This window comes from Sus scrofa, unplaced genomic scaffold (assembly GCF_000003025.6).
Source record: "Sus scrofa isolate TJ Tabasco breed Duroc unplaced genomic scaffold, Sscrofa11.1 Contig2471, whole genome shotgun sequence".
NCBI lineage: Eukaryota > Metazoa > Chordata > Mammalia > Artiodactyla > Suidae > Sus > Sus scrofa.
In genome coordinates this window covers 2,581,590-2,641,821 of record NW_018085100.1, presented here as the reverse complement: position 1 = coordinate 2,641,821, position 60,232 = coordinate 2,581,590, and the positions used below count along the sequence as shown (strand labels likewise).

Below are 60,232 nucleotides of genomic sequence, written 5' to 3'. Positions count from 1 at the left end.
CTTCCTATACGGCCGCGACGTTAGGATCTCCGCCAAGCCCTAAACCCTGAACGTCCGTGTTCGGCCGGATACACAGTAGTTACCGTGCTCGTAAGATCCGGGCGGAGCGCGATCTCCCAATCCCACCCGAACCCGAACCCGTAACCCCGAACCCAAACCCTATCCCGAACCCGAACCTTAACCAGATCCCGAACCCGAACCCGAACACGAACCCTAAACCCGAACTACCGAACACGAACACGAACATTTACCCGAACACGGACCCGAATCCTAACCCCTACCCTGACCCCTAACCCGAACCCAACCCTATTGTAACCCACTAATCTAACAGCCCCACCAGGCCTGCCCCGCCCCGGAATCAGGCTGCCCATCCACCCGCAATGCTAAAAGGGACACACCTGTGTCCTCGGCCTGACCTGAGGCGTCTTGGAGCCGAGAAACCCGGGTGCCCAGAAAACAACGCCAAACCTCTGGCAGCTGGGTGCTGGGTGCGGCTTCCGCCCAAGGCACCATGCATGCTCCCCAACACGGAGCCTGAACAAGCCGACTGGGAGCTGCGCCTGGGGCCGGAAGGGACTCTGGCGACATCTGGTGGACACCTGCTCTAACAGCAACACTCAGGTGTTCCTCCACTCTGGCTCTGCTGACCCCCGGGCTGCTTTGGACTTGGGCATGACGCTGGCAGGATTTCCTCCCCACCCACCCCACCCCCGCTTGCTTTCCGGCCCAAGAAGTGCCCTGCCAAGTGGCTATGTCTTTCTCGAAGGATTTCAGAGCTCCGAGGCCGACCTGCCCCCAGGCCACTCCTTTCAAACACGCAGCAGCTCCCGACCCACCAGGTCCTGACAGCTTCTTTCCAAGGAGATCAGCTTGGCTTGCCAATGGCAAACGACTTGCTCTTATATCGGCACCGGTCCCTCGCCCCACTTACCTCGAGCCCCGACACTTCGGTGCTCTTGAAGCTTGCCAGTTCACCCGCGTTGCACCGCAGAGGCTGGGTGGCTCTCGAGTCCTTCCTGTGGAAGAACCCAAGGCCTTCCGAACCACAGAGAAGCCCTCCAGTGTCCGAAGCCCACTGAGCAAACAGCCCCACCCAGCCTGCCCCGCCCCGGAATCAGGCTGCCCATCCACCCGCAATGCTAAAAGGGACAAACCTGTGTCCTCGGTCTGACCGGAGGCGTCTTGGAGCCGAGAGACCCAGGTGCCCAGAAAACAACGCCAAACCTCTGGCAGCTGAGTGCTGGCTTAAAGCTAACCCTAACCCTAACCCTAACCCTAACCCTAACCCTAACCCTAACCTTAACCCTAACCATAACCCCAACCCCAACCCCAACCCCAAACCTAACCCTAACCCTAAACCCTAACCCTAAACCTAACTCTAAACCCGAACGCGAACCCGCACCCTAAGCCTAAGCCGAACGCGAAACTGAACCCTAAGCCCTAAACCCTAACCCTAACAATTACCCCTAACCCCTAACGCCTAACCCCTAACCATAATCCTAACCCTGTGGACCATGGGATGGGGACATGTCCGCACAAATACATTTTGAAAGACCTCATGACCCAGCAAACCCAATCTTGATAATTTATCCGGAAAACCTTCGTTAAGAGTCTAAGTGTTGAGCAATGTGCAGGCAGCACTCTTCACCATAACAAGAGATGAAAACAAACTCAATGTCCAGCAACAGAAGAATGCATATGGAGGAGTCGAACCTTAACTCTAACCCTACGTCTAATCCTAACCCTAACTCTAACCCTAACTCCTAACCCCTAACCCTAACCATAACCCTAACTGTAAAACTCTAACCCTCATCCTAACCCTATCCCGCAACCTCATGGCTCCTAGTCGGATTCGTTAACCAATGAGCCACGAGGGGATCTCCAAGAGATTTACTCTTGGCTCTTTGTCATAACTGAACTGACCATATAGGCATAGGTTTATTTCTGTGCTCTCTATTCTCTTCCATTGATCTATGCGTCTGTTTTTTAATGACACTATTATCATTAGTAACCATTTTGATTACTAAAGCTTTGTAATATATTTGAAATCATCATACATGATACCTCCAGCTTTGTTCTTTCTCAAGATGACTGACAATTCAATGTCTTTTGCAGTTCCGTAAAATTTTAGGATTTTTTTCTATTTCTGTGGGGGGGAAATGACATTAGAATTTTGACAGGGATTACATAGAATTTGTAGATTGCTTTGGGTAGTATGAGCATTTTAACAATATTAATTCTTTCAATCCATGAGCATGGAATAGCTCTCACATGTGTCTACTTCACTTTCTTTCACTAATAATATCTTATAGGTTTTAGCACAGGTCTTTTACATCCTTTATTTTATTCTTTTTGATTGACTTATAAATGGGATGGTTTTCATAGTTTCTTCTCCTTTTTTTTTCTTTTTAGGGCCATGCCTGTGGCATATGGAATTTCTCAGGCTAGAGGTCCCAGGCCTGAGGTAGAATCAGAGCTGCAGCTGCCAGCATACACCACAGCCACAGCAACATGGGATACAAGCCACATCCACGACCTACACCACAGCTGGTGGCAACACCGGATCCTTAACTTCCTGAGCAAGGTCAGTGATCAGACCCACATCCTCATGGGTACAGTTGTGTCCTTAACCTGCTGAGCCACAGTGGGAACTCCCCATTGTTTCTCTTTCTGACAGATCATTATTAGTGTTCAGAAATGCAACTGATTTTCATGTATTGATTTCATATTCTGCCACTGTCCTGAATTTGTTAACTGTTATAGTATTTTGATGGAGTCTAAGGGCTTTCTGTATATAGTATCATTTCATCTACAAACAGTGACAGTTTAAATTCTTCCTTTTCGAATCAGATGCCTTTTTTTTTTCTCTTTTTGCCTTTTCTAGGGCCACTCTTGTGGCATATGGAGATTCCCAGGCTAGGGGTCTAATTGGAGCTGTAGCATCTGGCCTACGCTACAGCCACAGCAATGCAGGATCTGAGCCGTGTCTGTGACCTACACCACAACTCATGGCAACACCGGATCCTTAACCCACTGAGCAAGGCCAGGGATCGAACCCGCAACCCCATGGTTCCTAGTCGGATTTGTTAACCACTATGCCACGACGGGAATTCCTCAAATTGGATGCCTTTTATTACCTTTTCTCGCCCAATTGCTCTGTCTAGGACTCCCAATAGTATGTTGAATAAAACATAAAACATATGGTAGCAGTCTTCCTTGTCTTGTTCGTGATCTTAGAGGGAAAGCTTTCAGCTCTCCACCATTGAATAAAATATTAGCCATGGGCTTATCATAAGTAGCCTTTATTAGATTGAGCTACATTCTCTCTATACGCACTTTGTTGAGTATTTTTATCATAAATGGATCTATTGAGATGATCATGATATATATTATCCTTCATTTTGTTAGTACGGTGAATCGCATTGATTGATTTGCAGATGTTCAACCATCCTTGCATCCAGGGAATAAATCCCACTTGATCATGGAGCCTGATCTTTTTAATTCAGTTTGCTAATATTTTGTTCAAGATTTTTGCATCTGTGTTCATCAGTGATATCAGCCTGTAATCATTTTTTTTTCTTTTTAGGGCCACACCCATGGCATATGGAAGTTCCCAGGCTAGGGGTCAAATCAGAGCTGCAGCTGCCTACACCACCACCACAGCAACACGAGATCCGAGCCATGTCTGTGACCTGCACTACAGCTCACAGCAAGGCCAGATCCCCAACCCACTAAGCAAATCCAGGGGTCGAACCTATATCCTCATGGATACAAGTCAGGTTCATTTCCACTGAGCCACGATGGGAACTCCCTCAAGGCATTTTTCCATTTCTCCTTTGATCTCATGATTCATTGGTTATTTACCATCATGTTATTTAATCTCTACGAATTTGTCAATTTTCTAATTTTTTTAGTTGATTTCTACTTTCATACAGCTGTGATTGGAGAAGATGCTTCCTATTACTTTAGCATTCTTAAATTTATTGAGACTTGTTCTGTGGCATAACATGTGATCCATCCTGGAGAACGTTCCCTGAGTACTTGAAAAAAACTGCTGCTTTTGGATGCAATGTTCTGGATGTATCTGCTAAGTTCATGTGGTCTAATGTGTTGTTTAAGGCCATTGCTTCCTTACCCATTTTCTGTCTGAATGATCTATCCATTGACACAAGTGGGATATTAAAATCTCCTACTGGGGGTTCCCATTGTGGCACAGCAGAAACAAATCTGACTAGTATCCATGGGGATGCAGGTTCAATTCCTGGTCCTGCTCAGTGGGTCAGGGATCTGGCATTGCTGTGAGCTGTGGTGTATGCCAGCTGCTGGAGCTCTGATTCAACCCCTAGCCTGGGAACTTCCATATGCAATGGGTTCGGCACTCAAAACCAAAATATTAAAAAAAACTAAATTAAAAAATAAAGTCTCCTACTATTATTGTATTGCTTTCTATTTCTCCCTTTAATTATGTCAATATTTGCCCTATATATTCAGGTGTGCCTATGTTGGGCACATCAGTATTTACAAACGTTATATCCTCCTGTTCATTTGATGCCCTAATTATTATATGATGATTCTTTGTTTTAAATTCTATTTTGTCTAAGAATAGCTATGCAGTTTTCTTGGTTTCCATTTGCATGGAATATATTTTTCCATTCCTTCACTTTCAATCAGAATGTGTCCTTAATATAAAATTAATCTCTTCTAGACAACATACAGGTCTTGTTTCTTTAATCCACTCAAGTACTCTGTGTATTTTGATTGGAGAATTTAGTTCATTTACATTTAAAGTAATTATTGATAGGTATTTCCATTTGTTTTAATATTTTCCTGAATGTTTTGTAGCTCTTCCCCATTCCTTTCTTCTTTTCTTGATTTTGTTCTTTATGGATTTTTTTTTTTTGGTCTTTTAAGGACTGCACCTGTGGCATATGGAGTTTCCAGCTAAGGGATGAATTAGAGATACAGTCACCAGCCTATGCCACAGCCACAGCAATGCCAGATCTAAGCCGTGTCTGTGAACTACACCACAGCTCATGGCAACACCAGATCCTTAACCCACTGAGCAAGGCCAGGGACTGAACATGCATCCTCATGGACACCATTTGGATTCTTAACCCCCTGAGCCATAATGGGAACTCCTATTTTCCTTTATGGCTTAATGACTTTCTTTGGTGTTAGGGTTAGATTCCTTTCTATTTCTCCTTATTTCTCTTTTCTGTACCTACCATAGGTTTTTGTCTTGTGGTTAGTATGAGGCATTTAAAAACTTACATTTGTAACAGTCTATTTTAAGTTGGTAACAATTTAAGTTCAGATGCTCTACATTTTTTACTCTCCCTACCTCCATGGTATATTTTTTATGTCACGTTACATCTTTTTATCTGGTATATCCCCTAATTATTGATGTTACCGTTATGTTTACTACTTTTGTCTTTTAACGTTGATACAACCTTTATAAGTGAGTAATCCATTTCCTTTACTATGTATTTACATTTCACTGAGATTTATATTTTCCTGTTTTCTTGTTACTAGTTATCAACCTTTCTTTTCAGTTTAAAGAAATCCCCTTAACATTTCTTGTAAGGTTGGCTTCATGGTGATGAACTCCTCTAGCATTTGCTTGTCTTGTCTCTCTCTTCCTGAGTGCTGAACAATGGGCTGATGGGCTTGCCACATAGAGTATTCTGGGTTGGAACTTTTCCTCTTTAATCACTTTGAATATATTGTGCCACTCCTTCTGGTCTGCCAAGCTTCTGCTGAAAAATCTGCTGATAGTCTATGGGGGTTCCTTTGTACATAACAAGTTGTTTTAGTCTTGCTGATTTTAAGAGTCTCTCCTTGTCTTTAACTTTTGACATTTTAGTTACAGTGTGTCTTGGTGTGGGTCTCTTTGGGTTCATCTCATTTTGAACTTTATTGGCTTCCTGAATCTGGATGTTTCTCTCCTCCCCCAGCTTAGCAATGTTTTCAGCTATTATTTCTTCAAATAACTTTTCTTTTCCTTTCTCTCTCTCTTTTCCTGCAACTCCTATAAAGGAAACTTTAGTCCACTTGACATTGTACTGTAAGTCTCTTAGACATCTTCGTTTTTTCCTTTAGCTGCTCTGATTGAGTTCCATGTCCCATCTTCAAGTTCACTGATCCTTTCTTCACCTCCCCTTCTGCTGCTGAACCCTTCTAGTGTATTTTTGTTATTGTATTCTTCACCACTGTGACTTTAATTTTGTTCTCTCCTAAACTGTCTGTCTCTTTGTTGAGGACCTCACTGTGCTCACCCATTCTCACTAGTCTTTAGAACCTAATGTTCCACCACTTCTGCCATTAAACAGAGCATGTGCACTATGAGGAGGTTACTGGGAGCATTTTAGAGGCTTTCACAAGCCCTCATCTTCCCTCATGCTCTAATCCAAGCCCTGCCTCTGAATGTCTCCCAGCACCTATACATGGTGGGCACTTAGAAGTTGACAAGTTGAAGCAGGAATTATGAATTCTGATAACATAGGTTTATCTCCCTCCTTTAGATTGTCCTCCAATCCCACTCCTGTTCCCACATAAATCTCCTCAATTCAGCCTCAAAGTCTGGATCACAGCCATCCTCAGAGACCCCAGGGCGTGGCATTAGAAAGGGGTCCAGAAGCTCACGCTCTTTGGGCACTGACTCAGCCTCCTCACTAGGCCCATTTACACACATAAGTTTTACATTAATGTGTGTAAAAATGCATACTGTTGTGGAGTATAATGTTTTCAGCTGGTAAATAATTCTAAAAAGTCAAAGACGGGAGTTCCCATCATGGCTCAGCAGTAATGATCCCAACTAGTACCCACGAAGATGTGGGCTCAACCCCTTGCCTTGCTCAGTGGGTTAAGGATCTGGCCTTGCTGTGAGCTGTGATGAATGTCACAGACATGGCTCAGATTCCTCATTTCATGTCAACAAAATAAATGAGTGGAGTTCCCATCGTGGTAGAGCAGAAACAAATCTGACTAGGAACCATGAGGTTGCGGGTTCCATCCCTGGCCTCGCTCCGTGGGTTAAGGATCTGGCATTGCCATGCGCTGTAGTGTAGGTCGCAGATGCGGCTCAGATCTCGCATTGCTGTGGCTGTGGCATAGGCCAGCAGCTACGGCTCCGATTAGACCCCTAGCCTGGGAACCTCCATATGCAGAAGGTGCGGCCCTAAAAAGACAAAAAATAATAATAATCATAATAAATAAAATAAGTAAATAAATGAGTAAAACAACCCAGCCTCATGTGCCTGGAGGAATGGGAGCCCAGTGGTCCCTGGGATGCACTAGCCCACAGTCTGCTGGTCTACAGCATAAGGTCCCCCCACCCCCACCTGCAGGCCCTCCTCCACATCCCTGATGGCACCTTCCTCTTCACATCACCTGCCCTCACCCAGACTCTCCAGCTTCCGCCAGCCTCAAGTCTCTTGTCTCCTGCGTTTCATCCACCCCTGCAAGAGACCCATGACCACCCCAATTCCAAAATCTACCCTCAGTTTCAGTGACCTAGCAGCAACCTTTGGGCCCACTCCTCCTCCTTCACCAGCCTTGACCTGGCCTCAAAGACTCCCACCTGTCAGGCGCTCCTGCCCTCAGCCTGATGCCAGGGTTTCTCCTGTCTAAGGAGGAACTTTGCACCTTTGGGAAACTCCTCCCGGCTCTTCATCCCCTGCCTCTAAGGCAGACCCTCAGCCTTTAACAAACTCAGTCTCTCCCAAATTGAAAGAGAAGTAATGACCTTTCCATGACTCTAACTTCCCCTCCACTTTGGTCCTCTCCCTGACACTACCAGTCAAACCTCTAGGAAAAGGAGTTCACATGTATAGCTCTGCTCGCTCTGCCCCTGACTGCAACCCAGCCTCACCAGCCCAAGTGGCAACTCCAAGGAACACTTCCAGTGCTATCTTCCCAGCTTCTCTATAGCCTTTCTCAGGACTGATACTCCCCTCCTGGCTAAGCCCATGCCTGCCCCCTCACATGGCTCTCAGCCTCCTCTCCCTGCTCCTTAAATGTGAAGGAATGTTCTCAGAGCTGTCCTGGACGCCCTCCTCCTTTTGCTCTACCTTGTGGTGGGGGGCACAGACCATTGTCTTATATGCATCAGGGTGGGCAGACATCTGGGGACACATAAGCCAGAATCAGAGGCTCACCTCACTGTCACTGATGTCCTTTCTCACTGGACGAAGTTGTGTAGGGATCCCTGGGCAGCTCTCTACCTGCCTTAAGAAAGCCAGGTCCTTCCACCTGGGACGGCTCCGTCCACACTCCAGGAGAGAAGGGAAGACCCTGAGGAAGGCACTGGAAACTCAGCCACCACCCACCCTCTCACCTCATCCGTTCCTCACCTAAAATACACAGAAGCCAGGAAGAAAGTAGGGCTAAACTGTTTTCCCTACACTAGAGAAGTGGGGGGTGCAGGGGTCCTGGAGATCAGCTGGCATTGCTGTCACAACCTGCAGGCTACAGACAGACAGCTCCCTGGTTCCTCAGTGCGCAGCCCTCGCCCCGTTAAATGCACTCATTCTACAGTTTTCTGTGCCAGCACCCGGCCCAAAATCTTGGGGACCACAGGTGACATGGGCCACCATGTGAAGAAGCAGGGCCCATGGAAACAGCTCTGGGGAGCCCCACTTTGTGGCCTCTCGTCTTCGCCTCTGGGACGTTAAGTCCCAAGACTCTTATGTCACCCCAGCATCTGAAGTCTGCTGTTCCTTAAGGTCATGTTCGCAAGTCCCATTCCTGTAATTAGAATGCTCAGCCCTGTGTGAGCGTCCAAGCTGCCCCTTGCAGTCGGCAGAAGCGAGCAGCTGGCAGAGAACACTTGGCTCAAGGTGCATTTCCTCAGCCCTTGCAGAGGAAATGGGAGGGAAGGTTTGGAGCTGACACTTCCTCTCACCCCCACCCCCACCACTAGGATCACTGCCTGCTGACCCTCGTCATGAGCCCTGGGAACCCTATGGTCTAGAACCTGCGGGCCGCACCGCCTCTGGCACAGTCCACTTGGAAACCAAGGAGCCCCAGGGCCAGCTCTCTTTCCCACGTGTTAAAAGAAAATCTCGAACACCCTCCATCCTGAGCAGCAGTGGGAGTGCAGACCCTCTCCAGCATGGAAGTCGCCCGGAATCCCTGCACCCCTTACCCACCAAGCTCAGCCTTGCCCTAGGACTCCCTGGGGACACTCTTTCCACCTAAAGGAGCCTTTCTCTGGCCAAGTCTTATCTCATGGTCAACATTCAAGACAGACATCCAGTCAAAAACCACCACAGAAGCACTTATCTTATTAAATCCCTCTTTCTTTTTTTTTCTTTTTTTTTCTTTTTTTTCTTTTTTTTTTTTTTGTCTTTTTGCTATTTCTTGTGCCGCTCCCGCGGCATGTGGAGGTTCCCAGGCTAGGGGTCCAATCGGAGCTGTAGCCACCGGCCTACTCCAGAGCCACAGCAACGCGGGATCCGAGCCACATCTGCAACCTACACCACAGCTCACAGCAACGCCGGATCATTAACCCACTGAGCAAGGGCAGGGGCCGAACCCGCAACCTCATGGTTCCTAGTCGGATTCGTTAACCACTGTGCCACGACGGGAACTCCAAATCCCTCTTTCTTAATCCTCCACATATGACTGTCAAGTGTCTTTCTTATTTATTCACTTGTCTGTTTGTTCATTAGCTTCCCCACCCCCCTAGTGGAATACAAGCTCCAGGCAGCAGGGACCTCCAAGCACCTAGCACAGCTCAGTACACTGTAGGAGCACAATAAAAACTGTTCATCAGTATTTGGGGCTGTTAAAGCTGCACGGCAGCAGGTGTAAAGCAAAAAGTTGCAGACGGGAGTGCAGGAGAGAGCAGGGGACCCTGCTCTGAGGGAGTGAGTGTGACAAGGACCCTCGGTTGGGAGGGTGGGGTGGAGTTCTGGCAACACCTGACAAAGCAATTTCCTGGCTGGTGAGGCAGGAGCTGGAGGGTGAAGGTTACAGAGCCAGGGGGACAGTCAGACCAGCTTGACACCTGATAGCACCCCATAGCAAAACAAAACCAGCAGCCCATTTGAAAAATGGGAAAAAGACCTGAATAGACATTGCTCCCAACCAGATGGGCAGAGGGCAATAAGCATGGGAAAAATTGATCGATCACCTTCACTCATGAGGAGAGAAATGCCTACCCAAGCTAACTGGAGGTACCACCTCACTCCTGTCTGAATGGCCATGACTAGGAAGTCTACAAATAACCATTCCTGGGGAGGGTGTTGAGAAGAGGGTGCCCTCCTACAGTGTGGCTGGGTATGCACATCTGTACAACCACTATGGACAACAGGATCGAGGTAAATCAGAGAAATCAATACAGAACAACTGTCACTGTATTACCCAACAATCCCAATCTTGTGCGTATATCCAGAAAAATATTCTTTTAAAAAAGTTAAACGCCCTGCTATGTTAATTTCATCACTGTTCACGATAGACAAGACATGGAAACAAACAATGTCCATCGACAGATGAATGAAAAGGTAGATGTTCTATATATACAAAATACTCCTCAGCCATGAAACAAGAACCCCACTAATGCCATTTGTAGCCACAGAGATGTGACTGGAATCTCCTGGACTATTTCAATAATGGCGACAAAGACAAACACCATAGGATACCCCTCTCTCTGGAATCTCACAGTTAGCACAAATGAATGCCTCTACAGGGAAAAAAAAACAAAAACAAAAAACAAACAAACAAACAAACAAAAAAAACAAAAAACACATGGACTGGGAGTTCCCATCATGGCACAGTAGAAACAAATCCGAGTAGGAACCATGAGGTTGCCTTGCTCAGTGGGTTAGGAATCCAGTGTTAGCATGAGCTGTGGTGTAGGTCGCAGACGTGGCTCGGATCTGGCGTTCCTATGGCTGTGGCAGGTGACAACGCCTCCGACTGGACCCCTAGCCTGAGAACCCCCATATGCCATGGGTGTGGCCCCGGAAAAGACAAAAAATATCAAACCCCCCCCAAAAAAACAAAAAAAAAAACAGGAACTGGAAAAAATATGGCTGTTGGCCAGATTGGAGGGGTTGTGTGCTGGAAGAACTGGGATTTGGGGGGTAACTGATGAAAATTCTTGCACATGGAGTGGGTAATTGATGAGATACTGCTCTATAGCATAGTGAACTATATCCAGTCTCTTATTTTGGAACAAGATGGAGGATAATGTGAAGAAAAAAGCATGTATATACATAGAGATCTGGTTCACCTTGCTGTCAAAGAGAAATGCAGCACTCTAAATCAGCTATAATTGAAATAAAACATGATAAAAATATACTCCAAGATTACCAGCTCAGTGTTTACCAGAGAAGGTATTTGGGTCCAGACTCCAGCATCTCGGGGGGAAAAAAACAAACAACCAGGCAGACTGACTCCATAAGGTCTGCCAAGATTTCTCAGCCATCTGACATCAGACCACATGTAATTACCTGGATGTATGAATTTACTTTTATATTAACAGCTTAGGTATTTACTCTTTTTCCTTAGCCATGGATATTTTCTGCACCCATTTATGGCACTCAGACACCATCTGCCAATAATTTCATCCATGCCACAGCTGCACAACGCCAGGCTCGTACTTCCAATCCTCTGCCACCGGAAGTGCTGTCTCAGGAGAGCTTTTATTATTGCCTTACCTATCAATTCCCTTAGCTGCTCTGTAGGAATGTATGTATGTATTGATGGACCACTTTATCACTTCAGCACATTCATTTCAATAACTCTTTTACTTATGAATTAATTTGGGGGCCACCTGTGACGTTGGGATATGGTCTGGCCAGGGTTTGATTTCCCAATACAGCTCTTACCACAGCCACAGCACTGAGAGAGCGAGAAAGAGAGACACTCATGCCTAGCAGCCATGAAGGAACTCCCAGAGGGCTTACTAGATGATACCAATCCACCCTGCTTAATATATCAATCCTGGTTTTGGTCAGGCCTCCATACCCTGGCCCTGTACTGAAAAAAGATGCTCATCTCGAATGGCAAGCAGGAAATATCCCTGGGTGTCTCAAGGGAAGACAGCATGGGGATTAGCCCAGCTGCCCACCATAATGCCAGCGAAGTTTACATTCATTCATCAGCACCAGCCTCTCTCTCTCTATACTTAAACCCCCATCAGTCAGGGGCTTGAAAATGGCCAGTTCACGATTCAACACTGATGCAGTGTGAGTCTTAGCTCCTGGATCTGGAGAAACAGAAGGCGTTCCAAAATCTAGTGAATCCCTCAGGCATTCTCAACACACCACCCCCCAACCAGGCTGCGAATCCACACCAAATGCTGCAGGGACACCTGTGTCCTCTGCCTGATACGAGGCATCTTTCAGCAGAGTCCTAGGTGCCAAGAAAACAACTCCAAGCCTCTGGGAGTTCCACCCAACACACAATCAACCCCTCCTCTGAGCCTGCACCTGAAGCTTTGGAGTTGCACCTGGGTCCATAACAGACTCTGGCACTGTCTTCGGGACCTCTGCTCTAACAGCCACACTCTGGTTTTCCTCCTCTCTCTGGCTTAGCAGCCCCATGGCTTATTGGCTGTGGGCCATATGCAGGTTGGGTCACATTTCCCCTCTTTCTGGAGGAAGTGCCCTTCCAAATATCTATTTCTCTCTCGAAGACTTCCAGAGCCCTGAGGCTATCCTACCCCATGCCACTCCATTACAAACACTCAGCTCCTGAACCATCAGGCCATGACAGCCTTCTTCCATTTTTTTCTAGTGTCTGGCACTTATGTTTTTAAGATGAGAAGTGTGTACATATGGAACTCTTGATTTTTTTCTTCCTTTCCCACCTCTTACTACTTCATTCATACAATCTCCTTGCTGCTTTTTTTTTTTCCTCTTTTTCACATTTCCTCATTCTTTAATTTATGGACCCCACCTGAAGCCTGTGTGATTTGTATGCCACTCTCAGGTTTTCCTCAACTTTCTCTCTGGTTCAGCAGCCCCCAGGGCTGCACTGGTCATGGGCCGTATGCGGGTTTGGTCTCCTTCCTCCACATTCTGGAAATACCAACATGTGCCCTTCCAAGGGGGCTTTTCTCTCTCAATGTCTTTAGGAGCCCTGAGGCCAACCTAGCCCACGCCCCTCCATTACAAACACTCAGCTCCTGACCCATCAGGCCACGACAGCCTTCTTCCTTTTTTTCTAGTGTCTTGCACTTTTGTCTTTATGATGAGAGGAATGTACATATAGAACTCTTGATATTTTTCTTAATTTTCTACCTGTTATTCCTTCCTTTGTACAATAAAGTCTTACTTCTTTCTTTTTTCCCCTTTTTCTCTCATTCCCTCATTCTTTCTTACTTTACCCACCCACCTGAAGCCTGTGCGAGTTGTATGCCCACTGAGGATTTTAGAGCTTACCAAAGACAAAGACAGATTTTGATGCAGGGAGCCAGGAGGGATCTCCCTGAGAGCTTTCTTTATATCAATCTTCCGGGCTTTATTCAGCTGACCTGGCTTTAGATCAGGTCTTTCTACCACATGTTGAGAGAGAAAAAAAGAGTCCCACATGGAAAGAAATGGACAGAGATCCAGGAGACCTCTTGAGAAAAAAGCAAGGAGATAAGCATAGCTGCTCACCAAAATATCGCCCTTTGACCAATTTTCCAAGCACAACCTGCAGGCACTTGATCTGGTTCCCAAAGCCAGGTCAGGGTGGGGTTTCAAAATGACCAACTCAACACGTGATACCCCCCAAAAGCAAAACAAAACCAGTAGCCCAATTGAAAAATTGGCAAAAGACCTGAATAGACATTGCCCTAAACCAGATATTCAGAGGCAAACAAGCCCCCAAATAATTGAATACCATCAATCATTAGGAGAGAAATTCTAATCCAAACTGTTTGGAGGTACCACCTCACAGCTGTCTGAATGGCCATGATTTGGAAGTGTGCTACTCACACTAGCAAGACATGGAAACAAACTCAATGTCAACAGACAGATGAATGGATTAGGAAGAGTATGTACATATACACAACGGAATATTACTCACCATAATAAAGAGCAAAAGAAAAAAAATGCCTTTCACAGCTACATAGATGGAAATAGAAACACTCATACTAAGCCAAATATGTCCGAAAGAGAAAAAACAAATACTACATGAAACCCCTTCTCTCTGAAATCTTACAAATGACACAAATGAACCTTTCTACAGAAAAGAAACTTATGGACTGGAAAACAGATTTTTGGTTGCCAGATTGTAGGGGGAGGGTCTTGGAGGTACTGGGATTTGGGGTATATATATCCAATCTTTTCCCCTTGGATTGGGTTAGCAAAGATACCTTGCAGTATAGCACAGGGAACAAAATCGAGTCACTATTTTTGGAACAAAAGTAGGATAATATGAGAAAAAGAATATGTATATACATGTACGACTGGATCACTTTGTTGTTAACATGAAACTGAGCACCACAAATCAGCGATAATGGAAATTAACAAGTCATTAAAAAAAAAACCCACAAAATCAGTGGCTCATTGTTCACCAGAGAAGGTGTCTGGGTCAAGACTACTGCCTCTCAAGAGAAGAGACAGGCACACAGACTCCACTGAACCTGCCCAGATTTCCTAGCAAAGTGACATCCAACCAGACCTAATTAACTAGTATGTATGAATTTATTTCAATAAAAACATTTTTATTGATTTACCTACCTATTTACACTCCTGCACCCATGTGTAGCATGCAGACACTCTCTGACAAAGAAATGAATCCACGCCTATGCTGTACATCCCCAGGCTCTTACTTAAAAACACTCTGCCACCCAAGGTATAAGTTCAAGAAAGCCTTCAGTATTTCCTTATGTATCAATTCATTTGTTACTCTGTAGGAATACATATATATATATATTGTTTTTTTATCAATTAAGCACACTCTTTTCAATATCTATTTTATTTTTCAATTTATTAGTGTGCCACCTGAGGCATTGGGATATTATCTGGCCAGAGTTAGATCTCCCAAAGCAGTTCTTACCACAACCACAGCAGTAACAAGGAGAGACACTTATGCCAGACAGCCATAAGGGAACTCCCTAGAGCTTTCTTGATGATATCAATCAACCCTGCTTAATTCATCAGACCTGGTTTTTGTCAGGCATCTATACCCTGGCACCAGCCTGAAAAGTGTGGCCTTGTTCGAAAGGCAAGAAGGTAATTTCACTAAGTCTCCTGAGCAAAAACTTCATAGGATTAGCACATTGAGCACCCCAATGCAACAGAAGTCCTACACTCATTTATCAGCGCCAGCCTGTTTCTCTACCTACCAAAACCCCTGAATGCCAGGGGCTTGACAATGGTCAGCTCACAGTACAACACAGATGCTATGTGGGTCTTGGCCCCTGCCTCTGTAGTAAATACAAGTCATTCTGAATCCCAGCGAATCCTTCAGGCATTCTAAACACACTGCCACCCAACCAGGCTGCCAAACCACCTCAAAAACCTGAAGGGACACCTGTGTCCTCTGCCTGACATGAGGCATCTTGGAGCAGAGAGTCCCTGATGCCCAGGAAACAACCGGAAACCCTCTGAGTGCTTGCTGTGGGTTCCACTCAACACTCAGTCAACCCCACCTCTGAGCCTGCACCTCGGGCCAGAAGGTACTCTGGTGCCCTCGTGTGGACATCTTCCCTAACAGCAACTCTCGGCTTTTCCTCCTCTCTCTGGCTCAGCCACCCCCGGGGCTGGAGTGGCTGTGGGCAATAGGCTCTTTGGATTTCCTTCCCCCTTCTTTCTCAAAATACCAAGAAGTGCCCTTCCAAGCGGGGTCTCTTCTCTCAAAGGCTTTCAGAGCCCTGAGGCCAACCTACACCATGCCACTCCCTTCAAACACTCAGCTCCTGTCACTTCATGCTTTGACAGCCTATTTTGTTTCTTTTATATATTCCTGAATGTATTTATTTATTAAGATAGGTTTGTTGGTATGTAAATACGTCTTATTTTTCATCATTTTGCAACTGTGATTTCTTCATTCATACAGTAAAATCTGGCCTCTTTTTTTCTCTCTCTTTCCCTCGTTCATTCTAAATTTATTGACCCCACCTGAAGCGCAATTGTCTTGTCTGACCATTGATGTTTTTCAAGCCACAGTGTTTACCAAAGCCACCACAGCAACAAATACAGCTCTTTTATCCATGGAGCCAGGAGGGATCTCAGTGAGAGCTTTCTTTAAATCTTTCTTTAAAATTAACAGCTCAACAGCTGATACCACCTAAGAGCAAAACAAAACCAACAACCCAATTGAAAAATTGGCAAAAGACCTGAACAGACATTTCCATAAACCAGATAAACATAGGACAACAAGAACTAGAAAAATTGATCCCTATCTCTCATTAATAGAGAAATGCTAATCCAAATGAAGCTGAGGTCCCAACTCACCCCTCTCCGAATGGTCATCCTTAGTAAGTCTACAAATAACAACCCCTGGATATATTTTGGAGAAGACAGAGAGCTCCTACAATGTGGGTGGGTATGTAAATTGGTACAACCAGTATGGACCACAGGATTGAGGTAATCCAAAAAATAAATATAGAATGACTGTATGGCTGAGAAATCCCACTCTTGAGTATATATCCAGGAAATGTTCTTTTAAAAAAAGTTAAATGCCCCAATATAATCTTGCAGGACTCTTCAAAATAGCAAGACATGGAAACAAAATATATGTCCATCCACAGATGATTGGATTAGGAAGAGGATATACATATACACAATAGAATACTACTCAGCCAAAAAATACAGTGAAAATAATGTAATTTGTATCCACGTAGACGGAAATAGAAACTCCTATACTAAGCAAAATATGTCCCAAAGTGACAGACTAATACCATGGGATGCCCCTTCTCTCTGGAATCTTACAAATGACACCAATGAACCTTTAGAGGGGAGACTGTTACCACTGAGAGGGGACTATTATCAGGCAGGTGAGGCTATTCCAATGGAGGGTAGTCTATTGCCATAGATTGAGGACTGTTATTATAGAGGGGGTATTATTATAGAGTGGGGGCCATAATAGTTGGGGAGCACTTTCACTGTAGAGGAGGAACCACAACAAAAGGGAACTATTATTGCAGAGCAAGGACTGTGATGCTGGAGAGGCACTGTTAGTGTATACGGGGAGAGACCAATAGAGCATGATGATGATCCTATTGAGGGGCTGTGACTCTGAGGCAGGAGAGAGCAATAGAGGAGGACAATTGCTGTAAAGGGGAGACTCTTACTGTATGGGTAATATAACAATGGAAGAGGGCTATTGCTGTGGGGGGGGACTGTGACAATAGAGGTAATGGCTGCCAAGGTCTGCAGGCATCTGGGGACTTGGAGCAAAGGAGGTTTCTCTGTGGAGAGGAGTAAACACTAGTATAGGGTCCCAGGTGTGGGGCCGGCATGAAGGTGACCTGAAGGTACATGGATCAGAGTCCTCAACCCAGGAGGTGCCCAGAGAGGGGCTTCCGTCCAGGTGGAGGGCACGGGATGCAAGTGGACATGAAGGAGGGGGACATGTGGGTAACCAGCTTTGCTCTGAGCAGTCCTGGGAAGGAGTGGGTCACCTCCAGGCTGAAGAGCTTGGAGGGACTCTGTCTGTGTGGCCTGATCAGGAAGGGGGTCCTGAGTCTCAGCTGGGTCTTGACTGTTCCAGACACAGGGGGAGGGGTTGTCTGGTCCTTCAGGTCACCTTCACCATTGTGGAAAGGCAACAGGCTGTGACAGGAGGAAAGGACAGTCAGGCCTGGGCTGTGACAGGAGGAGGGGACACTCTGAGCCTGGGCTGTGACAGGAGAATGGCACAGTCATACATGGGCTGTGATGGGGAGGGGACACTCAGACCTGGGCTGTGACAAGAGGGGACACTCAGACCTGGGCTGTGACATGAAGGGGGGGCACTCCAACACTGGCTGTGACAGAAGAGAGAGCACATTCCACAAACATCGAAGAGAAGACACCATTTATTCTGGAAGCAACAGGAAACTGCAGTTGACACACATCCCAGGTGACATCAGGGGTACCTGCTGAGAGGCTGCAGAGATGGAAGAATGTCACCCTTTGCGCAGCTGAGTGGAGACCACCTGCTCCATCTAGGCTCCCAGATAAACAGTCACATTTTCTTCATGGTGGAGGCAGGTTAGTGTTTTGAGCCAGACCGGGTGCTGGAGTCAGGTTCTCCTCTCAAGAGCTGGAAGTTGGATGTTTCCTTATCCAACACAGTTGTTTGTTTCAAGTATAACTTCAGTGCATTTTATTTTGTAAAGCTGATGACAGTTGCAAAGGTTCATCCTAGAGTTCTAGGGTCAGGTGGCCTGGGATTAAAAACCCAGGGAGTTCCTGCCATGGCTCAGTGGCTTAAGAACCTGAAATCGTCTCTGTGAAGATACAGGTTCAATCCCTGGCCTCGCTCAGTGGGTTAAGGATCCAGATTTGCCACAAGCTGCAGTGCAGTTCACAGACATCCCTGGATCTGGCATTGCTGTGGCTGTGGCATAGGCTGGCAAATGCGGTCCGATTGGACCCCTAGCCTAGTAACTTCCATATGCCATGGCCATAAAAAGATGAAAGAAAGAAAGAACCTAAGTCAAATGTTTTTCATGGGTTTTAAATGAGGTACTTCACTGTCTGGCACGTATTGCTCAGCGAACATAGTCACCTATTGCAGTCTTGATGAGGGAAATTAATTTTTTTTTGAAATTAGGAAGTTTTTTAAATTAAAGTATAGTTGGTTTACAATGTTGTGCCAATTTCTGCTCTACAGCATAGTGACACACACACGTATACACACATACACACTTTTTATATTCTTTTCCATCATGGAGATTGGCTGTAGTTCCCTGTGCTATGCACGAGGCGTTCCGACACCCAGGGAATCCTTCAAGCCTTCTAAGCACACTCCCACACAACCAGGCTGCCGAGCCCCCTCCAGATGCTAAAGGGACGCCTGCGTCCTCTGCCTGGCAGGAGGCCTCTTGGATCAGAGAGTCCCAGGTGCCCAGGAAACAACCCAATGACCTCTGGGTGCTTGCTGTGGGTTCCTATCAACACACTCCCAACTCCACCACGGAGCCTGCCCCTGCAGCCTTGGCAGCTGCACCTGGGTCCAGGAGGTACCCTGGCGCCATCTTGTGGACATCCGCTCTAACAGCAACTCCCAGGTTTTCCTCCTCTCTCTGGCTCAGCCGCGCCACGCCTCCCCCCCCCCCGGGGGGGGGGTGCTGCCCTGGCTGGGGGCAATATGCTCCTTGAATTTCCTTCCTTCGCTTTCTGGGTCTACCAAAAAGTGCCAGTCCAGGTGGGCCATTTCTCTCTCAAAGGCTTTCAGAGCCTTGAGGCCAACCTCCACCTTGCCACACCAGTCCAACCTTGAGATCCCAACCCATCACATCATGACAGCCCTCTTCATAGCTCTCCCTGCAATGCTGTATTCATGAAGAGGTAAGTAGGTATGTAGCAATGGATGTTTGTCATAATTTTCCAGCGGTGATTCCTTCCTTCCTATGCCAAAATACTGCCTCTTTGCTTTCATTCCTTGTTTCCTCTCTTTCCCTCATTCGTCCAAATTTGTCGAACCCACAATAGCTGGCCTGAGTTGTCTGCACAGCGATGTTTTTCTAGCAACACCCACCACAGGGACAAAGACAGATGTTTTACCCCGTGAAGTGGGGGGATTCTTGGTGACACCTCTCTTTATATCCATCCATCTATCAGGCTTAGGTCACATTTGCATACCACGTCCATTGAGAGAACAGAAGAGGCTCAAAGATAAAGCAAAGGATGGGGATTCATGAGACCTCAGGAGAGAAAATGCACAGGGCTTCACACAGCTGCTCGCCAAAGGATCCCTGTTTTACCAACGTCCATGCACGACCCTCAGGCACTCTCCCAGATACCAACACCCAGGTCAGGCTGGGTTTTCCCAATTAACAGCACGATAGCTGACACCAGCCAACAGCCATACAAACCTAAGTGAATGGCCAAAGCCCGCTTGAAAAGTGGCCACAGACCTGAATAGACATTTCCCTAAACTGACGTACGGAGGGCAAAGAGCACTGGGAACAAAATGACCACCATCCCTCATTAGGAGAGAAATGCAACTCCAGACAACCCTGAATTACCTCCCCCCGCCCCGGATGGCCATCGTTAGTCAGTCTACAAGGAACAAGTCCCTGAGAGGGTGTGGAGAAGAAGAGGCCCTCCTGCAGTCTGGGTATTTTTTGGAAATGTGTACAACCACTATGGACCACAGGATCGAGGTCATCCCAAAAAATCCATAGAGAACGACCTTATGACTCAGGAATCCCACTCTTGGTCCTAAGTCTGGAGTTTGTTCTGTTAAAAATTTAAAAGCCCCATTATATTCAAGCGGCCATCTTCACAATAGCCAGACATGGGAAAAGAAACCTCAAGGTCCATCGAGAGAGGATTGGATTAGGGAGAGAATGTATGTATGCACAATGGAATGCTGCTCAAACCTAAAACAAAAAGCCCAAAAGATGCCATTCGCAGCCGCATAGCTGGAAATCAAAACGGTCACACTGAGTGAAAGAAGTCAGAACATGACAGGCACATACCCAGGGATATCCCTTCTGTCTGGAATCTCACAAATGGAACCAAAGAACCTTTCTACGTAAAAGAAACTCATGGACTGGGAAACATATTTGGGGTTGTCAGATTGTAGGGGGAGGCTGTGGGAAGGACTGGGATTTGGGAGTAATAGACTCAAACTCTTGTGCCTGATAGGCGTGAGCAATGAACTCATGCTCTATAGCCCAGGGATTTTATCTCGTCACTGATGTGGGAAACAAATGGAAGGCACCATGAGAAAAAGAAATGGATATACATGGACGACTGGATCACATTTGTGTTACAGTGAAATTGAGCACCATCGAGCGGTGAGAATGGAAAATAATCACTGATATATTCCCACATCATTAATGGCTTAGGCTTCCCCATAGTCTGGGTATTGGTAGATACCCCTGCCTCTTAAGAGAAGCCAGAATGGCTCCCTTGAACCTGACAAGGATCCCTAGCACTATGGCATGGGACCAGATGGAATTACCAAGCGTGTGTGAATTTATTTCTATAACATCATTTCAGTTCATATTTTTTTAATGACAAATTTGTGTTCCTGCCCACATGTGTGGCATGCAGGTACCCTCTGCCCTGGAAATGCATGCACTCCTAGGCTGTCCATGCCAAGGCTTGTACGGAAACCGCTCTGCCACCTGAGGTAGAGGGCCAGGAGAGCCTTTAGGATGGCCTTATCTAGCAATGCCCTTAGCTCCACTCTAAGAAGCAGCATATGTATTCATTTTCTTCCTTGTCCATTAAGCTCATGCTTTCCACATCTCTTGTTAGGCATCAATTTCTTTGGATGCCACCTGTGACCATGGGATGCAGTTTGGCCAGAATTTGATCTCACTGCAGCTCTTTCCACAGCCACAGCAGTGACAGATAGACACTCTTAAGCCAGGCAGCCACTAGGGGACACCCTAAGGGCTTGCTTGATGATCCCAATCAACCCAGCTTCATTCATCCGACCCGGGTTCAGTCAGGCCTCAGTACCCTGGCGCTGTGTGGAAAAGTGAGGCTCCTCGCCACAGGCAAGAAGGAAACCTCCCAAAGTCATTGGAAGGGAAAAGCACAGGGATTCACCCAGCTGTCCCCCACAGTGCCCCCACAGTCTCCCATCCATTCAGCAGCAGCAGCAGCAGCAGCCTCATTCTCCACCTACCTCAACCACTGACGGTCAGGGGCTTGAAAATGGCCAGCTCCCAATACCCCACAGATGCTGGGTGGGTCTCTGCTCCCATGTCTCGAGGAACACGAGGCATTCGGACATCCAAGGAATCCTTCAAGCCTTCTAAGCACACTCCCACACAACCAGGCTGCCGAGCCCCCTCCAGATGCTAAAGGGACGCCTGCGTCCTCTGCCTGGCAGGAGGCCTCTTGGATCAGAGAGTCCCAGGTGCCCAGGAAACAACCCAATGACCTCTGGGTGCTTGCTGTGGGTTCCTATCAACACACTCTCAACTGTGTCATCACACTCTAGCACTAGCAATCATGGCCATGTCTCCAAAATTGTTCCTTTCCAAACCTCAAACTCCCCACTAGGTTCAGGCAGCCCTCTTCCCAAGAGCAAGGCAAGGAAACATATTCTATGTCCATGGACAGATGATGGGACTAGGAAGCAGATGTCCCTGTACACAACAGAGGGGGATACAGCCATAAATGTGCGCAAAAACAGGTACCATTGACCACTGTTGGACAGAGAAATGCTCCCACGACATGAAATAGTTCTGTGAGAGAGACACATACGATGTGTAACTCCGTCCCTCTTGAATCTTACCACGACACCCAGGAAGCTTCCTACAGAAAAGAAACCCTTGGACTCCCATACCAACGGTGGTTGCCAAATGGGGGGGGGGGGCGTGGGAATGCTGGGATTGGGGAGGTCCTAGATCCAAACCCTTGCCCTTGCAGTGGGTCCCAGGGACATCCTGCTGTGGAACAGAAAGGACGACATCTAGTCACTCTTCTTGGAACCAAAGGGGGGAGCATGTGAGAAAAACAGGATGGATAGACATGTCCGGTGGGATCACTTTGGGGTGAACCTGCCATGGATCCACTTATAGTAAAGCGACAATCCAAAAGGAGTCATGAAAATAAAAACCTGAAAAAAGCATCTCGGCCTTCACCAAGGAAGGTGTCTAGGTCGAGACGGCTGCCCCTTGGGAAAAAAGACAGACCTAAGGACTCCGTGGATTCGGTCAAGCTTTCCCAGCCGAGCCACATTGGACCCGACCTAACGACCTGGCGTGGGTGAATTCATGAGTATAAAGACACGATTCTGTTTGAACTGATTCATTGACTGAATTATTTTCCTGCACACATGTGTGGCATGCAGATCCACTCTGCTCTGCCAAAGCCTCCACTCCTAGGCTGGACATCCCCCAGCCTGGCACTTCAAACCCTCTCACACCCAAGGCATTGTGTCAGGAGAGATTTAGGATTGATGTATCTATCCATTTCCTTAGCTATTTTTCATATTATGTATGCGTGTGTGTGTGTGTGTATGCATGTACATATATATGAGTGTGTGTGTATATACATAAAGAGAGAGAGAGCGAGAGAGTAAGAGGGTTTGACATGGACTCATTATCCATTCAGCTCATTCGTTTCAATCGCTCTCTTATTTTTCCTTTGATTTGGGTGCCCCCTGACACACGGAGTTGTGGTCTGGCCAGTGGTATATCACCCAACGCAGCCCTTGCCCCAGCCACAGCACTGACCAGGAAAGACTGTTCTGCCCAATACACAATCAACCCCACTTCTGAGCCTACTTCTGCAGCCTTGGAGATACACCTGGGTCCGGACGTTCCTCTGGTGCCATCTTGTGGACATCGGCTCTAATAGCAACCCTCAGGTTTGCCTCCTCTTCCTGGCTCAGCAGCCCCCGAGGGGCTGCATTGGCCCTGGGCAGTGCGCTGGGTGGGTTCTCTTCCTCCAGGGGATTGAAATGGGAAGAAGTTCCTTTCCAAGTGGGCTATCTCCCTCTCAAAGTCTTTCAGAGACCAGAGGCCAACCTACTCCTAGCCACTCCATTCAAACACTCAGCCCCCCACCCACCTTCTCCTGACAGATTTCTTCATTTTTTAGATATTCCTGCACTTATGTATTTATGAAGATAGCTGTGTATATATGTAACTAATGATTTTTCTTAATTTTCCAAATGTTATTCCTTCGTTCATACAATAAAATCTTGATTCTTTTCCTTCTCCTTTTTTTTCTCTCTCTCTCTTTCTTTCTTACTTTATTCACTCCACCTGTATTGTGCGGGGGTTGTCTCCCCATCAACGTTTTTCAAGCCATCGAGGTCACCATACCCACCAGAGCAACACAGAGAAATCTTTTACCCAGGGAGCCAGGAGGAATCTCCATGAGAACTTTCGTTATATCCTTCTTCTGCCCTTAATTCCCCGGACCTGACTTTAGATCAGGGCTTCATACCAGGTGTATAGAGAGAACAAGCGAGGGTTGCATGGAAAGAAAAGAATGGAGTTTCAGGAGACGTCTTGAGAGAAGAAGCACAGGGATTAGCGCGCTGCTCACCACAATATCACCTTTGTACCACCTTCAGTGCACAACTTGCAGTCACTATATCCAGGTCCCAAAGCCCAGGTCGGGTTGGGTTTCAAATTTACCAGCTCAACAACTGCTACCAACCAACATAAAAAAAAAAAAAAAAAAAAAAAAGACGCAACAATCCAATTGTAAAATGGGAAGATTTGAATGGACATTTCACTAAACCAGGTATACAGAGGGGCAATAAGCACTGGAAAAAATGATCACCATCACTCATTAGGAGAGAAATGCAAATCAAAGCAATGCTGAGCTATCACCACACATCTGTCTGAATGGCCATCATTAATAAGTCTACAAATAACAAATCCTGGAAAGGTTGTTCAGAAGAGGGTGCCCACCTACAGTGTGGGTGGGCACGTAAATTGGTACCACCACTGTGGACAACAGGATCGAGGTGAATCTGAAAAAAATATATAGAACCAACGCACGACCCAGAATTCCTACTCTTGAGTATATATGTGGACAGATGTTCTTTTAAGAAGATATTTGCCCCACTCTGTTCCTTGCAGCAATATTCACAAGAGCCAAAACCATGTCTGAGTCATATGGCAAGTTTGTGTTTCACTATGTAAGAAACACCAAAATGTTTTCCAAAATATTTATAAATGGCATGTTACATTCTCATTGGGAATATACAAGCATTCTGATTTTTTTTGCATCTCATCAACAATTAGCTATGCTAATTTAAAAATATTTTATCCATTATAGTAGTGGCGTGGGGGAAATTTATTGTGGTTTAGATTTCATTGCTCTGATGTCTAATGATGATAAACATCTTTTAAAGTACTTATTAGACTTTTGCATTTCTATAGCGAAACACTTTTAAATCTCTTTAAAGAGTTTGTTATGTACTCTGCTTACAAATCCTTTGTTAGATATATGCATTATGAATATTTTCCTCCAGTTAGTTTTCCTTTTTTTTTTCTTGACAGTATTTTTAAAGAGCAGAAGTATTTAATTTTGATGAAGTTCATTTTATCATATTTTTCTTTCTGGCCATGCCTGTGGCATGTGTAATTTCCTGAGCCAGGGACTGAACTTGCAACACAGCCGTGACTCAAGGCACAGCAGTGACAATGCAGGATCCTTAACCTGCTGAGCCACCAGGGAACTCTATTCAACTTTACATCAGCACTTACTGCTTCATCTCACTCTTTTCTTTTATGGTGATGGCTTCTTTCCTTAAACCTCATGAACCAACTTCTGCCGACTTCAAACTTTTCTTCTGCAGTTTCTTTATTTGCTAGCCCTGAAGAGAGTTCGGGCCTTGCTCTGGCTTCAGCTTTGGCTTAAGGGGATGTCGTGTCTGGTTTGATCTTTTTTTTTTTTTTTTTTTTTTTTTTGTCTTTTTGCCATTTCTTGGGCCACTCCAGCGGCATATGGAGGTTCCCAGGCTAGGGGTCTAATTGGAGCTGTAGCCACCGGCCTACGCCAGAGCCACAGCAACGTGGGATCCGAGCCGCATCTGCAACCTACACCACAGCTCACGGCAACACCGGATCCTGAACCCACTGAACAAGGCCAGGGATCGAACCTGCAACCTCATGGTTCCTAGTCGGATTCATTAACCACTGTGCCACGATGGGAACTCCTGGTTTGATCTTCCATCCAAGGCACTCAAACATTCTTCATATTAGCAGTAAGGCTGTTTTGCTTTCTTATCATTTTTTTGTTCACTGGAGTAGTTCTTTTAATTTTCTTCAAGAGCTTCTCCTCTGCATTCATGCCTTGATTAGTTGTTTGAGGTGAGAGGCCCAGCTTTCAACCTGTCTCAGCCTTGGATGTGCCTTCTTCACTAAACTTCATCATTTCTAGCTTTTGACCTAAAATGTGAGTCATGTGATTCTTCCTTTTACTTGAACATTAGAGGCCATGGTAGAGTTATTAATTGGCCTAATTTCAATATTGTTGTGTCTCAGGGAATACAGATGCAGGAAGAGAGGGACAGAGACAGGGGAACAGCTGGTCAGTGGAACAATCACAGCACACACGAGTCCATTAAGTTCTCCATCATATGTGGGTGGGGTTCACAGAGCCTCAAAACAATAATAACATCAGAGATCACAGTGCACCTCACCAAATATAATAATAATGAAAACATTTGACATACCGTGAGAATTACCAAAATGCGACACAGCAACACAAAGTGAGCAAATGCTTTTGGAAAAATGGCACCAATAGGCCTGAACAATTCAGGATTCCCCCAAGCCTTCAATTTGTGAACAATGCAGTATCTGAGATGTGCAATCAATGAAGTGCAATATAAAACATGCAGTGAAAAGCATCTGTGTTTGGTCTTTGTCCCCGCTTCTGTCACAGAGCTTGTCAAAAGCCTTAGAATATCCCAAGTGGATGAGAGATTCCAGTGATTGAGGTTCCCAAACTAGGGGTCGAATTGGAGCTGTAGCTGCAGGCCTTCACCACAGCCACAGTAACGCAGGATCCGAACTGCCTCTGCGACCAACACCACAGCTCACGGCAATGCTGGATTCTTAACCCACTGAGCAAGGTCACGGATCAAACCTGTATCCTCATGGATGCTAGTCAGATTTGTCAACCGCTGAGCCATGATGGGAACACTTAAATGAGTTTTAATACAAAAACGTATGCACCATTGTTGAGTTACTTTTAAGATGCAGAAAACCACAATTAAAAACTAACTTCTGGGAAGTAAATCAGGAAGCTAGGAAGCTGGCCAGGTCAAAAAGAGCAAGCCTTAAGCCGTTCCCCAGAAATACCATCAGACTTGCCTCACGTATTATCCACCTGCTATGCCTGCCCCTTAGGTGCCCAAGTTTATGATCAAGAGTACAAGTTTAGCTCTTCTAAACCAGGTAGTTCCTTACTTTGTGATCTCCTTGAAATAATAAGCTGAATTTTATTCACCACGGAGCCCTGGATTACCTGGTCTGTCTCCTGGGACACAGCGGGTGGTCACTATCAGTTCTGAATTGATTGATTGATAAATTCATTGGAAAGAATTCGTATTTTCCTGTTGATGTTTATTTTCCATCAGATTTCAATTTTATGAGAGCATCTGAGAAAAACTACTCTTGGAAATTCACTGAAATCATGAATGTGACCTCAAGGAAGGACAGTGTTAAAACATACATGTTTTAACATTGGATGAATTAGTATTTAATCCACAGGGTTAAGTTTAGGGGTGGCCTTAATTCCAGAGAAGATGTCACAGCCCAGCAGTAAGAACTGAAGGAGTTTGGAGAATATTATCGTACTAGGAAAACAAGGTAGATGAACTGAATAGCTTCTAAAGAGGAAAAACGCACATCTGGTAACAACACCCGTCCTAATAAGGATCCTAGTTCTAGGCAGTGCTTCTGAATGAACTGTAACCACCACCAGACGAATAGCTCTTCCTTCAACCTGAAAATGACAACGTGATGGTTTCAGGCCTCCGGCCGATCCCTGCGATGCCGACACACCATTTTTTGGTGCTTGCAGGATTCACTGATTTCAGAGTTAATAATCCTCATGACTCCTATAACTACCTGGTCTAAAAAAATAATGGAAAGTGTATAATACTAACAATGGTAAGGGCTGTTCTTTTCATAACCATGTTCGTTGGGCAACTCTGACCATGTGGATGGTTCACGAACTCACGAACAATTTAATTATCAACCTTGTAGCGAATAGAACAATTACTTTTAAAAGTTCTATACACTTTAGAACTGAAAGGCAGTCTCCTCTGCATGTAATAAAGTAAATCCTGGAGTTCCCATCGTGGCACAGCAGAAATGAATCCGCCTAGGAACCGTGAGGGTGCGGGTTCTATCCTGGCCTCCCTCAGTGGGTTAAGGATCTGGAGTTGCCATGAGCTGTGGTGTAGGTTGCAGACAAGGCTCGGATCTGGCATTGCCGTGGCTGTGGCGTAGGCCAGTGGCTACAGCTCCAATTAGACCCCTAGCCTGGGAACCTCCATATACCGTGGGTGCAGTCCTAAGCAGGACAAAAGATAAATAAATAAATAAATAAAGTAAATCCTCTAACATAATATCTAGTTTCTCAGTGCTCATGTGTTCGGGTTTTTCTATGTTAACATAATATATTGAACTAAAAGTAACAGAAAAGCCTGGCGTTAATGAAGAAGATGAAGACAAATGTGAATTTTTCATGCATATATTGAAGACAACAATATGCTCAGTGAATGGGCACTTAGGAACAGCAATGTTTTGATGTGAAGATCGATTTTTTAGGAGACAGAAAAGACATGGAACAAAGATTAGGTCCCCATCAAGTCATCCAAAGAAAAATGAAACAACATGTTGTGGCTTTCATTTCTAAATAAAGAATGTTCAGCATGAACAGTTTAGATTCAAATCTACAAGCAGATAAAAACAGGAGTTTTTAACTCAATAATTTTATTCTAGCAATTATGGTTTGTAAAGGATTTTACGATGTGTTGAAATAGTCTTTCTTTTCCTGCCATTTCATTTGTATGTCCTTAAAGGTTCTTGATGAGACAATGTCCTTGAAAAGAAGGAGCAAGAAGGGAGGGTGTTGAAATAAGCATCATGTCTGGTCAAGTATTTATTGTAACTGTAGCCCTTCAACATTTCACATAATTGCTCCTTGTTTTAACAAAGTACTGATACAAGCAGGTAACCATCCTTGGTAAAGCACATCACCAACTCCTTTTTAAAAATCCAGTGTTGGAGTTCCCACTGTGGCTCAGCAGAAATGAATCCGACTAGGAACCACGAGGTTTCGAGTTCGATCCCTGGCCTTGCTCAGTGGGGGTTGAGGATCTGGCATTGCCGTGAGCTGTGGTGTAGGTTGCAAGTGCGGCTTGGATCTGGCATTGCTGTGGCTCTGGCGAAGGCTGGCAGCTACAGCTCCAATTGGACCCCTAGCCTGGAAACCTCCATATGCCACGGGTGTGGCCCTAAAAAGACAAAAGACCAAAAAAAAAAAATTCAATGTCATTAACTACATTAATACCATTTTTACATTTTTTTCTGAGTTACCTATATCTTTTTTACAAATGAGAAATACAAGGTAAACTAAAATATTTAAAGAGCACATGAATTTTTCTACCCTAATTTTAATAAAAAAGAAAAGTTATCCATCCTATGTGTCTTACAAATTTTTTTTCTGAAGTGTTCAAAGTATTTTAAAAGGCTGTCTTTACTTATTTCATATACTTTATTGTTTATAATCACTAGAAGAGTATAACACACCATTTGCCAAAAGTCATTTAAAAAATATTCTGAGTTGAACATAGAGTATATTTCTATTTTATAGGGTATCTACAAAAGGGGCAAAATGCTCACCCTATAAAATGAATTACATTATTTTATTGCTTTCTTTCAATATTTTTTGAAAAAAATAACAGGGCTGTTTTCCCATTTATCAAATAGCAGAAAATATATTTTAAAAATTGGTATATGAGAAAACACTTTAGAAAAAATTCCAAGTTCTTATATAGAAATGTGATCTTGAAAAGAAACCCCATAATTTTAATCTTCGTTATTAACATGCTCACCCCTCAGTAGAAAGTTTGTACAGCTATGTTTCCCATCATTACTACTCATACATGAACCTCTAGTGGGAAATGGGGAAAATGTGATTTTTCTCTTGTCTCAAAGCATATAGATATTGCTCATATAAATTGATTTATTTACCTGATTGCCAAAAGGTCACAAATGTCAAATAGAAAATAGTGCTTTGACTTTAAGGAAAGCTTGTTGAATTAGCTACTATGTCTAGGAGTTCACTTGGTTTAAAAAATAAAGAAGGAGTTCCCACTGTGGCACAGCAGAAGTGAATCTGACTAGGAACCATGGGGTCGCAGGTTCAATCCCTGGCCTCGCTGAGTGGGTTAAGGATCTGGCGTTGTCACAGACGCGGCTCAGATGCTGCGTTGCTGTGGCACAGGCTGGCAGCTGCAGCTCCCATTCGACCCCTAGCCTGGGAACTTCCATATGCCACAGGTGAGGCCCTAAAAAGCAGGGGGGGGGGGGAGAAAGAAAAAGAAAAAGAAACTGTGATTTTCCCCCCTTTATAATGACCGTAAAGTTGGAATGTTGTAGAACTGAATATTTCTGAAATTTGTAACATAAGGAATCTCATGTTTTGCCAAGTTGACAAAAAAAAAAAAAAAAAAAAAAAGTTTCAGGCACCAGCCTCTTCTTACCTTTCTCTTTGAACGCATCTTGGGTATTTTAACTGCCCTCTGTCACATTGCACTCGAAGTTCAGATCCGATAACAGGTAACTCAGCTATATAAGTATCTCCCTTACAAAGAAACTCAATATATTCGCCATGGAGAATATATGGCCTATTGTCAAAAGTCCATTTAAGGAGTAAATTATTATGTTCCATTTTAACATAAGATAATGTGCAAGGTTCTGAAAAAAAAAAAAAAGGAATTTTTTTCCCATGATAGAAAGACTGGTATTTTAAAAATCAAGTCATTTCAGAAATTGATGCTGCTTGGGTTATTCGCCTTCTGGATTATCTAGCACTAAGTATTTGCTTCTGAGATAAATAAAAAGATCCAGAGTTGGCAATAAAGCATATGAATCATATAACTGATTCACATAACATTAAAAAAACCTCTTTATTCAGCCATTCTCAACAAGTGTTTACAAAGGTCTCAGTGTCAGATGTCATGCCAGAAGTACTATAGATGGAAAAAAAGGCCAGGAGTTACTGGTAAGAGTCTGCTAGGGTCTTTACAGTCACTGCAAAATAGTTTCGAAAATGAGGTCAGATGGTACTACCATTTGGAACGTTACTGCTCGATAAAACATGCACTTTAAAACAAATTCAAAATCGATTCACAGAACTTCTGCTCTCAGCTATGACATAGTAGCCTAGACCAGACCAGCACTTCTCCTAAGAATGAGAAAGTTGAAGACAGACACAAAACAAGTATTTCAAGGCTTCAGAGAATTTCCAAGGCAGTCAGTAGTCTGGCGACGAAGGACTTGGTCCAAGCCCATTGAGATGAGTTTCACATGCTATGTGCCATTTTTCTCTGGGTGGGTTTGTTGATTCCCAGCAGGAGCTGAGAGATTAGACAAAGAAGGGGCCGCGATAAACATAGAACCAGCAGAGCTTCTGGAAACCCCACAGGCATTGAGGATAGAAAAATGGAAGTTTGGGTCAGCCAAGATAGCCAGGACTTCAGGGCCCAGAGAGATGGGAGGTGGGAAAGAATGAACTTGATATTCTGCCCTGGATTTTCCCTGGGGGGGCATCTGCCTATTTTTAATTGTGCAGAGAGAGGAAAAGGAGCCAAGCCTGAGGTGAATGAAAAGCTACACTGAGCACTTGGCTATCTCCCAGGAACATCACAGATAGGCAGGAAGGGGGCCCTTGGTCTACACACCAAACTCGAGCAAAGAACCCTGTAGGGTTACATTCTGTGAGCAGGGGCAAAGGCCTGAAAAGAAGCTTAGAGAAAGCTTTGTCTCTAATTGAATGGAGACCAGATTCCCCTGCACTACGAGCCAGAAGACCGGAAGAGCATCGTCTGGAATAAGACGATGTCCTTGTCTCAACCTCCTGGAATCACAGGCACATTATATTTGCTACTCAATCAAGTGTTAACAGAAATAATGGGACTAGAAAATAGATATAAGCTTACAGATGATCCAGATATTGGAATTTGCAGGTATATAACTGTGATTCATAGGGTCAAGAAATAGATGTTAAGATCCAGTTTTTCATCAGACTACTCAAATCTACAAAAAGGTAAATGAAGTGGATATTCTAGAAATGCAAAAATAATACTGAAATCGAGAACTCAGTAGACAAGTTTAAAGCTGGAAAATACATCAGTAGAAAATTACCAAACTGAAACAAAGAGAAGATAAAGGGAGAGAAAAGTATTAATTTTAAGAGATAATGGAGACAGGAAAAAGATGTAACGTGTTTTATGGAATCACAGAAAGAGTAAAAAGAGAAAATGTTATAAATACTTGAAAAGACATTAGCTAGACATATCCAAAACCTCTGAAAGACATCAAGCCACAGATTTAAGAAGTACTACCGCCTAGAAGAATAAATACACAAATAAAGACACATCTCACCCCCCCTCCCCAATATAACCTGTGGAGAATAAGGGCAAAGAGAAGCTCAAAAACAGAATAAATGACACTTATTTTCAAAGAAATACCCTTGAAAGTGGCCTTTGTCTATTTAACAAAAATTACCAAAAAATCAGAAAAGCATGAAATGATATCTTTAAAACACTGAAAGAAAGTAAGGAACAAGCTAGAATTCTGCATCAGGAAAAATTATTCTTCAAAGGTGAAAAAAATAAATTTGTAAGCACGGACTAAGAAAAAAATAAAGAAATAATTTTTTTCAGGCATACAGAAAAGTATCCTAATGAGAAACAGAAAAAACAAGAGAAGATGAGGAACAAATCATTGATAAATATATGGGTAAATTTAAAAGAATATTGTTGGACAACATAATATTAATATATGTTTGGGATTTAAACTATATGTACAATGAAAATGCATGACACAATAATACAACAAATGAAGAGTAAATAGAGTTAATGTGTTCTGGGCCCTAGGGAAATGGTAAATGTATGAATTTATATTCGAGCATAGTAAGACAACTTTGTATTATGAACTCCCTATGCTAATGGTTAAAGGAAGCCTAGAGGAATGTATAATTAACAAGCTAGTGGAGAGTAAAACAGTATAGCAAAAATTTTGATTCACTCATGAGAAAACAAAAAAAAAGGGAGAGAAAATAGAATATAGAACATACAGGATATATATATATATATAATATACATATAATATATACAATAGTAAGTTGGTAACTATAAACCCAGTAATTATATGTATTAGTAATTACATTAATACATAAGTGGACTAAATACTCTATTATAAAGGAGACAATAGTCAGACTGAATAAATATATCTTAAGTACACTAACTATATATTGCTTATAAAACACACACCTTAAAAGTAAGAATGCTGAAAGTTGAAAGTTAAAGGATGAAAAAATGTACACCTTGGAAATATTTGGCAAAAACCAGCTGGTAGAGCTGAAGTAGATTTTAAGGCAAAACCAAATAAAAACAAAGCATTACGACAGGTAAAGGAGGACTCGTATTATCCGGAGCCAGCCCATTGAGATTCAACATGCTTCCATTTGTGTGTACCAAAAAAACCCCACCAAAAGATGTAAACAAAAATTGACAGAACTAAAATAAGAAGTTTTTTTTTTTTTTTTTTTTTTTTTTTTGTCTTTTCGCCATTTCTTGGGCCGCTCCCGTGGCATATGGAGGTTCCCAGGCTAGGGGTCGAATTGGAGCTGCGGCTGCTGGCCTGCACCACAGCCACAGCAATGCGGGATCAGGATCGGAACCACATCTGTGACCACAGCTCACGGCAACGCCAGATCTTTAACCCACTGAACGAGGCCAGGGATCCAACTCGCATCCTCATGGATCCAGTCGGGTTTGTTAACCGCTGAGCCATGAAAGGAACTTCTCTAATATCTATTAAACAAATCAAAATTTTCATTGAAATATTTCCTCAAAGAAAACTTAAAGCCCAGGTGGTATCTCTGATGAATTCTTATAATTATTAAGGAAGAAAAAGTACCAGTCTTACACAAAATCCAGAAAATTGATAAAGAGGGAATACTTCCTAACTCATTATATGAGGTTAACAGAAACAGGAAACCAAACCCAAAGGGAAAATAACAGATCAGTTTATCTTATGAAAATAAATGCAAAAATCCTAAGTAGAATATTAGCAAGTAAAACTCAGCATATAAAAAGCATAATTCACCACAATCATGTGGGATTTATAACAGGCATACTCATGACTTAACATGCAAAAAGAAGCAGTGGAATTCTAGGGGGAGAAAAAGGCAATAATCATATGACTGTTTCAGAAGACATCGCTAAAATTTAATACTCACTGAAGGTTTTTAAACTTGTTGCAAAATAGAAATAGGTAGTATCTATATCTTTAATGTAATTTTTAAATAGTATTTATAACATCATTCTCTTTTTTTTCCTTTTTTTTTTTCTTTTTAGGGCTACACTCTCGGCATATGGAGTTTCCCAGGCTAGGGGTCGAATTGGAGTTGCAGCTGCCAGCCTACACCACAGCCACAACAACACAGGATCCGAGCCACGTCTGCAACTTACACCACAGCTCACAGCAATGCCAGATCCTTGACTCACTGAGTGAGGCCAGGGGTCAAACCCTCAACCTCATGGTTCCTAGTCAGATTCATTTCTGCTGAGCCACGACAGGAACTCCTATAACACAATTCTTCAAGATGAATTACCAAAAGCTTTACTTATGAGATGGAGACACAAAGATACCCACCACTTCTTCTCAGCATTGTACAGAAGTCCAAGACATGAGAGGAAATAAAGTGAGAAAAATGAAAGATATAAACACAAAGTAATATTCTTTTTATTTAAAATATGCTATTTTATGTCTCCTGCAAAGCTTGCTAGATAGAAAACTTCCATTAGGATCCCTCGCCAACAAGGTGTTAACTTGCTTTATCTTTGCAGCTGAGAATGCTCGTTCTCATCTCTGCTCCCCACTGACCCCATGTTTTCTCGAGCAGCATGGATAACACTGAATGGTCGCTATTAACCTGGTTACCCACACCACGTGGCTTATCCATCCTAACAGCCACTCCTAACCCAGTACCTGACGTTTGGTTTGTGCTTAAAAAGTACTCTTTAGGGAGTTCCCATCGTGGCGCAGTGGTTAACAAATCCGACTAGGAACCACGAGGTTGCAGGTTCCATCCCTGGTCTTGCTCAGTGGGTTAAGGATCCAGCATTGCCTGAGCTGTGGTGTAGGTTGCAGACGCGGCTCGGATCCCGCGTTGCTGTGGCCATGGTGTAGGCCGGCAGCTACAGCTCTGATTAGACCCCTAGCCTGGGAACTTCCATATGCCGTGGGAAGAGACCCTAGAAAAGGCAAAAAGACAAAAAAAAAAAAAAGTACTCTTTAGAATGGGTTGGACTCTAGTTAACTTATGAGGAAAGACAGAAATCAGTCATTTAAACAGGCACACTAATAAAATAACATAAATGCAAAAATTAATTTTGCATTTGTGTTTTAGCAACTCAAAGAAAAGAGAAAGGGAAAATGTGATTTTCTTTTATACATAGGGACATACTTAGCAGTACATACCCAAACACAGTGGCGGGGGGGTCCACACTCCCTCTAGACAATGGGACTTCCTAGACCCTTGCAGGAAATGGTGATCGAAACACCTGTATTCCACCGAGGAGCCATTTTCATAGGCGCCTGCTGCTGGACTCACAGTAACTCCATTTTTAATAAGTGGGGGAGTTGCACACATTCTTCTAGATTCTGCAAAAATAATTGTTAGAGTCTCCAGTGAATTGCTACTATAGGTATATGTTACATATTGCTACAGAAATAAAACAAGGTATTCCATGTAAAAGAATTTTTGAGACAACTCTCAAGTAATTTTTAACTATCAAGAGCACTTCTGCAATAACTTTCATATAAAATTTATGATTGCCATTAGAATCTCATGATATTAAATCCACATTTAAAACAAGCAAAGTATTAACATTCATGATTTTATTTTTCTCTTTTCGACTAGCCAAAAGTGAAAGTGTATAAGATCTGTCTTTTTGTTTTTTCCTTTCTTTTTTTCTTTTTATGGCCACACCTGCAACATATGGAAGTTCCTAGGCTAGGGATCAAATCTGAGCTGCAGTTGTGACCTATGCCACAGTCATGGCAATGCCAGATCCTTAACCCACCAAGTGAGGCCAGGGATCAAACTGGCATCCTCACAGACACTATGTCGAGTTCTCAACCTGCTGAGCCACAAGGGGAACTCCGACCCCATCTTGCAGCCATGTGTTCTGTTTGATTCTCTTCCTTTTTTTCTCATTAAAAATGAGAGTCCTATATCCAAAGAATATACACAATCTCTCACTCTAGGTCAAGCTCTCTTCTGAGACAGCGCTCCCCGCACACTGTGAGGAGGGCGAGGTCTTACACGGTTTTTGATTGCCTACGAGGGGGTGATATGTCCTCTGATGGGCTGGTGATAGTTAAAAAATCTCAGGATTGCTCCCATGTATAGCCCCGACTTACGGAATGAGAAGCTGTCAGCACAGTCCTCCTAGTTAAGTGTATGTACTGATTAGCAATGAACGGATCTGCTCATTCCCAGTCTTGCAGATTAGATGATGCAGGTGGTGGGTTGCTTAGGGTCTTATACTTGAACCCAAGTGGTGATATTGATCACCTGAGAGATCGTCAGAAAGCAATATTACCTTTTCTAATACATAAAGGATATTTCACTTCTCCTCTGTTGCACTGCACGGACAGTTCTGAGAGCGGGGATGATGGAGACAAGTCATATCCTTGTTTGCATACAAAATCAATTAAGTCCCCATGTAAGATCTTTCCTTCATAATTCCACTTCATCTCTAGGTTATTTCTGCTCAAGTGATCCACGTCAACACTACACGGCTCTGAAAAACAAGGGCTCTTAGGCAAGTGATGTATTTTTAGTAAAAAATTGGGATAGGCCTCAAAATCCCTATTTTATTTTTAACATCATTCTTAAAGCTCTTCACACGTACATAAAAGTATGCACTTTATTACTATCGAACGCTTTTATGGATTTCATAGTATCTTCATTATATCATAAAGGAAAACCACTTAATTGAAGCATTAAAAATATTGCTTAGAGCCATCAACCCCTTAGGTTAACTGATTTCCTTCCTAGGAAATGAAAATGTTGAAACAGAAAATGTATTCATTGTGTAATATTTGTGCGGCACTTACCACTCCATATACGTCAGAAAATAAAACAAAGATCCCTGCCCTCATGGAGTTCACCTTCTAAGTGGGAGAAAGGCACACACAATAAATGATGCATGCAGCACATGTACGGGTTTTACAGTTTGTGGCCGTCTTCATAGCACACATAATAAATGAGGTAGGAAAATGAGTAGCGGAGGGGAGGCTCTCAAAGAGCTGGCGGGGGAGGTCATGCCTCCAGGAAGGTGGTTGGGACAGCTGGACGGAAGGAACGGTGATCTCTGCACAGATGCGGACAAGGTGGAGGAGGGAACACACCGTTTTCTGAGGGCAGGGCGTTCCGCCGCCTGCGGGTGTGTGCGGAGCCGGAGACCCGAGTGGCGGAAGACCAGCAGGGGGAGGGCGAGAGATTCCGCCTGCCTGCCCGCAGGCTCCTTCACAGCCCTGCAGTTCTGCTCCAGAGCACACTGCCTTTCTGAGTCGCCCTGAGAGACTTTGAATTTCACAGGGTAAATAAGATGGACAGGGGAGCTCCCATCCTGGCTCAGGGGAAACCAGTCTGACTAGCATCCATGAGGACCCACGTTCGATCCCTGGCCTCGCTAAGTGGGTTAAGGATCCGGCATTGCTGTGGCTGTGGTGTAGGCCGGAGGCTACAGCTCCGATGAGACCACTAGCCTGGGAACCTCCATATGGCTCAGGCGCAGCCCTAGAGAAGACAAAAAGACAAAAAAACTTAACGTCAAAATTATTTATGAAAATATAAGAGCAATGAAAAAATGATAGGTGAAGATATATTTGAATTTGAATGAAAACAGCAACCTAAGAACACTTGAGGGAGAGAAACCACAAAGCAGATGTTGGAAGAGTTAGACTTAAATTTATGTGTATTAAAAACACTATAGATAAAAGGAAAAGGAAAATTTTTAAAAAGTTGCAATATACATGATCATCAAGGGGATAATATAATTTTTATAGCTAAACTCTTATGACTGGAAGAATCTCTAAACAATGAAAATTCAGTTCATTGGGAAAAAAAAAACCTGTGGCCCCACTAGAAAATTGGAAAATAACAATTGATTAATAACCAAATAAATCCAATTAGAGTAATTTTAATTGCCTAATAAAATGTGAAGATTAAAATATTCAAGTTCACAAAGATTAAGAAAACAATTCATTGATAGCATTTGTTTCTGGCAAGGTTATTGATATTTTCTGTTTTCTTCTACTTCTATATATTTATGAAATTTTTGGTAGATAATGATTGGCTTTTGTAGTTTAAAGGGGTAATAGTTTTAATTAAATGTCCTTTTTAGCTTATAGGAAGTTTTTCAGGCAATTATCTATTTGTAAAAGTCACAATACAAGACATTATTTGCAATCGTAGTGACAAGGTACATAATTTTTAAATGTGTCTCTGACAAGCATAGTTAAAAAAATGAGGCAAAACTATAGGCTTGAAATGACCAGTGAATATTGTTTCCCCAAAGTAATTTTAATTTGGGTAATTAGGGGAGACGGGTAAGACGGCAGAATAGAAAGACTGGTGCTCAACTTCTAAAAACAACAACATTCACAACTAAAAGCTGAGCATTCTTCACCCAAATGGACCGGAAACCTTAAAAAAGATACTCTACTCCAGAAGAAAAAGAGGAGGCCACATCAAGAGGTAGGAGGGGTGATTTCGTGATATAAACAACCCCATACCTCCCGGGTGGGAAGCTCCACAGACTGAAAACTAACTGGTTCACAGAGACTCACCTACAGGCATGAGAGTTCTGAGCCCCCCATCAAACCCTCACCTGCGGGGATCTGGCACTGGGAGAAAGAGCCCCTGGAGCATCTGGCATTGAAGGCCAGTGGGGCTTGTGCGCAGGAGCTCCGCAGGACTGGGGGAAACAGACACCCCCATTCTTAAAAGGCGCACACAGACTTTCACGTGCACTGGGTCCCAGGGCAGAGCGAGGTCTCCACAGGAACCTAGGTCAAACCTGACTGCAGTTCTTGGAGGACATCCTGGGAAAACAGGGGTGAATGTGGCTTGTTGTGAGGGAGGGACACTGAAGGCAAAGCTCTCAGGAACATTCAGCAGCTGCCTTTCTCTGGAACTGGCCAGTTTGAGAAAGTCTGGCCCCACCCATCAGTGAGCACTGAGAAGCCCCAGGGCAAACAACAATGCAGGTGGGATCACAGCCCCACCCCTCAGTAAACAGGCTGCCTAAAGAGCCTCAGGCACTCAGCTGCCCCCAATCCCATCCAGAGGCCGAGCCCCACCCACCAGAGGGATTAGAATCGGCTCCTCCTACCAGGGGGCAGGCATCAGCCCCTCCCATCAGGAAGCCTACAGCAAGCCCCCCATACTGACTCCAGCCACGAGGGGGGGCAGACACCAGAAGTAAGAGAGGCTACAGCTCTATTATCTGTAAAAACGTTACCACACCAAAAACCTATAAAAATGAAAAGACAGAGAACTATAACTCAGATGAGGGAGAAAGGAAAAACCCCAGAAAATCAGCTAAGCCATGAGGAGATTCTCAGCCTCCAGGAAAAAGACTTTAGACTGTCCATGCCGAAGATGATGCAAGATATTGGAAATAAACTGGAGGCAAAGATGGATAACTTACAGGAAACACTGACCAAAGAGATACAAGATATAAAACTTAAGAAGAGATGCAAAATACAATAACTGAAATAAAAAACTCACTAGAAGCAGCTAACAGCAGAATACAGGAGGCAGAAGAACGAATAAGCGAGGTGGAGGACTGATTAGAAGAAATTACGGATGCAGAACAGAAAAGAGAAAAAAGATTGAAAAAAAATGAAGAGAGTCTCAGAGAACTCTGGGACAATGTTAACTGCACCAACATCTGTATTATAGGGGTGCCAGAAGGAGAAGAGAGAGAGAAGGGGACAGAAAAAATATTCCAAGAGATAATAGCCGAAAAGGTCCCTAACATGGGAAAGGAACCACTCACTCAAATCCAGGAAGCACAACGAGTACCATATAAAATAAACCCAAGGAGGAACACACTGAGACACATACTTAAGCAAACTGACCAAAATGAAAGACAAAGAGAAAATCTTGAAAGCAGCTAGGGAAAAGAAACAAGTAACATACAAGGGAACCCCAATAAGGTTATCGGCAGATTTTTCAGCAGAAACTCTGCAGGCCAGAAGGGAGTGACACGATATACTGATATACTTAACGTGATGAAAGGAAAAAACCTCCAACCAAGATTACCCAGCAAGGCTCTCATTCAGATTTGAAGGAGAAATCAAAACCTTCTCAGATAAGCAAAAGCTGAGAGAACTCAGCAACACTAAACCAGCCTTACAACAAATACTAAAGGAACTTCTCTAGGCCGGAAAGAAAAGACAGCAACAGGAAACAAAAATTCCACAAATGACAAGGCTCACCAGTAAAGGTATCTATACAGTAAAGATACGAAATCATCCATGCACAATTATGCCACCAAAATCAGAAATCATGAGAAGAGGTGGGTACAAATGCAGGACACTGGAGATGAACTTCCAATTAAGAGAACAACAACTTAAAACAATCTCATATACATATAGACTCTTACATCAAAACTTCAGAATAACTGCAAACCAAAAATCTACAATTGATACACAAACAAGGAATCTCTGGAGAAGAAATATATCTCATAGTAAATAAGTGCATAATCCACCATGAAGGGGGTCATTTGACATCATTCTTGGAATGCTGAAGTCTTACATCTGATTCTGATTTCCTCTCCATCAAAGAATTTATGATAATTATAATTAAACAATGCCACTGTACAATTAAATAATACAGTTCTACAATTGTATTATTAATAACCATTTCTCTCCATGGTACAATTTAAGGTCTATAATGTCTTGTTTATCACATCACCTAGAATGGTGTAATGCCTATATTGAAGAATCAATAAGATGTAACAAATTGTGAGGACATATTTATATAGTTACATTGTTTTTTAACCAATTTATGCATTTTATATTTTACTTATTTTCAGAGTGTGTATTATTTTTGTTATCCTTAAAAGTTATTCTTTTTATTATGCTATATAAAATATTTAATGGTATATAAGGCTTTCTTCCTTATACATTTTAGTTGCATAATATACATAATTTTAATATAATGCTAATTTTTAAAGAAAAATTGAAGTGTAATAGATAAAACTAAATAGTAAAGATGAAAGCCATAAAAAAATGGGATAAAGTATATAATAAATTTCCTATTTGTCTCAGCATATTTTCCATTCCACTTCTCCAATGGGAGTCACTTAATCTGTTTCTTAAGATCCACAATATAATAATCTGTGTGAATGTAATTGTGTTTAAATGTATGTATTTTATTCTGTAAAAAATAAAAATAAAATTTCAGAATAAAAAAAAAAAAGAATAGCCCACGTTAAGGGCCTGCTACATATTCATAGTCTTGGAGAACAGAGATAAAAATATGACTTTTGGAGTTCCCGTCGTGGCGCAGTGGTTAACGAATCCAACTAGGAACCATGAGGTTGCGGGTTCGATCCCTGGCCTTGCTCAGTGGGTTAAGGATCTGGCGTTGCCATGAGCTGTCCTGTAGGTTGCAGACACGGCTCGGATCCCGCGTTGCTGTGGCTCTGGCGTAGGCTGGCAGCTACAGCTCCCATTCGACCCCTAACCTGGGAACCTCCATATGCCGACGGAGTGGCCCAAGAAATGGCAAAAAGACAAAAAGACAAAAAAAAAAGACTTGAAATTTTGATTTGTGATCATTTCTGATTCCGTATGTACTCATTAAATGCCAGTGAATACAAAATAATAATAATAATTTGGGTGATTATTTAGAGAATTGCCTCAATTCTCAACTTGAAAATATTAATGTTAATTATACTCTTCCTTAATCCAAAATATATTTACAATGACTACAAGCATGTTTTTATTTGCTCAACAAGATAAAACATAATTGACCCTTCAGCTGAGGAAGCAGCAGCAAAGAAAGCTATTAACATGCTCTACCGAAAAAAGAATTGGATTAATTATTCTTCTGGGAGTTCCCATCAGTGGCTCAGTGGTAACCAACCCGACTAGTATCCATGAAGATGTGAGTTTGATCCCTGGTCTCGCTCAGGATTAGGGATCTGGCACTGCCATGAGCTGTGGTGTAGGTCACAGACACGGCTGAGGTTGGTGCTCCTGTGGCTATGGTGTAGGCTGGCAGCTGTGTGAGAGGACTCCGAGTCTGGGAACTTCCATGTGATTCAGGTACGGCCTTAAAAGGACCAAAAAAAAATTCTGTTCAAATGACATTTAGAGGACAGTAAGAGAGATGTTGAGGATTATAAACCACAAGGGGAAATTTCAGTTAGGAGGAAGACAGCACAAATGTGATCAGTCACAGACTGTGATTATACCTAATGCCTCCGCAACACATACTTAAAAATGGTAGTTTTGTTGTTATTTTACAACTTTAAAAAAAAGGGGGGGTAAGAATTAGTATGGTCCTAAACCCTAAGACAGTCGGGATTTTTTGCTCATAGAGCTGATAAGGGAAAACACTTGGAAAAAAAGATGTAAAGAAAATCATTTTTCCATGCTATAAAAACACCCAAGAATACAACCATAAGGGTAAACCAAATTTGGTGTCCCACCATAGCAGAATAAGTTCCAGGGATCTAATGCACAGGGCGGTGACTAGCGTTAGCAGTATTATTGTACTGCTTTATTATTGTACACCTTTCAAAGTTGCCCAAGGAGTGGGTTTTAATGAAAGCCCAGAAAATTATGTGAGGTTAAGGATATGTAAACTTATCTTGTTGTGGTAATACTTTCACAATAAATTTGTGAATCAAAGCATCACAACTACTCCTCAAACTTATGCAGTGTTTTTTTTTTTTTTTTGTCTTTTTTTTTTTTTTTTTTTAAGGGCCGCACCCCCAATACATGGAGGTTCCCAGGCTGGGGGTCGAATCGGAGCTGTAGCTGCCAGCCTACGCCACAGCCACAGCAATGCCAGATCTGAGCTGCGTCTGTGACCTACACCACAGCTCACTGCAATGCCAGATCCTTAACCTATTGAGCGAGGCCAGGGATCAAACCCACGTCCTCATGGATGCTAGTCGGGTTTGTTTCCCCTGAGCCACGATAGGAACTCCAAAACTCACACAATGTTCTGTCAATTGTGTGTACATCAAGCTGGGAAAAATGGATTTCCCGTCGTGGCGCAGTGGTTAACAAATCCGACTAGGAACCACGAGGTTTCAGGTTCAATCCCTGGCCTTGCTCAGTGGGTTAACGATCCGGCGTTGCCGTGAGCTGTGGTGTAGGTTGCAGACGCGGCTCGGATCCCTCATTGCTGTGGCTGTGGCGTAGGCCGGCGGCTACAGCTCCGATTCAACCCCTAGCCTGGGAACCTCCATATGCCGCGGGAGCAGCCCAAAGAAATAGCAAAAAGACAAAAAAAGACAAAAAAAAAAAAAAAAAAAAAAAAAGCTGGGGAAAAAAAATTTTAAAAAATTTTTAAATTCAATGTGTTCTCTTACCTAAGCAAACAGGTGGGGTCGACCATTTCCCTTGTTCACAATGAGATATTTTTGCTCCTTTTAATAAGTAATACTCATTGCATCTATATTCCACCGAGGATCCCGCTGTGTAGTTTGCCAATAATCCACCAATAACAGCCCCATTTATTATATCAGGTGGAGGATTACAATTCTCAGTATTTTCTAAGAAAAGAGGTTATTTTAAAATTAATATGAACTTATAGCAACATAATGATACAATACAATGATCCATACAATAGCACTTTAATATTTGTACTATGTAATTCAGACAATTGATTTCTAAATTCACCAGAAATAAGAGAAACATTATTCTGCTCAAGTACTGCTAACATTTACTAAGCAAAGCTAAACAGCAATTGTTTTTCTGAAGAGTGTGCCTATCTTCATTCTTCTTATGAAGGAACCATGCTCTAGATAGTCTTAAAATGTATAGAAAAGTAAACAGTGTTCTTTGACCTAAAGCGTATGGTCCATTCTCAAACTGTCTGTTTATCACCATCCATCTCGATCTTTTCTCCTTTCTCATCCCTCTTCTTCTCAGATCTCAATCAGCCCATGGCTGGAAATTTCCATTTTTCTGTCTTCAGAGTCCTTCTCTTACTCTGCTAATTTCTCTAGCGTCCTTACTAGCTTTTCTCTTCTCCAACAGAGGTCCTTGGTAGACACATCTGTGGAGATCTCTGCAGGACTTGATCAAAAAAGAGGAGGATGAAAGGAGGGTTGGCACCCAAGAATGGTAACGTAGCCTGGCTGTGCCCTTCAGCAAAAAAAAAAAAAAAGATGAGGTATGTGGCTCAGGAGGGTGTAGGGCTCAGAATGGCCAGAAGCAAAAGTGCCGTAAGTAGGACACTCAAAATTAGTTTTCCCAATTCTCTACTGGGTTAAATCCTACAGAGAGCTCCACATGCTCAGGAAAAATAGCATAGTTAGGTGTGGTTCAAACTCTTCTAAGCACTGTTGAGATATGTGGAATGAATAAAGAGAGTGGAAATTTTTACATGGTGGGCATAGCTCTGGAGGTGAAATGCAGTACACATACCGACACACGCAGGAGGGAGGGTCCACTTTCCACGTGTGCATATTATTTCTCCTGGTCCACGGAGATGATAGCCACTTTCACACGTGTATGTCACTTTATCCCCACTGTAATAAAGCTTAGAGCGTGGGTTTGCTGTACCATTCTCAACAAAGGGTGGCTCCTTGCAGGCTGTCCTCTCATTTTCTTCTGAAAAGGGACAATTTAAAGAGAAGAGACCATTTAGCTCCACATGCAGATTTCATCTGAGGGAAAGCTTATGTGAGGTGCTGCTAACCGACGCATTGGGGAGGCTCTGTCCATTTTCCATTCTCACAGCGTATCTCTTCCGATCCCCGTATCCCAAAGTTAAGTCCGCATTCAATTCGAACCGTTTCTCCATGACGGTAAGCGATGGAGTATGTTTGAACTCTGGAATTCAGAGGCAGAGGTGGAGGAGGACATCGGTTTCTTCTTCCTTACGGAAAAATATCCATATATTGAGTCATGTCATTACAAGAGATAATAGTTAAGATTTCATGACTTGTGGTTGCCAAGGGGGAGAGGGAGTGGGGATGGACTGGGAGTTTGGGACTGGTAGATGCAAACTACTACATTGAGAATGGATAAGCAATGAGGTCCTGCTGTATAGCCCAGGGAACAATATCCAGTCCCTTCTGATAGAGCATGATGGCAGATAATATGAGAAAAAGAATGTATATATATGTATGATTGGGTCACTTTGCTGTACAGCAGAAATTGACAGAATATTGTAAATAGACTATAATCAAAAATTTTAAAAAGGATTTCATGAGCACATTCTTTGTGCCAAGGACCCTAAGAAGTATGGGAGATGGACTGGGGTCACCCCTGGGTCCCCACATCCTGACGCAAACTTCCTGGAGTCACGGCCCTCCCCAAGAGCAGGAACTGGGACTTGTTTCTCAGCAACAAACACAGCAAAGATGATGGGTGCATACGAGTATGTTTAAACACAGCAGAGAGAATGGATATATGTGATTTCTCATAAGGGCTGATACAATGCAACATCGTAAGGCCATTCTTGCTGAGACTCTCCCTGCTGGTTTTGAAGAGAAGCAAGCTGTATCTTTGTGAGCTTCCAAGTGGGGAGGCCTAGGGGTTGGGGGAGCACAGGGCTTCCTCCAGGGGGGCAGCCAGGAAGAGACTGAGGCTCCAGCTCCAGCAACCACAGTGAGCTGGAAAGCAGATTCTTCCCAGTCCAGCCTCAGATGACACTGCTGTCCCACTGGGAACCTTAACCACTGCTCTGTGAGACAGGCATCCAGAGCCAGTTTAGCTACGCCCAGAGTCCTGACCCCCTCCCCCCAAAATATGAAAGAACACAGTTTGTCATTTTAGGCTGCTAAGTCTGTGCCAATAGACAACTAAAAGGTCCAGCCTTTTGCATTCATTATCTCCTTTACTCTTTATGGAACTTTGCTAAGTGAGGATTATTACACCCCTTTATTATAGGTCAAGAGATTAAAACTTGAGAAGTAAGTAAATTATTAGTAAGTGGTGGATCTGTTCCTGAACCCATGTCTCCCTGAATTAAAATCTCCTGTTCTTAACGATTCCAACCTCTTTGGGTTGGAATCCAACCTCTTTGGGTTTTTTTTTTTGGCTTCACCGCAGCATGTGCAAGTTCCTAGGCCAAGGATTGAACCTGTGCCCTTGTTGCTGCCTGCGCCAGAGCTGGGCAGTATAGGATCCTTAACCTGCTGCACCACAAGGGAATTTCCAGTTGCTAACTATTTTAAAATACTGACTCTATTAACTTCCCATGGCTGCCATGACAAGTTACCACATGCAGTGGCTTAAAACAGCACTGATTTATGCTCTTACAGTTCTGGAAGCCAAAGTCAAGAAGCGGTTTCATGGGGCTGGAAATCAAGGTGTCAGGAGAGCTGCATTCCTTCTGGAGGCTTTAGGAGAGAAGCAGCTTCTCTGCCTCTGCCAGCTCCTGGGGGCGCTGCCTGCCTCCTGGGCTTGTGACCCCCTCCTCTTTCACTGCGACCTTGACTTCCATTGTCACATCTCATACTTGACCTTCTATAGTCTTCCTCTTCCTCTCTCTTAGAATTGCAATGCTTATGATCACATTTAGGGCCCATGTGGATACTCCCAGCCATCACTCCTACCCCCCCCGAGTCTTAACTTCATCGCATCTGCAGAACCCTTTGTCCATATAAGGTAACATTCACTGGCTCCAGGGGTTAGGGTCTGGTTATCTCTTGGGGGGCTGGGCAGGTGTTGGGGATCAGGGAAGCATTATTCAGACTTGTACCACCAATGACTATTTATTAGAAAAAAATAACAGGAATGTTGGCATCTGACTAATTGCTGGGGCGGGGGGGGGGTGGATTTGTAGTGTGGAAGAGATGATAAGTAGGGTCTGCCATTTACTTTTGAAATAATATGCGGAATTCCTGTCATGGCTCAGTGGTTAACAAATCCGACTAGGAACCATGAGGTTGCGGATTCGATCCCTGGCCTTGCTCAGTGGGTTAAGGATCCAGCGTTGCCGTGAGCTGTGCTGTAGGTCGGATCCTGCGTTGCTGTGGCTCTGGTGTAGGCCAGCAGCTACAGCTCCGATTCGACCCCTAGCCTGGGGGCCTCCATATGCCATGGGAGGGGCCCAAGAAATGGCAAAAAGACCAAAAAAAAAAAACTGCAACAGGCAATTTGCTAACCCTCTTTCTCTACAAGGCTGTTAGACCAAGGCTGTTGAGCACCACTGGAAAATTTAAAAAAGAATGTTTTAAATGAAAAAAAAATTAAAGTCATTGTTCACTAAAAAATTAAGTGCATTCAGAGAGTGACGGCAGTTCCGGGTAATCCCGCGGTACACCCCTGGTCACCCCTCCTTTATTCCTCCCAGTAACTGTTTCAAATCTTAAGCACTCTCTTCAAAGTGCTTCTTCACCTTCCTACCTTTCTCCTGCCTGTTAAAAGTGATGCTATGGAGTTCCCATCCTGGCTCAGTGGTTAATGCACCTGACTAGTATCCATGAGGACGCAAGTTCAATCCCTGGCCTCGCTCAGTGGCTAAGGATCCGGCATTGATGTGAGCTGTTGTGTAGGTCACAGACGCAGCTTGGATCCCATGTTGCTATGGCTGTGGTGTAGGCCAGAGACTGTAGCTCCGATTGGACCCCTAGCCTGGGAACCTCCATATGCGGTGGGCGTGGCCTTAAAAAGACCAAAAAAAAAAAAAAAAAAAAAAAAGACGCTATTTTCCATATCACAGAGGAAATAGAGGCTATCAAGCCCTTTGCCTCTCCCATCCTTCTCAATCCTCAAGCTCCTATTTATCTTTTAAACCTGGCTCAATCATTAGCCGTTACTTCTGTAAATGCCGCCCAAGCTCATATCAATCAGAACCTCTCCTGTTTGTTCAAATGCTCTATACCTGACTCTAGTAACCGTCTGTCACGTTGTATCACTCTTGTAGATCTTTTTCTTCTGTTAGACCAGGGCCACCCTCACGAACAATTGTAGGTGTGATTACCTGACTTCTGAACTGACTTCTGGCAGTTAATCACACCACCTGCTTGAACACACCCACAGATAGAAACGGAACCATAAACATTCCACTTTAGGGCAGCTCTTACTAGATGACTTCGGGTTTTATTTTCATCCTGTGTAACGTTCTCCTCCTTTTTCTGCTCTTTACCGCACTATTTTTTTTTTTTTTTTTTTGTCTTTTTAGGGCTGCACCCGCGGCATATGGGATTTCCCAGGCGAGGGGTCGAGTTGCAGCTACAGTTGCTGTCCTACACCAAGCCACGGCAACACTGGATCCGAACCGAGTCTGCAATCTACACCACGGCTCAGGCAATGCCAGATCCTTAACCCACTGAGCAAGGCCAGGGATCAAACCTAAATCCTCATGGATAACTAGTCAGATTCATTTCCCATTTCTGCTGAGCCACCAAGGGAACTCCCCTACTTCACTGTTTTGAAATCAGTATTTTCACATCAGGAAATATGTAGCCAAATAAGATAATACCTTCACAAAGATGCCACACTGGGAAAATTAGATCTAACAATTTCCAACAAGAAAAGTTTTTTTTTATTATAACAAGAAATTGAAAATTTATGAGATTAAAAAATGTTTAAGGGCTATAGCCACTCTGTAAACTAATACAACACTTGAGATTTCTTCCGATTAAATGTATTCAAGGTTGTTGAAAATAAAAGACTTAAAAGACAATATTGGAGTTCCTGTTGTGGCTCAGTGGAAGCAAACCTGACTAGCATCCAAGAGCACCCAGGTTTGATCCCTGGCCTTGCTCAATGGGTTAAGGACCTGGCTTTGCTGTGAGCAGTGGTGTAGGTTGCAGACTCTGCTCAGATCCCTCGTTGCTGTTGTTGTGGCGTAGACCAGCAGCTACAACTACAATTCACCCCTAGCCTGGGAATCTCCATATGCCATGGCCGCAATCCAAAAAAAAAGGACAATATTTATTTTTAAAATAGCACTCAGGGAAAGACTCTGATGTTACCAGAGACATTTTTTTTTCATAGAAATTAAAGCTGATTAAGGCACAACATTTTATTTATGTGAGTATGAAATTTTAAAATTTACCTTCACAGACCGGAGATTCTGGGTACCAACCAAAGTTATAGCACTGAATTAAGTCAGCTCCACTGAGATGATAATTTTTATGACAGAAAAACTGAACTACATCTCCTTCTTCATAGGTTTGCTTTACAGGATGAAAATAGCCATTTTCTATTAACCTTAAAGAAGAGCATTTTAATTCTAAAAAGGAAAGAACAAATAAAAATACAAAGAAATGTTACTTTTCCTGCTAGGCAAAGTTCACCTACTACTTACATGCCATACATGAACTGGAAATCAGCAAATCTGACATATTTCATTATTCATGGTAAAAGCTTGTCAATGTATATACTTATTAAATACTATTAAGCTTATTTTAATTATCTGAACTAAATGGATTTTTTTTCCTTTTTGAGAGCTTGACATGATGAATGCCTATTGTCCACATCATTAAAAGTGGAAAAAAGTATGAAAAAAGGAATTAGCATGACAGCTTATACCCACTTCTGTTTGAGAGGGAGATTATTTTGGGGGGGGGGTGCTGCACTCACAACATGTGGAAGTTCCCAGACTAGGGGTCGAAACGGAGCTACAGCTGCCAGTTTACAACACAGTCACAGCCACAGCAACTCAGGATCTGAGCTGTGTCTGCGACTTACACCACAGTTCACGGCAACGATGGATAATTAATCCACTGACCGAGGCCAGGAATCGAACCGAATCCTGATGGATTCTAGTTGGGTTCATTAACTGCTGAGCCACAACGGGAACTTCCAAGAAGGAGTTTTCGGAATGAAAGTAGTTGTCCTCAAAGGGAGAACCTACTGGCACATCGTGGGGTGAGGGCCCATCCGTATGGGTGACACTCCACTTCCTCCGTCCTCTTCCCAGAAGCTGTGTGGTACCCAGGGGCACATTCGTACCGCACTTTGTCTTTCACTTTGAACGTTTTCTGGGTTGTGGAATAACTTCCATGATGTAATTCAGGGGCTAAGCAGGTTTCTAAAAATAAATAAAGGTCATTTCTTTCATGAACTTCATCACTAAAACTAGAATATTTTAAAAGAAATCTCAAAAGGTATTGTCACTGAATCTTAATAATACATGATGGAATCAACTCTTGGCGAGATTAAAGAATAGTTTGCCCTTGCCTATCTATTCCATTTTTTAATGCACTTTATGTCCTAACATCACTGGTCTTCTGTCCTTAAAATTCTAGAATAGTGCATGTGGCCAAAGGCCACAATTCAACAGAAGGCTTGTGCAGTAGCATTTTTTGATAATGTCTTATTTGTGGATTTGCATAATTTACACAATTAATAACACTCTAACAAAGTGTATATGTATTTATCTATTACCGGGTTATTTAAAAATATATCTGATAAAATAATGTGCACTATGATGAATTCTTCTCCAATGAAGGAAATAATTTATACATGTTCTGACCAAAGGTTTATTTAGGTTCCTTCCTTTTGTTCCACTCCAATTCTTTGTTTCCTGTAGAAAGTAGGAACTGCTGGAGTAGGTGTGTCAGGGACTTGGGAATCCTTGGATTAAGGAAGCACGTAGCATTAGAGAGAAAGAATGTAATAACTTCCTACATTGGGCGATAGAATAAAACTACGGTCATATTTAAATAAAAATGCTTACCCAAATAAGAAAGCACTGACCTCACAAGCCCTTATCTGCAGCTTTGGGAGATGATTCTTTTTAGAGCTGCATCAGCAGCATATGGAACTTCCCAGGGTAGGGGTGGAATCGGAGCTGCTGCTGCCAGCCTCCACCACAGCCACAGCAATGCCAGATCCCAGCCTCATCTTCGACCTACATCACAGCTCACGGCTATGCGGATCCTTAACCCACTGAGTGAGGCCAGGGATTGAACCTGCATCCTCATGGATACTAGTTGGGTTCGTTACTGCTGAGCTGCAATGGGCACTCCTAGGAGATGATGCTTAAACACGTACCATGTTCCTTCCTACAGGTAGGCTGAGAAGACCATCCACCAGCAAGGCACTGAACCACTTCTTCATCCTGCCCTGCAGTGGTTTTGTATCCGGACGAGCAACCATAATGCATGTTCTCTTGAATTTTGTAAAATAATTTTGTATCCAGGATATAACCATTTCTCAAGTCAGGCTTAGGGCATTTTTCTAGGGAAAAAAATATTTTTTACTAAATTGATGAATTAAGTTTGCACTTTACTAAGTCATAAAAATAACAATGCAAAAGTTTTCATTGTTTTCTTGGAATTGGAAGGAGAGAAAAAGTGTTCGCTCTGTCATTTCTTAATTTAATTTTGGAACTATCCTGCATGTTCTGCATCAAATTTCTTTGAATGTTAATTCAACTGGACACCAAAATTCTTTTTTTTTTTTAAGGGCTGCACCCTTGGCATATGGAGGTTCCCAGGCTAGGGGTTGAATCTGAACTGTAGCCACTGGCCTACACCACAGCAAAAGCAACTCGGGATCCGAGCTGCGTCTGCAACCTACACCACAGCCCACGGCAATGCCAGATCCTTAACCCGCTGAGCAAGGCCAGTGATTGAACCCGAGTCCTCATAGATACTAGTCAGATTGGTTTCTGCTGAGCTACGAGGGAACTCCAACACCAAAATTCTTTATATGTGCTAACTTCAGTTCTCACAATCATTCCCACCACTACCTCATCTACTTGAGAATGTATCTCCAGAGCGCTTCTCTAATGAGTTGTTATTCATGAAGAGCAGAAGGAAGTTCTTTCAGATTGACTTCCTAATATTTTTGGGTCCACTGAGTTTGCTAATTTGTAACATCATGTAACAAAAACACATTTACATACTTTGTGAATTGTTATATAATTGTGCAGACATCTTAGATCCTTTTTTCCAGCATTTAATTGCCTCCCTGCAAGGTCATATCCCAGAGTCTGTCCATGTTGACCATGACTGAGTCATGGACATGCTCCTAAAGATTTTCCAGTTCACAGATCAAAGTTTTAGTAAATACTTAGAAGAGTGATGTGTTGGATAGTACATTTACGTTAGCATTGTATAGAATTCAATCATTTTTTCTTTTTATGGTTGCACCCGTAACATATGGAAGTTCCCAGGCCAGTGTTTGAATCAGAACTGCAGCTGCTGGCCTGTGCCACAACAACACCGGATCTGAGTTGTACCTGTGACCAATGCGGCAGCTTGCAGCAACACTGGATCCTTAACCCACTGAGCAGTGCCACCTCCTCACAGACACTGGGTCTGGTTCTTCACCTGCTGACTCACAACGGGAACTCCTCTTACCATAAGTTTGAACTCCAAATTCAGAAAAAAAAACATATTTTGCAATGGATATTATGAGAAGTTGTCATACAAAACAGGGATGAGTCTTTCAAATGAAAAAACACTAGAGTAACCATCTCATTTCTGCTAAGGCCAGTGTCAAGCAGTTTTCTGGCTCCTGCACAATTATTTGTGTAAGTTTCATACCTTAAAGTAACCCAATCATGTCTCCATTCTGTGCAATGCGATAATAACAATTTCAATAGTTATCCTTATTCTCGTCATAGGGCATAATTATGGAGACATAAGAAAGCTAATATTTTGATGAAAGACATGATTTATAGAATTTCAGAATATGCTTTCATTTGTCAACAAGACAGTAGGCCAGTCATTTGGTTCTTACCAACAAAAGTTTTAGACACCTGCCATACTTTAGGAGACCCTATTTTTACAAGCTAATCTATTTTCATATTATCACATCGTGCTGACCCCTTTGCAGACTTACTGAAGCATCGTGGGTCTGGGGACCAGCCAGCTGCTGTACATGTGGTCCGTGCCTCTTGCTTCCCAGTTTCAGTTGTATAACCAGCCAAGCAGGAAAATAATAAATTTTGGTTTAGGCCCATTGGAAAATAATAACTTTCAAAAGTATAGTAGTATTGAGCAATCCTTCCATTTTCCACAGTAGGAAAACCACAGGGTTTCTCTGAAATGAGTAAATGTCAAATGAAAAACAAAAATACACTTAACACCATACAATTTATGATCAAGGGACATTTACAAATTCAGTGTTGGCAGATACTTTAACTAATCCTTATTTCTGTTACCTAAAATTTTCAGGTACTGAGATGGGATTAAGACGGCGGAATAGAAAGACTGGTGCTCAACTTCTAAAAACAACATCATTCACAACTAAAAGCTGAGCATTCTTCACCCAAATGGACCGGAAACCTTAAAAAAGATACTCTACTCCAGGAGTTCCCGTCGTGGCGCAGTGGTTAACGAATCCGACTAGGAACCATGAGGTTGCGGGTTCGGTCCCTGCCCTTGCTCAGTGGGTTAATGATCCGGCGTTGCCGTGAGCTGTGGTGTAGGTTGCAGACGCGGCTCGGATCCCTCATTGCTGTGGCTCTGGCATAGGCCGGGGGCTACAGCTCCGATTCAACCCCTAGCCTGGGAACCTCCATATGCCCCGCAGGAGTGGCCCAAGAAATAGCAACAACAACAACAACAACAAAAAAGATACTCTACTCCAGAAGAAAAAGAGGAGGCCACATCAAGAGGTAGGAGGGGTGATTTCGTGATATAAACAACCCCATACCTCCCGGGTGGGAAGCTCCACAGACTGAAAACTAACTGGTTCACAGAGACTCACCTACAGGCATGAGAGTTCTGAGCCCCCCATCAAACCCTCACCTGCGGGGATCTGGCACTGGGAGAAAGAGCCCCTGGAGCATCTGGCATTGAAGGCCAGTGGGGCTTGTGCGCAGGAGCTCCGCAGGACTGGGGGAAACAGACACCCCCATTCTTAAAAGGCGCACACAGACTTTCACGTGCACTGGGTCCCAGGGCAGAGCGAGGTCTCCACAGGAACCTAGGTCAAACCTGACTGCAGTTCTTGGAGGACATCCTGGGAAAACAGGGGTGAATGTGGCTTGTTGTGAGGGAGGGACACTGAAGGCAAAGCTCTCAGGAACATTCAGCAGCTGCCTTTCTCTGGAACTGGCCAGTTTGAGAAGCCCCAGGGCAAACAACAACCCAACCCAGGTGGGATCACAGCCCCACCCCTCAGTAAACAGGCTGCCTAAAGAGCCTCAGGCACTCAGCTGCCCCCAATCCCATCCAGAGGCCGAGCCCCACCCACCAGAGGGATTAGAATCGGCTCCTCCTACCAGGGGGCAGGCATCAGCCCCTCCCATCAGGAAGCCTACAGCAAGCCCCCCATACTGACTCCAGCCACGAGGGGGGCAGACACCAGAAGTAAGAGAGGCTACAATCCTATTAGCTGGAACAAGGTCACCACGCCAAAAATCAATAAAAATAAAGTTTTAAGGTACTGTAACAATTTTCCATCAGAATTAATCTGCTAGCAACCCCAACACCCAACAGTCTGGATCAATCTGGGCAACCTGCTTCCTCACAGAAGCTTTCCCTGACTTTGTCAAACAGCACCATCTAATAGAAACGTAACATAAGCTATGCATGTAATTTTAAAATTTCTAACAGCCACATTAATAAAAGGAACAGTTGAAGCTAATTATTTTGTCTTTTTTTTTTTTTTTTTTAACGGTTGCACCCCATGGCATTTGAAGGTTCCCAGGCCAGGGGTCAAATGCAAGATGTAGCTGCTGGCCTGTGCCACAGCTGCAGTCACAGCGACTCGACATCTGAACAGCATCTGCAACCTACACCACAGCTCACACTAATGCTGGATCCTTAACCCACCGAGCAAGGCCAGGGATCTAACCTGCGTCCTCATAGACACTAGTCAGGTTTGTTAACCACTGAGCCACAGCAGGAACTCCAGAATTTTATTTTAATAATACTTTAAACTTGACCCAATATATTAAAGGTATTTTACATTCTTTTTTCCCCACCAAGTCTGAACTCCAGTGTGCATTTACACTCATACTCCATCCCAATTTGGACTAGCCACATGGGACTAACGGCCACTGCATAGGACAGGACAGTTCTAGAACAGATGAGGTTCTTCAGATAAGCAGTTTCAAATTTTGAAATGAATGCCTTTTGATTTTTTATGTTTTTCAAGAAAAAGACAGACAACCAATTAAATGAATGAAAGACTTGAGGGAGAACTTTACATTTAAATGGTCAGAGATCTAATAAAAAAAACCTCAGCCTTATTAGTCATCAGGGAAATGTGTATCCATGGGAATGACCAACCTGGAAGAGACCGGCTACTCAGTAGCTGGGGAAGATGTGGAGAAGAGGGAGCTCTTAGCCCACCCCAAGTAGGGGTGTAAACTGGCACAATTTCTCAAGAGAACAGTTTGGTAGTTTGTTGGTTGTTTCTTTTTGTTTTTAAGGGCTGCACCCACAGCATATGGATGTTCCCAGGCCAGGGATTAAGTCCCAGCTGCAGCTTCAACCTGCTCTGCAGCTGTGGCAATGCTGGATCCTTTACCTCACAGTCCAGGTGCTGGGGATCAAACCTTCCTCTGCAGTGGCCCCAGCTGCGGCAGTCGGATTCTTAACCCACTGCACCACGCTGGGACTCCTTGGGCAGTTTTTATCAAAGCAGAATATGCACAAACCACATGAAAACACACCTGTGCACCCAGACATGTAGCAGAGTGTTCCTGGCAGCTCTCTTCCTGTGGTACCAAATGGAAGCTACCAAATGCCCGTGGATGGCGGAAGAGACAGGCGCACATCAGACCTTACACACAATAAATGTTGTGCAGCAGCTGGAGAGTACCGGATGCTGGTGCTGAATCTCATGGGCTTCACATGCCCTCCGCTGACCTCAGAGGCCAGGGCCAGAATCCAGGCCAAACCCAACGGACTGGACAGTCTGGAGGCCGCAGGCAGTCCAATCAGGGGAGGGTCGCCTGTTCCTCAGGGCGGACCGGCGCCCCGCCTCAGGCACAGGAGGTGGGAGGAGGCCCTGACCCCCGGGATCAGCCCCGCGGGCGCTGCTGCCCGGTGATCTGCGCAGCCTTCATCTGTTGCGGCCGCTCCTTTTCCGCTGTCGCGGGGTGAGGATGAAGAGGATGCGGCAGGGAGGGGGGAGATGAAGAGGAGGACGCCGCGGGGAAGCCGATGGCCCAGGCCGTCCCACAGCTCTGCTGGGGCTCTTGCCCTCCTTCTGGGAACGTGTTCCAGCTCCGGGGAAGAGGGGCAGCCTCCCCCGTGCTCTCTGGGGAGGTGGGGCTAGACAGAGCTGGCTCCTGTGCGGGGAGCCTCCGTAGCTGTGCTGCCACAGCGCATCCCTGCGGAAGCCTCTTCCGCCCACCGCGTGCGCCTCATCCTGGCTGCCAGGCGATCCGCGGTCAAAGTCAGGACGGCTGCTTAGGGTTTAGTCCCTTAGAAGGGAACGTTTAGGAGGCTCCTGGGTGCTGCTAATTAATAGTTCTTTTTTTTTTTTTTTAATCTGAGTGCCTAAAGTTCATAAACATTTGTAGAAGGGTATCTTCTGATTTTTGCATTTTTCTGTTTACATTAATCTCCAAAGAAAGCATTTATTTAAAAAAAAAAAATCTGTCCTTATGATGGGGACCTTACAACCGCAAAAGCAATTAAAAGAAACCTTTGAGCAGTCCCTAGGGGTTGTGTCGGGAGGAAGCAGGCCTGCAGAAGACCTGGGCAGATGGGTTACTCTGCTTTCAATACCTGGGGATCATTTCTACTCTGTTGCTACCATGAGACAGAAAATAAAAGCAGTGTCAGCCCAGAAGTGGGCAAGGCATCGTAAGTAAAATAAACTTTCCAGAGTCTGATGGGGGTCAGGACAGACAGATAAAAACTGTGCAGAAGAGGCCCCAACCCCTAAGAATTTTCAACCATTTTCCCAGGTCAATACAACCAGGAATTTACATGAATACTTTTTAGAACTAGCAGAAACTATATGCAAAAGTGGGCAAATTTGATTATATCAAATTGAAGACTTCTTTCCATGAAAAGTGTTGTTGGCAAAGCACACACATCACATTTTGGAAGAAGGAATTTGCAACATCCAAAACTAAGAGGTTAAAATGTATAGTTGGAAAAGAGCTTCTACAAATCAGCTATTTAAAAGGCAGAAAGCAGAGGAAAATGCTAATCTGATATAAATCAGGAAATCAAGAAAAGAAATTGAGCCAGTAGTCCCCATGGGGGTGTGTATGGTAGACCAGAGAAATTGTCATAGAGAGATAAAGTGACTACATGACAGCATTCATTTCAGAGTTATTTATGGTTAGGAAGAAATTAGCAGTAACTATTTGTCCATCCTTAGCAGAGTGGATAAGTAAATACATGAAACACTACCTAGCACTTAAAAGCAACAAATTGGATTCAGCAACAGGGAAATATGTTTAAACAACAGCAAGTACAATAAAACGATAAGGAGATAAAAATCTATGGCGAGTCTTCATTTATGTGAATGTAAAACACACAAAACCAACCATATGGTCCAGCAATCTCACTCCATGTCAACCATATGATTCAGCAATCTCACATACATATGGACAAAACTATAATTCAGAAAGATACATGTTCATAACAGCACTATTTATGTCAATTGACAGATGAATGGATTAAGAAGGTATGGTAATATATACAATGGAATACTACTCGGCCATAAAAAAGAATGAAATAATACCATCTGCAACAACATGGATGCAACTAGAGATTCTCATACTAAGTGAAGTAAGTCAGAAAGAGAAGGATGAATACCATACGATATCACTTAAATGTGGAATCTAAAATATGGCACAAATGAACTTATCTACCAAACAGAAACAGACTCACAGACATGGAGAACGGAATTGTGGTTGCCAAGGGGGAGAGGTGAGAGAGTGGGATAGACTGGGAGTTTGGGGTTAATAGATGCAAATTATTACACTTAGAATAGATAAACAGCAAAGTCCCATTGTATAGCACAGGGAACTATATCCAATCACCCGGGATAGACTATGATGGAAGATAATATATATTAAAAATAATGTATATTATGTATGACTGTGTTACTTTGCTGTGCAGCAGAAATGGGCACAACGCTGTAAATTAACTATCTGTTAATAAAATAATTTTAAAAAGGTGTATTGGCATCTTAGGAATTAAAAAACCCATGGAAACAGACATATTTTCCAAAGACATTTGCATATTTAAGGATATATCAAACACATTATAGCAGGTCCCCACTTGGTTCAAGGGGAAATGGAATTCAGGGCCAAGAACAAGGAGGAAAAATGTATAAATTAAACAAAAGTGACACCTTTGATAGGCCAGTAATGGTCATATGAAATGAAAAGTGCAGTTAACACACTCTTGCCCTTAAGTTTCCAGGCATGGGTGCAGGGAGCATGGAAATAAGAGGTCATGGCCTGTCTTCAGGGAACTGACATGTCATTGTTCTGTGAAAGATTATAACCTCATAATAATTAGAAAAGTATCTAGAATATTGTAATGTTTTCACGGTATAAATCGTAGACAGTTATACCAGCTGTTTCTTTCCCGTTTAGATAGAAAAATAAAACAAAAGGAAACTATCACACAAAAATTATCCTGCTGCAGAATTAAATGTCTCAAATAAGATAACTTCTATTAATTTCACTTTCATAACTTTAAATGCAGAGCCTCTTTTGGTAGAAAATCTGTAGCAAGCTATTCAAATAACAGCAATTATATATAATCTGTAGGATGTTTTACTTCAACAAATTCCCTAGGATATTTTAAAAGAGCCTTATGGCGGTGTTTCCAACTTTGTAGGAAAACTCTTGCTGACAGTTAAGGACCTGCCTGGTTTCTTTCCCCAGCTGTCTGCCTCACTCACACTCACCTCAAACACTAGGCGGTCCGGATATAGGTGTCTCTGACAGTTAGGGAGTCCACAGGTATGGTGTCTGGACAGTCCTGGTTTACCTGTGGTCCTACTTGAGTATTAACAAGACTCTCTTTCTCTCTCAGAAGCGCCCTGGTTTACATTATCATATTGTCCCACTGATGACTTCAACCAAAAAATAAATTAGGGTAAAAATCAAGGTGTCAGGGGTCAAAAAAATCCTGCTGAGGTTTTTATGGTTATTGCTTTTTCAAACTTCCCACATTAAGCTCTCCCTTTCAGAACAGAGAATTAAAATTGTACAAGCTGCGCAGTGTTAGCAATAGATTCTAGTCTGAAATTAGAATCAAGGTTAACATACAACATTCACGTGGTGGTACTTAGCCTGTTAGCCTGAAAATCCTTTAGAGTATTTAGATTCTGGCCTAGTCTCCTATGGCCTCAAAACTAAAGGTGCAAAGGGTTTTTTTGTTTTTGTTTTTGTTTTTTGTTTCTTGTTTTGTTTTGTTTTTTGTCTTGTTTTGGTTTTCTAAGCTATGTTACCCTAGGAATAGTTTAGTAGTTTTCCCCAAAGGAAAAGATCTGTCTAAATATTATAACAAAATATATTTAAAAGTATTTGTAATAGTCTAACAAATTATAAGTATCCCTTTAATAAAATTGGTACATAAAAATGAAAGACCATATTAAACGCTCAAGAGAAATTAGTGTTAGAATTTTCTTTTATAGTTTTTATGGAATAAGGAATATTAAAAGTTAACTTTACCTTCTGCATAGAGTTGTCCTGAGATGATTAATATGATAATAAAAGCCAAGTGTTCCGACCTCATCTCCAATGGTGTATTTAATAAAGGTTTTAACCATTCTAAAGCACCAGGGACACCTCATTAAGTACACACTACTTCTGAAAAAAAAGTTAATTATTTACAACAGCTGTCTAAGTCCCTTTGCAACAAGGCTTATATTTCATTTAAAATCATTTCGAATAATACTAAAAATACACGACTATGTTAGTTGACAATACTTTTCATGCCACGGTCCAACAAGAACATGGTCACCAATAAGAGAAATAACAGTAGCAGCATAAATAATTAACTGGGGCTGCATCAAAACAGGTTAAAAGTTCACCTTTAATTCCCTATTGTAAGTCCATGGAGTAAAGTTCAGTTGTGGCCATTGACTCCTCTGCCACCACTGATCAAATGAAGGGACGAACGTGGCTGCCTGGGACCGCGGGTTCCTGGTGTGAACATCCAGGGTTGTCCAGACAGCGGTGCTAAAGGGAAAAGTGACCTTGACTTGAGCAGTGATGGAAAAATAGTATTGATTTTAAAGCCTGACGCTGAGTTTGTATGCTGTGGTGGGTGATGAGACAAGGGCCGT

At 43.3% G+C, this 60,232-nt stretch overlaps 1 protein-coding gene across 3 annotated transcripts; it reads right to left on the bottom strand.

The window, feature by feature from the left end:
• Positions 1–27,143: 27,143 nt before the first annotated feature.
• F13B (coagulation factor XIII B chain) lies at positions 27,144–59,879 on the bottom strand. Of its 3 annotated transcripts, none has more exons than XM_021081851.1 (12): positions 59,616–59,879; positions 52,850–53,050; positions 51,053–51,238; positions 49,911–50,087; positions 49,110–49,286; positions 44,796–44,975; positions 44,522–44,707; positions 43,462–43,644; positions 36,439–36,639; positions 35,312–35,494; positions 30,304–30,517; positions 27,144–27,533 (listed from the first exon to the last, which is right to left on the bottom strand). In XM_021081851.1, the coding sequence occupies exons 1-12, from the start codon at positions 59,677–59,679 to the stop codon at positions 27,377–27,379; spliced, it is 2,109 nt and encodes a 702-aa protein (XP_020937510.1). In that variant the 5' UTR covers positions 59,680–59,879; the 3' UTR covers positions 27,144–27,376. The 3 variants fall into 3 exon arrangements, with proteins under 3 accessions (XP_020937510.1, XP_020937512.1, XP_003361662.1); XM_003361614.4 differs by lacking the exon at positions 27,144–27,533 and adding an exon at positions 28,271–28,637; XM_021081853.1 differs by lacking the exon at positions 52,850–53,050 and having other exon boundaries at positions 59,616–59,877.
• Between the last annotated feature and the right edge of the window lie 353 nt (positions 59,880–60,232).

Excerpts from the sequence above, each read along its gene's own strand:
- F13B (XM_021081851.1), bottom strand. The coding sequence starts at position 59,679 with ATGAGGTCGGAACACTTGGCTTTTATTATCATATTAATCATCTCAGGA. Across the intron at positions 51,239-52,849 it reads CCCAGACCCACGATGCTTCA|AAAAATGCCCTAAGCCTGAC; the intron begins GTAAGTCTGCAA and ends TTTTTTCCCTAG. Across the intron at positions 50,088-51,052 it reads TACCTGTAGGAAGGAACATG|AAACCTGCTTAGCCCCTGAA; the intron begins GTACGTGTTTAA and ends ATTTATTTTTAG.